Here is a 72,089-nt window from a genome sequence, read left to right on the forward strand (position 1 = left end):
GCCTTTCCTTTCATCCTGACAGGAATATACTTTCTCTGGATTCTCGTTATCTCATTACTGAAAGCTTTCCATTTTCCAGCCGTCCCTTTACCTGCGAACATCTGCCTCCAATCAGCTTTCGAAAGTTCTTGCCTAATGCCGTCAAAATTGGCCTTTCTCCAATTTAGAACTTCAACTTTTAGATCTGATCTCTCCTTTTCCATCACTATTTTAAATCTAATAGAATTATGGTCACTGGCCCCAAAGTGCTCCCCCAGTGACACCTCAGTCACCTGCCCTGCCTTATTTCCCAAGAGTCGGTCAAGTTTTGCACATTCTCTAGTAGGTACACCCATATTCTGAATCAGAAAATTGTCTTGTATGCACTTAACAAATTCCTCTCCACCTAAACCTTTAACTATGGCAGTCCCAGTTGATATTTGGAAAGTTAAAATCCCCTTCCGTAACCATCCTATTATTCTTACAGATAGCTGAGATCTCCTTACACGTTTGTTCCTCAATTAATCTCTGATTATTAGGGGGTCTAGAATACAATCCCAATAAGATGATCATCCCTTTCTTATTTCTCAGTTCCACCCAAATAACTTCCCAGGATGTATTTCTGGGAATATCCTCCCTCAGCACAGCTATAATGCTATCCCTTATCAAAAATGTCACTCCCCCTCCTCTCCAGCCTCCCTTTCTATCCTTCCTGTAGCATTTGTATCCTGGAACATTAAGCTGCCAGTCCTGCCCATCCCTGAGCCATGTTTCTCTAATTGCTATGATATCCCAGTCCCATGTTCCTAACCATGCCCTGAGTTCATCTGCCTTCCCTGTGCGGCCCCTTGCATTGAAATAAATGCAGTTTAATTTATTTGTCCTACCTTGTCCCTGCCTGCCTTGACAGTTTGACTCGCTTCTGTTCTTAACTGTACCAGTCTCAGATTGATCTCTGTCCTCCCTATCTCCCCGGGTTCCCCCCCGCCGCTGCCACCAATCACCTGACTAGTTTAAATCTTCCCGAGCAGGTAGCCAATCTCCCTGCCAGTATATTAGTCCCCGTCCAATTTAGGTGCAATCCATCCTTGTACATTTCACTTCTACCCCAAAAGAGACTCCAATGATCCAAAAATGTGAATCCTTCTCCCATTCACCAGCTCCTCAGCCATGCATTCATCTGCTCTATCCTCCTATTCCTGCCCTCACTAGTTGTGGTTCTGTTCGCCGAGCTGGAAGTTTTTGTTGCAAACGTTTCGTCCCCTGGCTAGGCGACATCATCAGTGCTTTGGAGCCTCCTGCGAAGCGCTTCTTTGATGTTTCTTCAGGTATTTATAGTGGTCTGTCCTTGCCGCTTCCGGGTGTCAGTTTCAGCTGTCCGCTGTAGTGGTTGGTATATTGGGTCCAGGTCGATGTGTTTGTTGATGGAGTTTGTGGATGAATGCCATGCCTCTAGGAATTCCCTGGCTGTTCTCTGTCTGGCTTGCCCTATGATAGTAGTGTTTTCCCAGTCGAATTCATGTTGCTTGTTGTCTGCGTGTGTGGCTACTAGGGATAGCTGGTCATGTCGTTCCATGGCTAGTTGATGTTCATGTATGCAGATTGTTAGCTGTCTTCCTGTTTGTCCTATATAGTGTTTTGTGCAGTCCTTGCATGGTATTTTGTAAACTACATTAGTTTTGCTCATGTTGGGTATCGGGTCCTTTGTTCTAGTGAATTGTTGTCTGAGCGTGGCTGTTGGTTTGTGTGACGTTATGAGTCCTAAGGGTCGCAGTAGTCTGGCTGTCAGTTCTGAAACACTCCTGATGTATGGTAGTGTGGCTAGTCCTTTTGGTTGTGGCATGTCCTCGTTCTGTGGTCTGTCTCTTAGGCATCTGTTGATAAAGTTGCGCGGGTATCCGTTTTTGGCGAATACCTTGTACAACACTACTATCATAGGGCAAGCCAGACAGAGAACAGCCAGGGAATTCCTAGAGGCATGGCATTCATCCACAAACTCCATCAACAAACACATCGACCTGGACCCAATATACCAACCACTACAGCGGACAGCTGAAACTGACACCCGGAAGCGGCAAGGACAGACCACTATAAATACCGGAAGAAACACCAAAGAAGCGCTTCGCAGGAGGCTCCAAAGCACTGATGATGTCGCCTAGCCAGGGGACGAAACGTTTGCAACAAAAACGTCCAGCTCGGCGAACAGAACCACAACAACGAGCACTCGAGCTACAAATCTTCGCACAAACCTTGCCCTCAGTAGCTCGAGGCACTGGGAGTAATCCAGATATTACTACTCTCAAGGGCTTCCTTTTTAAATTTCTGCCTAACTCTCTGTAATCTCCCTTCAGAATCTCAACCTTTTCCCTTCCTATGTTGTTGGTTTCACTGTGGACAATGACTTCTTGCTGGCCCCTCTCCTCAGTGAGAACATTCTGCACCCTCTCCGAGACATCCTTGATCCTGGCACCAGGGAAGCAACACACCATTCTGCTTTTTCACTGCTAGCCACAGAAATGTCTGTACCTCGAACGACAGAATCCCTGAACACAATTGATCTCTTGGAAGCCGACGTACCCCTCATTGCATTAGAGCCAGTCTCAATATTTGGCTGTTCGTGCTGAGAATCCATCACCCACTACGTTTTCCAAAATAGCATAACTGTTGAAATTGGTATATCCACAAAAGACTCCTGCACTAGCTGCCTACCTCTCTCACCCTTCCTGGAGTTAACCCATCTATGTGACTATGTGAGACTTTCTCCCCTTCCTACAACTGCCATCCATCACATACTGTTGCTGTTGCAAATTCCTCATTGCTTCTAACTGTCTTTCTAACTGATCCATTCGATTTGACAAGATTCGTTTCCAACAGCATTTATGGCAGATATAATCTGCAGTAACCCTCAAACTCTCTTTAAACTCCCACATCTGACAGGAAGTACATATCATTGCACTAAAGGCCATTTTTGCTCCTTCACAATCTATAGACCCAGAAAATAACACCATCTTATTCCTCTACAAAACACTGCCCCACGTTAAATTTATAGTTATGGCTTATATTTTAAGTTTAACCCAGAGACATATCTCCAAAAACATATACAACCAACGACATAGGAAGGGAAAAGGTCGAGATTCTGAAAGGAGAATACAGAAAATTAGGCAGAAATTTAAAAAGGAGGTCCTCACGAGTAGTAATATCTGGATTACTCCCGGTGCTACGAGCTAGTGAGGGGAGGAAAAGGAGGATAGAGCAGATGAATGCATGGCTAAGGAGCTGATATATGGGAGAAGGATTCACATTTTTGGATCATTGGAATCTCTTTTGGGGTAGAAATGACCTGTCATCTAACTGCTGAAAATAAATGCATTCGACAATCACACATGATGGCCATCTATCAAAATACACTTTGCAACGTTCAAAGGCAGTTGTTTTACTATATCACCTGAGATTGTCCCAGGTATTACAATAGCCAGAGGGTCACTGGAGAGGCACAAACTGGAGCCTATGGAATCCCTGACACAGCTGACTCAATAGGAATTGCCCAGAAAATTGACTTTAATACTCCTCAACATATTCTGAGTCCATTAGAGTTAGAAATTTTGGAGGGTTCTGATTGAGTTAGGTATAACATTTACTCAGAACAGGTCAGAAGATTAAATGCCTACCCTAACTCCCATGTAACAATTAAACTGAGCCCTCAAATAACCAGCAAACTCCAAACTGCACCTTCCCCACATTATTGGATCCCTGATAACACTTCTCTTACTAGCCCTCTCCTCTCTTGACCAAGTACGATTGCATGCATCATTGATGGAGCCGCCCTGTCTGGGACTTGACAATCCCTTACCCTCAGCACTCATTCACTTACCTGGCATCCCACCCATCTGGAATGCTACTGACTTTACCGGCTTGGCATCCTAATCCCCTCTACCTCCTTCACTCACCTGACACCTTAAACGTAGCTTGTATACTTACCCTTTCTCAGGACCTGACAAAGTAGATGGCTGCATTGCTGGATATGTATATCATAGAAGATGACAATGAGTGGGCAGCATGGTGAATCTGTGATTAGCACTGCTGCTTCACAGTGCCAGGGATCTGGCTTTGACTCAACCCTTGGGTAACTGTGTGTGGAGCTTGCACATTCTCCCTGTGTCTGTGTGAGTTTCCTTCAGGTGCTCTGGTTTCCTCCCACAGTCCAAAGATATACAGGTTAGGTGAATTGGCCATTCCAAGTTACCTGTAGTATTCTGGGATGTGTAGGCTAGGTGGATTAGCCTTGGGAAATGCAGGGTGACAAGGATGGGAGTGGGGGAATCTGGGTGGGATGGTCTCTGGACGATCAGTGTGGATGTCAACACTTTAGGGATTGCATGACTCGGTGACTGCTGCAAGAGATGGGCTGGTGGTAGAATTTTGATAACATCACTGGACTAGCAATCTAGAAGATGAAAGCTAATGTTCTTGGGACATGGGTTTAGATCCCACTTGGAGCCGATGGTGAAATTTGAATTCAACAAAATAATGTCTGTTTACTGATGGTAACCATTGCCAATTTCCACAAAAACTCATATGGTTTACTAGGAAAGAACAACTTGTATCATTGTTTGGTCTGGCTTACATGAGACCCACAGCAAAGTGGTTTCCTCTTAATGTCCTTCTGAAATGACATAGCACGTCACTTGGCTTGAGGACATCTGAGGATGAACAACAAATGTTGACCTTGCCAACAATGAGAGAAAGAAGATGTAGCTTCTACACCCATTCTCTCTGCTGCTTATTTTAAGAATTCCTGGACAGATTTGTCACATAAGATCCCTGCCCAGAAATCTCCAGCAGAGAAGAAATCAAAAAGTAATTGGGTAAGTTTTACACTGATCAGAGTTGAAAGCAAGATTTCTGACCATGCTTGGAACATCTGAGCTTAATTGCACTTATGACAGACATAATGGCTGAGGTTTTGGCTGTAAAAATAAGGGCATCAAGGATTATAGGGAAAAAAAACAGGAGCATTGAATTGAGGATTATCAGACCAGCTATGATCTTGTTGAATGGCATAGAAAACTCAATAGCTTACTTCAGTTCCTAAATCTTCTGGTCTTAATATTAGCCTTCAAATAAGGTTGCCCAATGTGTTAATATTCAAGGGCTATTAAACATCATTGATTGTTGAGAAAAAAAAATCTTGCTCAGTAATGTCTTTTTCAGAAAGAAATTTGCCTTCCTTGCGTGGTCTGGCCTACATGTTACTTCAGATTCACAGCAAGTTGATTGACACTTAACTGCCCTCCAGGCAGTTAGAGATGGGCAATATGCTGTCCAGATAGTGATGCACATATCCTGTGAATGATTTTTTAAAAAAGCATCCTTTGACAGTGGCAATCCTCGTTTATAAAACGCATGTTTGAATTAAACGCAGGTGGATTCAAAAGAAATCAAAGAAAGGTGGATTCTTATTCCTGAGCAGTCGATGGACAATTTGTAAATATTTCAGTTGGTTTTCAACTTTGTCACAATGCAAATTTGGAAGTGTCTGAAGGTTAAAACGCAGTCTCTTTCACTTACTCTTCACAATAAAAATATCATCCTATAGATTTCATCCCCAAAACTCAACTATAATGGGAATATTTTGTCAATTCTATTGATTTGAATGCCATAGAATGGATACAAGATGGATTTTCTGACAGCTAGATTGAAAATATAGTTCATTCTTTTTTCTGTGAATGGCACATTTATTTTTCATTACAAACTGCTTTTTTTGTGATAGCATTGTATTTTCTTTTATTGGCTGTGTCTGAATTATTCCCCCATTATGACAAAGTGGCTTTGTGAGGTGTATTACTATTTCTTCAAAATCATTAGTAATCCTTCAATCATGAAAATGACTAGCTGAGATTATTGATGTTCTCTAGGCCAATCATTGATGTGTGAGCCAGTCTTTGAAGCAGAGGCCTTCCAGAGTGCATGCACATATGAATTTATTATTTCAGTCGCTCAGTCCCAAGCATCGTTGCTGATGGCATTTGAGCAGCGACAACCAACAATAAATAAAGAAAACAGAATGCTGAGCTGCAATAGCTAAATCAGTAGATCCCCAGTTAGAAGATGCTATAGTAGAAATATGCAAGGCTCCAGTCTGCTGTGTTCAGAGATACAAGAGAAACACTCAAGCCTTTCAGTGAATATGAAGAAAAGCCATAATTATTCCTGCAAACTAAACTTTATCCATTAGTGCTTTTCAGATAGACTCAAATGAAACATTGTTTATTTGCATAACACATTTGGATCGAAGCAGTGTATAATCAAGGGAGGAACAGTATTATCATAAATGGTAATGTCACTGGACGAATAAGGGTAGCCCTGACTAATTTATTACTGTGATTTTGTACTTTGATAGTCTGTCATGCTGGACTCACTATTTCTTTACTTTTCTGATTTTTCTTTTCTCCCTCAGAATTTGTACTCAAGAATCCTTACCTAGGTATCTTTGTACCTAAGATGGTGCCTTAAATGGCGACTTGTAAACTTTTCACAGTATTCATGCAAGTACATGTGATGATAAAGCTAATTCACTTCATTTCAATTCAATTCCACCATGGCTTTGGTAAACATGGAACATAGGAACTGTCCCTTCAGCCCATCATGTCTGTGCTGACTATGTTGTCAGTCGAAACTAACCACATCTGCCTGCACATGGTCCATATCCCTCTATTCTATGGCCTGTTCTTCTGTTTGTCTGAATGCCTCTTAAACACTGCTGTTGGACGTGCTTCCAGCACCTCTTCTGGCTGTGCATTCCAGGCCTCTACCACTCTCTGTGTAAAAAAACTTTTCTCACACATCTCCTTTAAATTTTCCCCTTCTCACCTTAATGATTCCTAGTATTTTAAATTTTCACCTTGGGGAAAAAAAAACTCTGATTATTTCCCCTATCCACGCCTCTTATAATGCTCCTATAAGACTCCCATCAGCCTCTGATACTCCAGAGAAAACAATCCAAGTTTGTCTGATTTCTCTTTATAGCTAATATACTCTGGGCCAGGAAACATCCTGGTAATCCTTTGTTACACCCTCTCAAAGACTTGGCATCCTTCCAATAGTGTGGGGACCAATACTGAAAATATGTCCTAACTAAAGTCTATACAGCTGCAACATGACTTGCCAACAAGAGTCAGAACTTTTTTGGGGGAATTTTGTCAAAACAGAAATTCCACGAAATCATGTGACTTCAATTGAATGACTGAACATGTTACTGGGTGAGATAATGCTTGGTGTTTCATAAGTTAAACTTTACAGCCCAGAGAGAGAGAGAGAGAGAGAGAGAGAGAGACAGGTGAAGAAATCAAACCCCAGCAGAAGATTTAGTTCAGAAGACAGTAATTCCATGCCAACAGATGTGCTGTTTGCATCCTTAAAGTAACTGGAAAGAGATGGGTCATTCCTAGACTTCAGAGAGAACTGTCGGTAAGTTAGCATGTGTCTGTGCCACGTGCATAAACAGAGAGAAGCACTCATGATGACGATGAAAAACTCATTAAAAGGAGACACTGTTTGAATAAGTTAAAAAGTGAAAATAGGAATGATAATCCTTTGTGGTTGATATCTATAAAGGATATTACCGGAAACACAAGTTGACTTTTTTTGTCGTTTATAAAAAGATCTTACCAATTTTTTTTGTATGAATGCATGGATACAGCATTTCTATTTTTTTTTCTATGTGTGCAATTGACTTCTTTTTTCAAAGTACATTGTCACTCGCTTGTGAAAATGCTCATTGACTGACCTCATGATAACCAAATTTCAAAAATAAAGCTTACAATCTATCAAGCCAGGTTCACCTTCAAACCTGATATGTCCAGTATTGACTTCTTCACTCTGACTACAAGAGTAGTTCAGGGGTGAGGAATTCTGCAGCAATGAACTCACCTACTGTCTCCCCAGTGCTTGTCCATATGCATAAGGACAAGTCAAGTGAGGAATGGAACACTCTCTGAATGAGTATAAGTCCAAACACTGGAGAAACTTAATGCCATTCAGATCAAAGCAGCTCATTTGATTGGCACATCATCCATCACTTTCATGATTTATTTCCTTTATCACCAATGCATGTAGCAAGAGTTGTACTGTCTGCAACATGCACTGAATGGCATCCCCAGGCTCCTTCAAAAGCTCACTGTAAACATGTGCACCCACCTGCAATTTCCTGTCCAAGCCACATAACATCCTGATCTCGAACTTTCTCACCAGTCCTTCACTGTCACCATGTCAAGATCCTGGAATCTCCCTCCTAACAGCATTATGAGTGTCTTCATATTCCAAGCTGTTGAAGTAAGAAGCTCACTGCCATCTTCTCTCAGATAGTTCGGAATGGGATACAATTGTTTGCAAATCCACTGAAATCTGTATCCCAAAATGACTCTTAAGAAAGGCTGGATTGAACAACGAGGAAGTGAGTCCTGGCCACTGGTTAGATACGCCTTTGAAAAAGTGACAAGACAATCTGATACTCTCACACTGTTTGATATATGTGAAAATTTTAGAATAGGAACCTTAAGGGGTGACTCTTTGTGCTATTGTATGTCTTAGGACAGCATTGCATTAATCCTCTCTTAGTTGAATAACTAGATTTCAGACTCCAGCTGGCATTACTGTGACTGGATTTGTTACTCTTGCATGGTAGTTGCTGGCAATGAGGAAAGGACATTGACTCTGAATCTTTGCGTACAGATTGTGCCCAGCCAGTTCCTCATGGTCATTGCAAGGCAGCTGCTTAAAGGCCTGTGGGCTTTTCAAGTTTGACCAATAGGACTTCTGCCTATCAAAGGTGGCTTGGGTTTGTGCAGGAAATTAAATCCCTTCAAAGTGCCATGAGTTCAGGAGCCTGAACAGCTGACTTTTGCACTTCACCCAGCGGATGTCAATGCAGGCATGGAGCTGCCATATCTATGTTGGGGAAGATATTTGAACAATATAGTAATCAATTATTTTCTGTTTTGATTAACTACACTTTACAGACAGTGGACCTGTTTCTGGACCTGTGTGGAAATCGACAGGGTGTTGTCAGCGAGAACTACGCAAACTGACAGGCTGGGAAATGTTTAATCAGTGAAACTGAAGAGCTCCAGCTAGAGTTAGGTCAGAGGTTGATTCTCTTTCATGCTGAAAGAATTGTTCTGCTGCATGGCAGGTGATTGCCTACTTCTTGAAATTTACTTTGCCTGCCGTGCACTGCACTCACCTTCAGCTGTACTTCACAGCTGCCTACCCTCAGCATTGCATGTGAGCAACTGCGGTACCTCTACTGTGCAGTTCTGTAGAAGGTCAAGAGGAGCAGAACTGCCAATCCCAACAGCAACACCAGCAGCTGCAGCCCCAAGACCAAAGCCAGTAGCAGCCACTGCCTCCTCCTCAGGGATACGCTGCAACACAGGGCAGATAGGATTGACACAGAGATTCAGCTTAAAGGAGGCAAGAACCCCATTAGAGGGCTTTCAGGCAAAGGATTAACTCTTTCTTCTTTGTGGGGCACTAATGTCTCAGAAGACCAAGGTTTTCATGTCAGGCTATTGCTGAAATTTGTAATTTTCTCCCGAAGGGCCAAGTGGGAAGAATAGTCATAATGTAATAGAGTTCAACAGCACAGAAAAGGCCCTTTGGCCCATTGAGTCTGCACCAGTCAAACCCAACTATCTATCTATTCCAATCCCATTCACTGGCACTTGGGCAATAGTCTTGTATCCTTGGCATGGCAAGTGCATACCTAAATAGCTGTTAAGTAGCTGACAAGCCACCTATCATTGAGGAGGTACCTCCCACTCTGAGGCTTAGCTCTCATCTAAGGTCATATTCTGTGCCAGCAGATTCACCAACAATAAGCATTGAATGTCAATGCGTAATGGTTAGGCTATCTCTTGTTGGAGTCAAAAAGTGTGGCACTGGAAAAGCACAGCAGGTCAGACAGCATCAGAGGAGCACGAGAATCAACGTCTTGAGTATAAGCCCTTCATCAGAAATATTCCTGATGAAAGGTTTATGCCCAAAACATTGACTTTCCTGCTCCTCGGATGCTGCCTGACCTGCTGCGCTTTTCCAGCTCCACACTTTTCAACTCTGACTGTCCAGCATCTGCAGTCCTCACTTTCTCTCCACCTCTTGTCGGAGATGGTCATTGTCTGCCATTTGTGACCATGGAATGGCTTGCTCCTTCCCTCTCATCTACTCCTCTGTTGTCCTCTTCCTTCCAATCTCGTTTCGAGCTTATTTCTGTAATTCCACAGCAGAGTTCTAGGAAAGAATACGAGATGGAGAAGCTATGGACTTCCTTTCCTGCGATTGAAGCTGCAGCTTCAAAATTCCAAAAGCTGGCGATCCATTATACCTGGATTCCTTTATTTTGAAATGCACCCTTTGGTGGATCCAGTGTATCATAATGCCCACTTTCCGCAGTTGGCTTAAGTATTAGCTCAGTGTAAGATTTACAACAAAACTCACTGGAGTTTCCTGAGGGGCCCTGAATGGTAATTGGTCCCCACATTTTGGTGAGAGTAAGAAAATAAAGTTCTGTTCTTTGTCTTTATTTTCATTCTAATCCCATAATCCTGCATTGCAGAACCACCCATGATCAATTTTACATCTGCCTGGACCTAGAGTTCACATCAAGAGTTCACAGAAGAACCTTTTTGCCAATCATGACCTGTAGCTTGTTCGATCAGTAACACTTGGCACCCCTCTATGAATCTTGTTCCACGCCCCTATGCTCCAGTTAATTATGATATCTATAAATCACAACACTTATTCAATACTTGACTGACTTCATGTTTCTACTTGTTTCTTTTCACTGAATATACATGTTTTGCAGTGAATAGAAGAAAACATTTTTAGTTAGGATTTTTCTAAAGTCACATGTTGAATGGGTTCCTGCTATTGAGAGCTTGGAGTTCAGTAAAATATAAAGTATAAAATACCAGCATGAATTCCATGATATTTGATATGAGCATGTGATGGCAAATTAACCCTATTCTGCTCTCAATGAGAGAAGGGAGCAATAATATATATTATCCTTGTTCTCACATAAATCAAATTTCATAAATTTACTTGCTGCTTTGAACCCATGTTTGCAGTGACCTATTTACTTATTTATCCATTCATGAAATGTAGACATTGTTGGTGGGCCAGCATTTGTTGCTCGTCCTTGGTTGCCCTTGAGAAGGTGGTGAAGAGCTGCCTTCTTGAATGGCTGCAGTCCATGTGCTGTAGGTTGACACACAGGGACCAATGGGAGGGAATGTGACCCAGTAATGGTGAAGAAACAACGATATATTTCCAAGTCAGAATGGTGATTGGTTTGAAGGGAACTTGCAGGAGGTGGTGTTCCCATGTATCTGTTGTCCTTGTCCTTTTGGAAGATAGTGGGTCACTGGTTTGGAAAGTGCTGCCTAATGTCTGTCCTGCGTCTTGTAGATAGTATACATTGCTGCTACTGAGCACTGGGGGTAGAGGGCATGAATGTTTGAGGATGTGGTGTCAATCAGGTGGGTTGCTTTGTCCTGGATGGGATCTAGCTTCATGAATGTTGTTGGTGGGGAGTATTCCGTCAGTCTCCTGCCCAATATATGGTAGACCAACTTTGGCAAGGGCCTGAGTGAGTTATTTATTGGAAAGTGTTTAACCTCTGACCTGATAGATACAGTATTTTCATGGCGAGTCCACTGTTGTTTCTGGCTATTGATAACAACCAGGATGTTGGTTGTGGGACATTGTTATTGGAGATGGTCATTGTCTGGCACTTATATGGTGCAAACTTTACTTGACACTTGTAAGCCAAACCTGGGTATTATTCAGGTTTTGAGCATTTGAATAGATTAGATTAGATTACTTACTTTAGGGTGGCACGGTGGCTCAGTGGTTAGCACTGCTGCCTCACAGCACCAGGGACCCAAGTTCAATTCTCACCTCGGGCAACTGTCTGTGTGGAGTTTGCCCGTTCTTCACGTGTCTGTGTGGATCTCCTCCAGGTGCTCCGGTTTCCTCCCACAGTCCAAAGATGTGCAGGTTAGGTGGTTTGGCCATGCTAAATTGCCCATAGTGTCAGCTGAAGGGGTGAATGTAGGGGAATGGGTCTGGGTGGGTTGCTCTTCGGCGGGTCGGTGTGGACTTGTTGGGCCGAAGGGCCTGTTTCCACACTGTATAGAATCTAATGTGGGATGTTTCAGTATCTGATGAGTTTTGAATGATGTTGAACACTGTACAATCATAATTCAACATCCCCTCTTCTGACCTTATGGTGGAGGGATGGTCATTGATAAAGTAGGTGAAAAGGTTGGGACTAGGATATTCCCCAGAGGAACTCCTACAGAGATGCATAAGCAGAAACTGCTGCAGAATCTCAGCAGGCCTAGCAGCAACTATGGAGAGAAAACAGAATTAATCTTTTGAGTCCAGTGACCCTTGCTTAGAACTGATTGTAACAAGGAAAAGTTGGTATATATGTTGAAGATGGGATAAGGGGAAGGGGTAAGAGAAAATGGTAGGTGAAGATGGAGCCCAGAGATGGAGAGGGACAAAGGAATGGGTAAAGGTCAGCTTGGGAGAATGAAAAGCTGCTAATGGTGACCTTTAGCGGCTGACACTGGGATAGTATAGTGGCAGCACATGTGTTGACAAGGTCTGTCATGTGGGGTTGGGGGTAAGGACAAGGGAGAAGGTGTTCAGGTGCCCTTGAGGAAGTTGGCATTGTTAGAACAGATGCAACAGAGACAGAAAAACTGGGAGAATGGAATGAAGTCTTTACAAGAAACATAAGGGTGTGAAGGTGAATAGTCGAGGCAATTGTGGGATTCAGTGGGTTTGTGGTGTATACTGGTGGCCAGCTTATCCCCAGAAATGGAAACAGAGATGTCAAGGAAGGGAAGGGAGGAGTCAAAGGTGGATCAGGTGAAGCTGAGAGCAGGGGGGAAACTGAAAGTGAAATTGATGGATCTTTCCAATACTGGGCGAGAGAGGGAAGCAGCACGGCCGGGTGGAGGAGGACAGTGGTGGGTTTTTCTGAAAGGCCATCCCTCTACACATTCATCCCCCATCAGAATGGTCTCAGGGCTCTCCTCTTCTTCCTGAAAGAAACAACAGTTCAGGCTGAGCTCATCCTACCCGCCAAACAATTTCTCTTTAACTCATCTCACTTTCTTCAGGTCAAACATATGTCCGTGGGTACCCACATGGACAACCAGTGATGCCTGTCTCTTGGTGAGGTACATGGAACATTCCTTGTTCAAGTCCTACTTGGGCTGAGATCCTTAACTCTTCCTCTGGTACATTGAAGACATCATTGCTGCTGCTTCCCTCTCTTGCGTCTCTATTTCGGATTTCCAGCAATGTACAGTTCTTTGGTTTTCCTGCAGAGATGTCCTGGACCTGAAGTGGCGGACCTTTAACAACCACAACTGCCTTTTTATATTTCCCTGGACATTAGCTGTAGGAGGTCCATATCAGGAAGCTAAATAACACACGCTGACTCATTGAATGATCTGTAAGGTGAAAATTAGCTTGAGGAGCCAGCCCTGATGATGGTTGTGAAGGAGCAGGCACTTTCGGATATTGAATCCAGAAATCCAAACTCTTGGTCAATGTAATGGCACTAACTGAGCCATCAACGGCTTGTTGACCCGAGAAGGTGGGAGTTGAAGTGCTCTTTCTAACATTGTTTTTCACTCTGCACTCTCCAAACCACCATTCTACACTTACAGCTGTGCTGATTTGTCTTGCTGTTGTGACCTTTTCCTCTTTGTCTATAATGTTCTGATAGGTCAGCTTTTAAATGAAATCAATGCAAGCTAATTTAACCCGACTCTAAATACATTACAATTTGAGCAATCATTTTACATTACATTAGCAAATTTGCAATGGTTTAACTTTAGAAAGTTCAGTTCTATTAACAACAGAACCGCAAGGATGTAGACAGACTCAATTATGGTCAAAAAGTAACTATTATGTTTTCTAAGACATCCCTCTTTATAGTTATACACAACAACAGTCATAAAAAATAACTGTCGCTAAAATACACAAAGATAATTTCTAACTTGGATTGAATGGAAATTGGGGATTGTGAATTGACCATGTATTCTGCACATACCCAATCTGTTCAACTCACGGAAGGAAAATTAGATGAATTATACCAAATAGCAAAGGTCTTTTCCCTAGGGTAGGGGAGTTCAAAGCTAGAGGGTATAATTTAAAGGTGAGAAGGGAAAGATTTTAAAAGGAACCCGAGGGACAACCTCTTCACGCAGAGGGTGGTGCGTATGTGGAATGAACTGCCAGGGGAAGTGGTAAAGTTTCACAATATAAAATACATTTGGACAGGTACATAAATAGGAAAGGATGAAAGAGATGTGGACCAAACACAGGCGCATGGGACTAGTTTGGTTTGGGAAAATTGGACGGTATGGACAAGTTGGACCAAAAGGTCTGCTTCCCATGATGTATGGCTCTGTGGTCAATCTCACACTGAATTTTCTATCTCAAGTAAGTTGAATGCGGCCCATACAATTTAGCTGAGAGAGAGGCACCTAGATTAGAGAGATTCCTCCAACCCCCCCAAAAAATCTCTGCAACAAGACTTCTTTACTCTTGCCATTCTAGCCTCCTCTTGAAGTGTGAAGCTGGACCATTTCAATAATTGTACAAACAAATTACTGCAGATGCTGGATCCTGCACCAAAAACAACAAATGCTAGAGATCGCAGCCATTCAGATAATGCTGTCCCCTCCAAACTTCACTTCAGCTCTGATGAAAAGTCATCTGGACTCGAAATGTTAGCTTGCTGTCTTTCCATGGATGCTGTCTAGCCCGCTGTGATCTCCAGCATTTGTTGTTTTCATTTCTATAGTTGCTCTGACTTCAATGGCATTGGAAACTTGGAGTAGTGCCCTATCAATCAGCACGTCTGAGGCTGTGGGAAAAAAAACCCTGACAGAATCCTGTCAGGCTTCATTGGAATTCAAAGGACAACATGTTGAAAGCAACCAATCTCACTTCACCTGATTATCATGTGATCTTCAGTGTTCAGCATTATACATCACACTTATCTGTTTCCACACTGTTTCCGAGCAGCGGGGATCTGTTGATTGCTTCGTAATCATGTGACTTAGGCCAGGATTGACTTAAATTTGCCCCAAAGTTCTGCTAAGGCATAGGGGTTGAGCAGAAGAACTTTTATCTTAACTCAAATAAGCTGAAAATCCAGTTCATCAATTTTTTTGCTTCAATTCCTCTCCTCCATCAAGGCCAGATGTAACATCTCCATGTAGGTTTTCATACATTTTCTTACATTTATGGGGCACTTGCTAAATGAAAACACATGGGTTAGCATGTGCAATTTTCCAAAGTGAGAAATGTGGCATTTTCTAAATTCTAAGCAGTTGGCTTTCTTTGAGAGCACTGAGTGTAGCAAAATGATAACCTAAAGTTTTATTATCAAATTTCAAAAATGTGTTTAATAAAATAGATCTTACTAGTGTGGATGAGCAATTCTGGTATTTTAATTTTACAAACCTTCAGTTAAAGCATGTAATTATTATTCTTGCTATAAATGGAGTGCTAATTGTCATTAATCCCTCCTTTATTGAATGGGTTGCTTTTAGAGATGTTCAATACTTCATCAATCGACCCCACTAAATTAAAGACTCCCATGAAGGTTGGAAGGCATGTGAACAAATCTACTGAGCGTTCTCGCTCAGGTTATGCATGCAGATGAAAAGAAGGCAACACTGGAAAGCAGCAGAGTAAATTATCATCATTTGAAATTGTAATCATTTAATTCATAAAGCCAAAGTACAAAGGAGTGCTAGTCGAGGATTCTCTAAAGGTAAACATGCAGGTTGAGTCCGTGATTAAAAAGCGAATGCAATGTTGTCATTTACCTCAAGAGGGTTGGAATATAAAAGCACCGTTGTGCTACTGAGACTTCATAAAGCTCTGGTTAGGCCCCATTTGGAGTACTGTGTCCTGTTTTGGTCCCCACACTTCAGGAAGGACATACTGGCACTGGAACGTGTCCAGCGGAGATTCACACAGACGTTCCCTGGAATGGTTGGTCTAACATACGAGGAATGGCTGAGGATCCTGGGATTGTATTCATTGGAGTTTAGAAGATTAAGGAGAGATTTAATAGAAACTTACAAGATAATACATGGCTTGGAAAGGGTGGATGCTAGGAAATTGTTTCCGTTAGGCGAGGAGACTAGGACCCGTGGACACAGCCTTCGAATTAAAGGGGGTCAATTCAGAACAGAAATGCGGAGACATTTCTTCAGCCAGAGAGTGGAGGGCCTGTGGAATTCATTGCCGCAGAGTGCAGTGGAGGCCGGGACGCTGAATGTCTTCAAGGCAGAAATTGGTAGATTCTTGATGTCACAAGGAATTAAGGGCTACAGGGAGAATGCGGGTAAGTGGAGTGGAAATGCCCATCAGCCATGATTGAATGGTGAAGTGGACTCGATGGGCTGAATGGCCTTACTTCCACACCTAAGTCTTATGGTCTTATGGTAATTGCCTCCAAGATCATGCAAAGATTTCAGGATTTGAATTTCTTGGAGATGTTATGTTTAGCTATTTCCTACTCTCATTATTTCATATAAGTTTGCAGTCTTGACCCTTCAGGACAATAATATAAAACTAGATCTGTGAGATGCAGAACAGGAACCAGATGAAATTTATTTCTATTAAGAATACTGAGACTGCAGTCTGTGGTTGAGACAATGGCCTTATTTTCATAAAAGGTATAGCACAGTCAAAGTGGTGCCAGAGCCCGGATTCCACCAGTCTTTGCCATGAATCTGGCACTCATTGTTTTTATCAGGAGTGGAGAACCTAGGTGTGATGGCAGCATAATGGGTGGCATGGTGGCTGAATGGTTAGCACTGCTGCCTCACAGCGTTATGGACCCAGCTTCGAATCTCGCCTTGGGCAACTGTCTGTGTGGTGTTTGCACATTCTTTCTGTGTCTGTGTGGATATCCTCCAGGTGCTCGAGTTTACTCCAACAATCCAAAGATAAGGTTGGAAGATTTGAGCTATAGGGAGAGGTTGAATAGGCTGGGGTTGTTTCCACTGGAGCATTGGAGGCTGAGGGGTGATCTTATAGAAATTTATAAAGTTATGAGGAGCATGGATAGGATAAATAGACAAAGTCTTTTCTCCGGGGTGGGGGAGTCCAGAACTAGAGGGCATAGGTTTAGGGTGAGACGGGAAAGATATAAAAGAGACCTAAGGGGCAACCTTTTCACACAGAGGGTGGAATAAATTGTCAGAGGAAATGGTGGGGGCTGGTATAATTGCAACATTTAAAAGGCATCTGGGGATATATATGAACAGGAAGGATTTGGAGGGATGTGGGCTGGGTACTGGCAGGTGGGACTAGATTGGGTTGAGATATCTGGTCGGCATGGATGAGTTGGAATGAAGGGTCTGTTTCCGTGCTGTACATCTCTATGACTCTGAATCTATGTGCAGATTAGAGTGGATTGGAAATGCTAAATTGCCCATAGTGTCCAGTGAGGCACAGGTTAGGTGGATTAGCCATGGGGAATATTGAGTTACAGGGCTAGGATAGGGGGTTGGGTCTGGGTGGCATGCTCCTTGGAGGGTTGGTGTGGACTTCATGAGCCAAGAGACCTGCTTCCACACTATAGTGATTCAATGATTCACAAGTAAAAGTGCAGCAGCCTATGAACAGAATAGAAAAAGTTTAGTTACTGGGATGTCCAAACACAACCTGAGCATTGTTGCACAAAAGACATACTTTTTTCAAAGTTTTTAATTGTGCACTCATCAGGACAATTCACAAGAAATCAGTTTAAAGAGAAAGTCAAAGCTCATGTTGCATTAGAGGTGGATGCATATTGGCTGACAAGGTAGGGAAATTGCCATGGAGAAGGCACCAGTTAGTGATGGATAACAGTTCACTGTTGGGTTTTGTTGATATTTTAGATGAGGCAGGTTGACTCAGATCAAGGCATTGCCCTGAAAAATGAGGCAGAGAATGACTGTTGGCTGTTTTTATTGATTTGAAACAGGAAGAGAGTTCTTGTTCTTGTCACCTTCCTTCCATCCACGAGGCACATGAATACATGTCGCTTCCAGTACTTGCTAGACTGCTGTACTATGAGTCTGGCCAGCAATTCTAAATTGATTATTAGTATATCTCTTTGCACTCAATTTAAGTCAAACTCATAGGATGATGCCCAGGTGTTCACTAGAATCTATACATGTTAATACAAAAGAGCCGACTGAGACAAGGTGGGGGGAGGGGAAATGAGGAAACTGGAGAAATCTGAATTCATACCTTGTGGTTGGAGGGTTCCCAGGCGGAAGATGAGGCGCTCCTCCTCCAGCCATCGTGTTGTTATGTTCTGCCGGTGGAGGAGTCCAAGGACCTGCATGTCCTCGGTGGAGTGGGAGGGAGAGTTAAAGTGTTGAGCCACGGGGTGGTTGGGTTGGTTGGTCCGGGCGGCCCAGAGGTGTTCTCTGAAGCGTTCCGCAAGTAAGCGGCCTGTCTCCCCAATATAGAGGAGGCCACATCGGGTGCAGCGGATGCAATAGATGATGTGTGTGGAGGTACAGGTGAACTTGTGGCGGATGTGGAAGGATCCCTTGGAGCCTTGGAGGGAAGTGAGTGTGGAGGTGTGGGCGCAAGTTTTACATCGCCCCTCCCCCAAGTCCCTCCTCCCTACCTTTTATCTTAGCCTGCTTGGCTACTCTCTCTCATTCCTGATGAAGGGCTTATGCTCGAAACGTTGAATTCCCTATTCCTGAGATGCTGCCTGGCCTGCTGTGCTTTGACCAGCAACACATTTTCAGCTGTGATCTCCAGCATCTGCAGACCTCATTTTTTACTTAATACAAAAGAGCCCAAAACTTTACAAACAGAAAGAACATATACATTCACAAAATGTGCCATTTTTTTCAGCAATGCATTCAGCTCCGTAATAAGGAAACATAACTTGAAGGCTTTAGACATTTGAGCAAAAGGTCTAAACCTAATGGAGTTTCTTGGAGAGAGAAGGTGCCATTCTGTACAAGTATCACATTGGGAGAGGTCAGGCTCTCTTTGGTGTGTTGAGAATGGGCATGAATCTGTGTAAAAGGTTAATAGCATCAATCTGTGGGAGTGTCAAACACATCCTATATATCCTTAACTCTGTTTAGGTTTGAGTAAAATAAAGCTACCCAACTTGCAATTGAGAAAAGTGTGATTGCTGTTTCACTGGTTATTGTCTGCACCACCCACAGAGTATGAGGGCATGGGGCAGCAATCAGTTTGATTGACAGTTCCAGACAGTTAAGGGGGATTACCCGTTCTGGATGCAGGTTTGCTTGCTGAGCCGGAAGGTTCATTTTTTGACATTTCATCACCATACTAGGTAACATCATTAGTGAGCCTTCGGATGAAGCACTGGTGGTATGGTCCACTTTCTATTTATGTGTTTAGGTTTCCTTGGGTTGGTGGTGTCATTTCCTGTGGTGATCTCAATTCCTGTTCGTTTTCTCAGGGGGTGGTGAATGGAATCCACGTCAATGTGTTTGTTGATCTGTATGTAAGGACTAGTGAGAATGGATCATGTTTTATTTGTGGCTAGTTGATGGTCACATACAGATGAGGAAGGTCACCACTTCGACTGGGACAAGCCAAGAATTCCTAGAAGCATGGCATTCCAACCAGAACTTTTATCAACAAACACATTGACTTGGGTCCCAATTACCACCCCCTGAGAAAAAGAACAGGAAATGACAACACCACAGGAAATGAGATCACCATAGGAAATGACATCACCAACCCAAGGAAATCTAAACACCTAAATAGAAAGCAGGCTATACCACAAGTGCTTCATCCAGAGGCCCATTGATGATGTTACCAAGTATGGTGGTGAAATGTCTGAAAATAAACTTTCCAGCTCAGCGAGAAAACCTACATGCAGAACCTCAACCTGAGCTACAAATCTTCTCAAAACCCAGACCTATGTGCCATTCATCTTATTTTCATATTGTCTTTCTACATATAGACGCCCCAATCAGAGTGTGACTTGCTGGGTAGTTCTTTCAGGAGTTGGAACAGAGACTATAGCTTAAAAAGCTTCCTTCTGTACTGTAAAATTCAATGATTCTATGATTCTATCTTAATTTTGTAGATTTCAATGAGATCAGTGCCTCTTCTTCAAACGTCTAGAGAAAACAAGCCCAGTTTGACAAACCTCTCTTCTTAGAACAGTCCCAACATCCCAAGAATAAGTCTGGTGAATCTTCATTGTTACCTCTGTCTGTCAATAATATCTGTCCTGAGCTGAGGAAACCAAACCTGCTCACAGAACTCCAGATGTGGTCTAAATTACCTCCTACACAATTTAACCAAGACTCACAGCTGCTGTACTCAAATCTTGCAATAAAGGCTAATACTCCATTGACCTCCCTAACTGGTTGGCTTACCTAACCTTCACTAACCTATTGACAAGGAAATCTAGGTGACTTTGCACATCTACGCTTTCCATGTTCTTACTCATTTAAGAAATACTTTGCATGTCTGTATTTACTCCAAAGTGGAAAATTTCACTTTTTTCCACACTGTCTATTATCCGTTCACTGAGCCTGTGCACAGCCTCCTGTGACCACTTTCACACCCCTTCACTCCTTTTTACAGGAGGAAGGAGAATACTTTTTAAACAGATTTTGTTCTCCTTTAAAACTTGGAGCTCAGTTTAACCACACACCCAAATTTATAATGATCGACGTGATTTCTTCCACTCAGCTGGCCAGGCACTAATGCCTCAGTTCCCGAAACTCAGGATCTGGATTCAGATGTAGGTCTGGCTGCATTTGTGGAATCTCCTGGCTGAAAATCCCTGTTCCAAGTTATACCCTGTGTCAGAAGCTTTGGTCCAGGGCAAATGGCAGGCTCTGGATCCTAGGGGAGTTTTATGGAAACATGGGGGGAAATGTTGGGACCTAGCATAACCACCAGACCTGGAGAAGGTGGCACTGCTCAGTCTCCCAAGTTTAAGGTGGGAGGCTGTCAGTGGAGCTGTGGAGTTTTAGCTTGTTCCATCCGTCAATAGAATGCCATTGACAGAGGCATTGCAAGCGACTATCTGCAGAAATACCAATTATATTATTTTTAGGTCAGATAACCTACAGTGTGGAAACAGGCCCTTCAGCCCAACAAGTCCAATTATATTGTTGAGAAAGTTCAGGTAACTTTAAAATGGCATTGAGCAAATACACCAAAGGTTAAACAGTGTAAAAATTCAGTATTATTGAAGCTGATGTCCCAACTGAACAATATTCATCAGTTAGATGAAAATATATCTATATATCGCTATTGGTTTGATTTGCAGGATCTTTGTGAAATAAGGTCATTCCTGAATACAGAATGAGTTATCAATGTCAATTATCAATGCATTTTATTTATTTTTTGTTTCTATAGCAACAGTATGTTCCACCAAAATCAAACTAAAATGAAATCTTGTGGAAAAAAACACATGGCAGGCAATTACTGGTGGAATAAAATTCATAAAATGTATTTGTTTCTTTGTTCTTTGCATCCATAAGAACATTGCAAGATTTTTGAACATAATCTTCAATGCAGGCCAAAGACAAGATCATGCTACAAGAAGAATTGATTCGATGTGGATTTCAGACATAAGATAAATGAGAAGCTTAGTCAGTCAGTTTACTGGTGGGCAGCAGTATTTTAAAGAAGAATTTATTAAGAACTGTGCAGAAAATGTGTGTCAGCCTGATTAAAGGATATTCTGTTTTCTTGGACGCTTTTATCACATGATAAGTAATAGGATCTCACTAAGACAAGAGACTTATTTTTCACATCAATGTGAGGTTTCTTTATGCCTCAGTCAGTCTGCTTGTTGTTTACACTGCTCAAGATGCTGTACAAAAAGAGAAAAGAGCCTCTTTGAAATTGTTGTTGCAGACTTTCAAACAAGATGAAAACCCAACATAACCATTTAGACCATAAAACCCAAAATAACTGCGGATACTGGAAATCTTCAGGGAAAGGGTCACTGGATCTGAAATGTAAACTCTGATTTCTCTCCATAGATGCTGGCAGACCGTTGAGATTTTCCAGCAATTTCTGTTTTTGTGTAAACATTTAGTTATTGTTGTCGAGACATTCTCATTACAAATTCTGCAACTCCATTTTTGTCACCAAGAAAAATGTTATCAAGGAAACGATAAGGGGAGTATGTGGCAGAAAGACTTGGAAATACACATTTTCCTGCATTTTCTGTTGTCTTACAGGTAGTTCTCTTAGACGCCATGGTTTGGTTTTTCAGTACGATCTTGCTTTATAAGAAAATTGTGCAACACCAGCACCTTTTAAAATAATAGGGCCGGAATCACATTTTCGCCAATGCAGGTAAGGAAAGTTCGTGTTCTACAAATATCAATTCAAATTTGGCAATAATGTTATAGCCAATTCATGTTGTAGGAATGCATACTATTGGAGAACCACCTGTATTTCGGATTTCAAGCATCCACAGTATTTTGCTTCTGTAAAGATAACAGCATGTTCTGTACATTGGAGTTCTCAAAGGTTGCTGATTGTCAGTTCAGGAAACTATCGCAAGCACTTAAACCCCAGTGGGGTTGATGGAAAACAACAACCATGAAAACTGTTCAAGTCAAGGATTTTTTTCATGTTCTATTCATTTTTCTGACCAAGCGAGTTGATGAGCAACCTTTTCACAAGCCGCTGCTTCTGCTATTCTCCAACTGAATGGCCAAGGCTAACTATAATTTTTCTTTCAGGTAGTAGCCTTTCCAGCATACTACACCATCTCACCTTGAAATCAAAGGGATCACGGACGTGAGTCCATGTCCTGATTTTATATCACATCACTCTATTGTATCATTCCAGTGTGCTTTCAGATGTAACTGGCAGACAAAAACCATGTATGAAATGGATGAAGATGACCCTTAGATATTTATGAGTTCTGGATGACAGGACACATTGACAGTCCTTCTTCAAAGGTTCAGGCCACACAGACATCATTAACCATTGTGTCAGACATTGAGCAGAGAGAGAACCAGAGCCCCACAGCTCAAGTTACTAACGCAACAGAATAATAGAAAAAGAGGTCAGAGCCATAGCAATCCCAAGGCACTCAGTCAGCAACTTTCCTCTTGAATTGTCCGCAGAAATTAAAACTCAGAACTGTTTAAAATGAGGTTGAATGTAAACTACACACATAATAATCAACTGGATTTATTAATGACAATTGCTTGAAAAGGTATATGGTGCCGTTTAAAGTAAAATGGTTAAAGGCTCTGATTAGCCTGATGTCTGGACAGCGATGTACAGTAACACATTCATGATAAATAATGTGCCCCTTACCATGGTACAATGTAGATCAAAATAATTTGATTTCCTACAGAGACTTTTTTTCTGACAGAATAATAAATTTACATAAACATGAATCAGTTCCAAAATATCTTATTATCTTTCTATACAAATAGTTCCTAAAATCCTATTTTATCTTTTGATACCATAATGTCAAGATATAGAAAGATTAATTTAGTTCTACATTTTAGGAAAATCTCTGAACTCATGAATTTGACATGTCAACTTAATGCAGTAAGGACTACTGACAAATTTAACAGCAAATTATTATTTGCAACATTTTTTTCTAATGCTGTTGCAACCTATGTCAAAAAGGAGGAATGAATATGCAAATTTCAATAACTGTATTGATAAATACGCAAACCCAAAACAATATGCTTGCAAATTGTTAAAAAAAATGAAATATTAAACTGTGGCTTAACGATAGAGGGTTTTTTGCTATATATGATTTATTTTAATTTAAAATTTACATTGCAAATACACAGCTTGCAATTCTATTGTGAGCAATATGCAATCAGAATATATTGTGGGAATATATGAAGCTATGCATTTTAGCAGGTAGATAAGAGGAAATGAATATTGTCTAAATGGAGAAAGGCGGCACAAAGTTGCAACTCACATGGATTTGAAAGCCTTTGTCTTTGTAAGTGACTAAAAGCTAGCATACATATAGAAAATGCTGAAGAAACTCAGGGGATCTGGCAGCATTTGTGAAGGGAAATAGAGTTGACACATTGAAGCCTGGTATGACTCTTCTTCAGAACTGAAGAATCATAGCAGACTCAAAATGATTTGGAGATCCAGTGTTGGACTGGGGTGTACAAAGTTAAAAATCGCACAACACCGGGTTATAGTCTGACAAATTTAATTGGAAGCACTAGCTTTTGGAGCGCTGCTCCTTCATCAGGTGATTGTGGAGTACACGATTGTAAGACATAGAATTTAGAGCAAATGTTTGCAGTGTGATGCAACTGCAATTATACATTCAAAAATACCTTGATTGTTTGTTAACTCTCTCATCTGTTAGAATGACCATGTTAGTTTCATATGTAAATCACAAAACTTCTTTAAAAATTTACATTCTCAAGTGAACTTAAACAATTGATAGGTAAAAACAATGACTGCAGATGCTAGAAACCAGATTCTGGATTAGTGGTGCTGGAAGAGCACAGCAGTTCAGGCAGCATCCAAGGAGCAGTAAAATCGACGTTTCGGGCAAAAGCCCTTCATCAGGAATACAGGCAGAGAGCCTGAAGAGTGGAGAGATAAATGAGAGGAGGATGGGGTGGGGAGAAAGTAGCATAGAATACAATAGGTGAGTGGAGGAGGGGGGAGGGTGGAGTTGATAGATGGAAAAGAAGATAGGCAGGTAGGACAAGTCATGGGGACAGTGTGAGCTGGAATTGGGAACTGCAGTGAGGTGGGGGAAGGGGAAATTAGGAAATTGTTGAAGTCCACATTGATGCTCTGGGGTTGAAGCGTTCCGAAGTGGAAGATGAGGCGTTCTTCCTCCAGGCGTCTGTTGGTGAGGGAGCAGCGGTGAAGGATGCCCAGGACCTCCATGTCGCTGGTTATGGAGGTGGGTAAACAATTGGTGTTAGCCAGATAATGTATTGAAGGTGTTAGCTCCCTCTGTGCTGCTGTCTGTGCCATAATGTTTAGACTGATTCTATTATAAAAAGTGAGTTAACCGAGTCTTACATGGATTCATGCAGTTTTTGAGCAAAGTACAATGTAACTCGGCAAGTACAAATTCATCCCACAATCTTACATGTGTATGTGTGCATGTGGGTGCGTGTGTGTGTGCGCATGTGTGTTTGGTTGGGGGGAGGGTTTCGTGGTGACAGTGTGAGTGCCTGTGAGAGAATGTATATGCGTGTGTGTGTGTGTGTGTGTGAGAATGTAAAGGGGTATAAGTCTGTGAGAGGATACATGTGGGAGTGTGTGTGTGTGTGTGTGTGTGTGTGTGTGTGTGTGTGTGTGTGTGTGTGTATAGTGCAATGAGGTCACCTGTAGTGTGACATGAACCCAAAGTCCCGGTTGAGGCCCTCCCGGTTGATAGACAGGAGTGTTCCCATCCCAGTTGGAGAACACTTCAGAGGTCTCGGACATTCGACCTTGGACCTTTAGGTGACCATCCTCCAAAGCGGACTTCTGGACAGGTAGCAGCAAAAAGGAGCCGAACAGAAGTTGATAGCTAAGTTTGGTACCCATGGGGATAGCGTCAACCGGGTCCTTGGATTCAAGTCACACTGCAGGTGAACCTATTGCACTATACACACATATACGCCAACAAACACTCCCACAGACACACACACACTCCTACAGACACACATTCCCACACTCACATATGTACCCTCTCACAGACTTATACCCCTTTCTACTCACATATACACAAATACACTCTCTCACAGGCGCTCACAACCCCATCTTTCTCACACACACACACCCACACCCACTTGCACACATACACATTTAAGTTTGTAGAGTGAATTTGTACTTGCAGAGTTACATCGTACTTTGCTTAAAAACTGCATGAATCCATGTAAAATTCTGTTAAAGTTCACTTGAGAATGTAGCTTTTTAAAAAGGTTTTGTGATTTACGTATGAAAGAAGTGGAACCAACATGGCCATTCTAACAGATGAGAGACCTAACCAACAAGCAAGGTATTTTTGAATGTATAATTTCAGTTACATCACACTGCAAACATTTGCTATAAATTCTGTGTCTTACAATTGTGTACTCCACAACTACCTGACGAAGGAGCAGCACTCTGAAAGCTAGTGTTTCCAATTAAATCTGTTGGACTATAACCTGGTGTTGTGTGATTTTTAACTCTAGACTCAAAATATTAATTCTGTACCTCTCTCCACAGTTCTGATTCTGAAAGCCCAGTGAGAAGCAGTGATAAATTAACATCTCTACCATCAGAGATGGGGACTACCAATGGAGGAGGAGAAAGATAGGGTGCTTCACCATAGATGGAGGTATCCTCTGATGAGCTTCCATCCTCTCAACCCAACAAATGTTCAGCTTCCTGTATACCCATGTTAAGGAGATTTCAAACAAAAACATCAGAGTCATCTTGCTGTCCTGATCAATTTCTAATCTGTAAATAACATCATTAAGAAAAACGGAATAAATGTTCATTATCACTCAATTGTGGGATGTTGCAATGCACACATTGAGTCATGTGATCACAAAATTGTTACAATGCAGAAGGAAGCTACTAAGTTCCCTGCATTATAACAGTGACAACACTCAAAAGTAAAAGTTGGCAGTGAATTGTTTTGAGGTGTTCTCAGGTTGTGAAATGTGCTATGTCAATGCAGGTCTTTTTTTTAAAGGAGGAGGGAGAGAAGGAGAGAAATGAAAATGATTACTAAGGAAATTTCAATGGTAATGTAACCAAAATAGGGTCGTGCAGAAGGTCAAAATGGAGGGATCAAAGACATTTTACATAGAAAATAGGACCAGGAATAGGTCATTCTTTCTCTTCAAACCTGCTACATCATTGAATATGAACATGGCTGATCATCCAACTTAGTACCCTGTTCCTACTTCGCCATATACCCTTTGATCCTTTTGTCTAATTCATTCTGGAAAACATTCAATGTTTTGGCCTCAGCTGTTTTCTGTGGCAGACAATTCCACAGGCTCACCACCCTCTACCAGTCATAAATGGTTCCTCCATACCTTTAGACTGGTTCTGGACTCACTAGTTATTGGGAACATCCTTCCTGCTTTTACCCTACCTGCTCCTATTATAGCTTCATCGGTTTATATGAGAAATCCCCCCTCATTTTTCTAAACTCCAGTCAGTATCATCCTAAGCGATATAACCTCTATCGAATGGTTTTAGGTGGTTGTTGGAGAATGAAGGTTGTTAAAGAGGTTGCAAGGCCAGAGATGAGTTTGAAAACATGGGATAGAATTTCAAAATCAATTGCTGGAACTAGCGATAATGTAGGCCAGCAAGCGCAGGGATGATGAATGATTGTATTTTGGCGTACATTGGTAAATGTACAGTAAAGATATGGATGAGTGGCAAAGACAAGGGGTTACGCTGCAAGTGAGGCAGGGCAGTCATATGATATTAAAGAGTGGATATAGAAGCCTTAATCATAGTGCAAATATGTGACCAGGAACTCACAGTGAATGAAGATATAGCACTCATCAGGGAGAGGGATAGAATCAGTGCCTAGGGAACAGATATTCCCAATATTTTGTTGCAGGAATTATTCTTCAACTGGTTTAGGATGTTGAACAAACTGTCCGACAATTTAGAGACAGTGGAGGGGAGTTTGAGGGCTGTTGAAATAAAACTGGATGTTATCAATATATTTATGGAATCTGGCATATTTTCACAGCGGCAGCACGCAGATGAGAAATAGATTGTAAATACAATATTCATATACAGACTTAGAAATATGTACTTCACCAGAAGTAGCTAAGCATAAAAGAACCATTATAGTTTATCTGGTTAGTCCAAATATTTAAAACATAACTTACTCAGTATCTTATATTCTATAATTAATACTTTTTGATGAACAGCTGCACAGAATGTTCTTCAATTTTCTGACACTGGATTGTTTTAAACATTGGTTCATCACTATTTCAGAACCTTTTTGAATAAATTAGTTACTCTGTTACCTACATGACAACAGTAACTACAATTTAAAAATCACGCTGTTGGGTGGCAAGTGCTTCAAGTGAATGTGAGGAGAAGGTAATAATGCAGGTTCTTTCTGTCTTTGCTCGATTACCTAAAAGAGTCGTTATCTTCGTCTTGTTTTACTCTTGCTTCTCCAATTCTAGCTAATTAATCTCTTATTCTCCACCACATAATTACTTCTGAAATCCTCAAAAGATCTATCCTTTGTCCACTTTTCTTCAATGTCTACATACTGCCTTTTGCTGAAGATCTTGGTGTCAGGTTCCATTTATATATTCTGACAACACTCAGCTGACCTTCACCAGATCACCTCTTATGACTTCTCCAACACCAAGATCAGGATAAGCAGCACTTTTCTCGAAACAACATGAAGACCAAAGCCATTGCTAACAAACACTCACACAAATTCTGCTCCCACATCACTGATTCTATTTCTCTCCTCAGTTGCTATCTCAGCCTAAAGCAGACTATTCATAATCTCACCATTCCATTTGACCATGAGCTAAGTCCCTAAACCCAAAGTGTTTCAATTGCAAAGACTGCCTACCTCTATAAAATCACATTTGACGCACATCAATTCTATTCACCCATTACCCCTGTAGTTGCTCATCTCTATTGGTTCCTGTTGTATTTTAAGGAGATGACATAGCAGTTCTAATTAATACAGAAGCTTTTATAAAAAGCTTGTCAAAATATTTATAAAAAGCTTGTCGCTACCACAGCCATATTTCCTTCCTCAGCACATGTCTACGGAACCGACCAATCCCGCACGGACTCCGGACTATGTTCAGACTTTCTTGAAGAAGGGCTCATGCCCGAAACGTCGATTCTCCTGCTCCTTGGATGCTGCCTGACCTGCTGCGCTTTTCCAGCAACACATTTTCAGCTCTGACTCCAGCATCTGCAGTGCTCACTTTCTCCCCTAAAATATTTGGTTTCCCTTGCTTATAATGTTTTCCATTCAGTTTAGTTTCTCCCTACCTGTAACCAAACCTTGATTAAGGAGATGGAAAATTCAACAGACACAAAGAATCAAACATTGAATAATTGAAAACTATGTCTCCCAATCCAACAGCACATCAAATTTAAAGTTCGCATCCTCAAGCTCCTGTGTTGCCCTCTCTGTTTCTGTTACTTCATTCAGCCCAATGACTTTTATAACTCTACATTCCTACAACTGTGGTTGTTTACATAGTGCCAAATTCCTTCAGTTGATAGCCATGCTTTCAGCTAAGTAGAACCAAATGCAATAAGCCTCTGTCAAACATTACTCTCTACAAAATTGTTCTTACTGTTTCTTTCAATGATAATCATTTTGAAATAGCTAATGCCAATTCAAATGATGATTTGAAAATGCAGTGCTCTACCAGCTGAAGCCTTCGGCCTCTGATTTTCTGATTATAGCACAGGGCTTGTATTCTCCATGGAGATGCTCCCCTGACCCTTAGTGAACACTATTTGCCTGCAGGTACCAGGATGCCCGCCACTGCTAAGTAATTACGCCAAATGAAAGACAGAAACTGCTTGAAGGTTTTCTGCAAAATGACGAAAAATTAAAATTTGGATTTCTCACATTTTTGCTGCTGCTCCCAGGCAAGAAGCAGAGTTAACATTCTGACAGCAATTGCATAGATCTTTCTGTGAAGGAACTGCTGATGTTCTTCTCCATCTGTTTCTGAACATGGCATGCCAAGATTTCACAAAGACGGGCCATTTGCCCTCTAGACAATTTCAGGGTCAGTGTGCATTCCTTGAAACCATGTCTTTCTACCTCGTGCCCAACATATAATGAAGGGGTCTGAACTGCAAAGTCTAGGACTGATTGAGGAAACCTCCTCAAGCCACTTCAATTTATGATAGGTGATGAAGTAATTATCTTGCTTTGCATATCATTATGATTGCAGACTGTCTGAAACTCATAAAAAGCTTAGTGAGATAACAAGTTGAAACTCTGACTGGACACCCTGTGTTGCATGACAAAAAACAAATAGCTGGCTGAATGAATCAGATTGAACTGACTGACCCCAGTTTTCCAGTCTGTTAACCAATATAACTTAGTTAAACAATAAGATTGAGCTGCATTTCCGAATTAAAGTCTTTATATAATTGTGAGCTAGCTTTTTGTATGGAGAAATGAAATGAAAGGGTTAAACATTTATTTTGATGCCCGGTTTGTAATTGGCCCAGAAGCTATTTATGCATGTTCACTTCATGAAGCAAAGCTATTTTTCCTGAGCTAACATCCCTCACACATTCATTTGCAGCTACCCTGAAAATGTCACTCTGTTTGCTATGACCAAGTGAGTTATTTTGGCAATAAATTTTAAAAATGTCTTCAAGTGTTAGCCTTCCATAATGTCAAAAACAGGGCTCTTGAATTACTGGCAGAAAAAAAATGCATCTATCTACCTATATAAAGACAAAATTCCTGTATTTGCAGATCTGTAGTCAAGACAGATTGCAACAGCAAACCAAAACGCTATTGATAATAAAAGGCTGGGATACATCATCAAATTAAAACGAGTCAAAACCTGTGGAATGTCAGCAAGCAGGGACAATAAATCTGAATGACTGCAAGAGTCTGTTTGCCAACAGATTTTTCAATCAGTAGATTGACAACAATTGAGACACTGAGCTACTGTAGCTTATTAATAAGCAGATGGATTATTAAACAGTAATAACCTTTCGCATTGCACTACAGATCATCCATGTAAAATTGGGCAGGTGGGCCTATAACAAACTCTAATTTAAATGCAATGTTCCTTTTTTATCCACCTTATTACTTGTAATATTATTTGCAATTGCAATGCTAAAAGAGTCTATTCCCTGTGGTGACTAGACCACACAAAATGGAACCAGACGCAGCCGAGGATAGTTTGAAGTGTAAGAAAGTGATGACAGTAAATGAATAAAATATGTAATCTAATCAAACACACTGCATTTAATTAAAGCAAAAGCAACTAGTATGGCCCTTCAGCTCTTGCTCCTTCAACAGTACAAAAACTTAATTTAAATTGGAATTCTCATGAAGGCATTTCCAGGCTATGTTTATGCAGATGTAACACTTCGGCTAAGTTGGTTTTGCATATTAAACCCTTGTGAGAACTGCATATCCTCCATAGGTTTCCACTTAAATGTGTACAAAGTGATTTGTTCTATTCTGTGTAGAGGAAAATTGCCTCTGATATAAAAGCTGCAAAGTGATATAATTAATGTAAGTACTACAAAGGAATCAATAACCCAGATACAAATGATTTTTCTGAAATAGCACTTTTCTTTGCAGAGCATCTGAAATGCAACATTCATGTAGAAATTTAATTCAGTGAGCTCGGAGTGCATTTGAAATAGGTCAGAGCTCATCACAAACAGTTTCTGTAGCATGTTAGTCAGAAGAATAGATTGGGTTTCCTTTTGACTAGTCCCCACTGCGAGCAAGTTTGCATCTCATCATTATTATGCCAGAAGTGCTCTTTCAACAGGACCATAAACTTATATGAGAACAAATTCTGATTCAAATATGAACTTTCCATGAATGGAAATATGTACCTTTATGGTATTTGCTTATAATGATGAATGCTACAGAGCCTGCAAAGCCTACCGTTTTATGTTGCAGAAATGAGGAACATGCATGGGCCAACAAGGACAAAAGAATGTACAGTAGAAGGAAGAAGCTCACATTTCGATGGAAGGCACTGTAATGGATGATAAATGCTTCCCTTGATGAGTCAGTTAAAACTTCACTACCCATTGTAGAGCTGAGCCACACCTTTGATCTGTTCTATCTCTGTTTTTGGAATAGCTTGCTGATATTGTCTAGGCATCCACGTGGTGAATTGCTGTCTGGCCAGAGCTTTGGAAGGCTGCTGGCCTCAGGATACAAGAGAGGGAAGGGATGTGGCTGAAGATTATCAGATTTTTAGCATGTGAAAGCTGCTGCAATTTGTAGTAGCAAATGAGATGCATTAGATAACCTGCTCCATCTGGAGACTTTCTTTCCTGGGAATCCTATCACTTTGTGTTTTTAGGCTTTTCCCAGTTTGAACCAAAAAAAGTCACTACCCCTACTGCCAGCTAAAATTCTGCTAAAACAAATAAAAAGTAACAGATCATGTAAGTGGCTGAGCTGGGGGCAGAGGACTGCATTGAATAGCCTCCAAATGCAGTATTAATAAGTTTTTTTTTAACCATTGCACATACTTGATCTGCAGCAACATTGAAAAGGATTCCCCTTTGGTTCACATCAATGCGTAAGCAACTAAATTTATTTGTTTAAATATTATGTTTTCCAACAATCGCGGGTCATTGTGCAACTAAGACACAATTGTTCCTTTTCCAAGGCATGCAGTATTCCACAAATTCATAATTTAATTAAGAGCTTGTTAGAAACAATGTAATACCAGAAGCAATTACCCTTTAGATTAGTGTTGGCACAATTACAGGCAGGATGTCTCTTTGCTATCTTGTAAATGAGTGCTTGAGAAGAGGCCTGAGAGAAAGCACTCTCACAAAAGCATCATTTCCTTCATTGTTTTGACACTGATCTTCTGAAGAGATTTAGATCTCCTCTCAGTGTTAACTAGGTAATAATTGATTTGTTCGTACGAACATTCAGGAAAAGTCCTCCTTGAGAGGTTCTGCTCAAGTGCTGAGCCATGGGCAGATCCCCCTTGTTACAATCTTGCCCAGCTTCATGTCAAGGTTATTGTGCGATTAGGTCATCCTTCAATGTCAAGAGCCCTCACGACAGTAAACCAAAAGCTCTGGTTACAAAGGCGAGTGATTTATTCAGTTTTCTGCAAGCTCAGCTGCGTAATGTCATGCGAACGAAGGTTTATGCTTTACTCTTCCAGCTACACTGACAGAGGCTTCATTAGATTAAATTTCAGGCAGATGTAGTACTCATGATGTGATGACGTGCAACAGTTTTGTCTTTATGGTATGATACACTGCGTATGGTGTAAACGTCGCATGCATTATATTTAGTCTGGTAATTTGAAGGTATCACTGCCTTGGCTTTGCATAAGCTAATAGGTCATCTGCAACTTTTGTAAATCAGAATTTAGGAAGATCCTCTGTCATAAATCCATTTTAATCTTTAAAGATGGATAGAAAGTCAGTTGTTCCACTAGCACTTCATTAACATTAAAATTTAATTATTATTTTGGATCTTGAAGAGAAGAACCATGTATATGAAAGACTGAGAGACCAGTACAAGGCACTGGTACGGACTGCCAGTCTCATTTTATCTCAGCTGGTTGGAGCATTTTGGCTGTCTGGTCAGCGTTCAATCAGATTCCTACTTGAAACAGCTGAATTAACAAATGTTTGCTCCCCTTGCCTCCAAATTAAGTCATTTTCCACTTGGAAACTGCAGAGCTGGCCAGCATCACTTGTATGTGCTCAGTGGCCATTTTTATTTGGTGGACGCATTTCAAACCACAAACAAGTCAGAGGGAAAGCAAGAGTTCTTATTGGTTTAATTGTAGGCAGTAAAGGATGGCTGGAAAATGGAAAACATGCCCAAAGGTAATTTAAGAATTGGCCAGATCCAGACAAGCACAGTCCTATGATCAGTTCTGACTTAGATATGAATTTAGATATTAATTTGTACATGAGTCTTAATAGCTAGGCCAGCATTTGTTTGTAAATGTGCAACAGTATTGGTACATTCACATTGCTGATGGAAAGGGAATTCCAGGATTTTATTGCCATGAGAAGGCTTGATGATACACTTTCAATTCAGAATAATATGTGAGGGGAACAAGCTGGTGACGGCGTTCCTATGTGTATGCTGCTGTTAACCTTTTAGGTCATTGACATCACAGATTTGGAAGCTACTGTGGCTCAATGGTTAGCACTGCTGCCTCCCAGTGCCAGGGACATGTGTTCAATTCCACCCTCGGGCAACTGTCCATGTGGAGTTTGCACATTCTCCACATGCCTGCATGGGTTTGCTTTGGGTACTCCGGTTTCCTCCCACAGTGCAAAGGTGTGCAGGTTGGGTGGAGTGGCCATGCTAAATTGCCCATAAAGTCCAAGGATATGCAGGATAGGTGGATTAGCGGTGAGAAATACAGGGTTACAGGGATCGGGTAGTGGGGTAGGTCTGGGTGGGCTGCTTTTGAAGGGTTGATGTGGACTCAATGGCCTGCCTCCACACTGTAGGGCTTCTATATGTTGCTACAGTGCATCATGGGGAAAGTACACACTGCTGCCAATGTATGTTGGTGGTGGAGTGAGAGAGTTTAAGATGGTTGCTGATCAAATGGACTGGTTTGCATTTGGCACAGAGCCCTGTTCTCCAACAACAGCTATAAAATGTCACCAATTTTATTTTTTATCCATTAGTGATTAACTTTTTGAGTGTTATTGGAGCTGCACCCATTCATGTAAGTAGAGAGTATTCCATCACACTCATTACTTGTGCCTTATGGATGATGGATAAGTGAGGAAGTGAGTTACTCAACTCAGTTTTATCAGAATTCTGACCTGCTCTTGAAAACCACAGAATTTAACCACTATCTAATCCAGTTCAGTTTTGGTTTGATGCTAACTCTACAATGTCGATTCAGTAATAACAATGCTAATGAATGTCAAGGGGAGATGGTTAGATTCTCTTTTGTTGGAGATGGTTGTGGCACTTTTGTGGCATAAATGTTACTTTCCACTTATCAGTCCAAACATGCTACACAAACTGAATCAGTGTCTGAGGAGTTTTGGACGGTACTAAATATTTTTCAGTTGTGAATATCTGTACTTTTAAGATTGTGGTAGATGGAAGATCATGGATGAAGGAGAAATACTCTGACGTTCTGGTTATGTTATGCTAGATAGCAGATTTATACAATGTTTTGTGAATTTATATTAAAGTATTGTTGACAAAATGAATATTGAATACATGAATTTCTTCTTATTTCATTCACTCAGGATGAGGCCATTGTTCGCTAGGTAGCATTTTTCGCTCATCACTAATTTCCCAGAGAGCAGTTTAACAGTGAACCACATTATTGTGGGTCTGGAGTCACATGTAGGCCAGACCAGATAAGAATGGCAGTTCCCTTCTCTAAAGGATATTAGAGAACCAGATGGGTTTTTCCTGACAATCAGCCATGGATTCATGATCAGCATTAGACTCCTAATGCAGTTTGTTTTTTAATTGAAGTCAAATTCCACCATCTGCCATGATGAGACTTGAACTCAGATCCTCAGAGCATTATCTGGGTCTCTGGTAACAGCCCAGCAATAATACCACTCGGCCATCGCCTTCCCCCAGTGTTTTTTCGAGCAATGAGTAAAATTTAATTGTTGGGACTTAAAACAAATGTGTGAAGAACACAGCTCATCAGAATAGTGGATTGCATTGCTAGCTAAAATGTCATGGGTTCAAGTGGCAATGTTAGCTGTTACCATAAACTTACTGATCTCCTGTCAATAAAGGATTAGTAGTTGCAGACTGGTCTGCAAGAGCAAGCACTACTTGACAAAGTCAAAGATACAAAAACACTGACATAGGTTAAATTCTTGAAACCAGAGGGGCAGATTTTTCTAGCCTCATGCTCTGTTTTAACATGTTTTCTCAGCAGGCTTCAGATTATGGTGAGCAGAATCAGTAACATTGCCCAGCCATAACCCTAATCCAGATCGACTTCAACAGAACATCTGCTGACATGATAAAATCTGTGACATCTGCTGTAGGAGAACAGGGTTCTGTGCTCTGAGAAATGTTGAGAGTCCATAAGAGAAAGAGTTAAAGGTAATGTCTACATTTATATAGCACCAACCTTGACCTCAAGCCATCCTAAAGGGCTTCACAGCCAAGGAAGTACTTTTAAGTAGTGCAAATGAAATGCATCGCCATATCTTCAAGGGCAGTAATTGTTGGTGTGAACAGCGACATTCACATCTCACAAATGATTAATAAAAAAAATTCATCTTAAATTGTCGTCCTCTGGTTCTCGTCCTGAACTTGAATACCAGAATGAAATCTCCGCCTCTCGAACATCTCAAAGTAAAACAGCCCACAGCTTCTAAAATGGATCTTCATAACAGAACTGCCTGGAACCATTCTCAAAGACCTTTTCTGCATTCACTCTGTAGCCTAGTACCTGCCACTTTTTGCTTGAAGAGGAGTTCAGTGTTTTTAAGGATGACCAACACCCCAGTCCTCAACCTCACCAAGAGAAAGGTCACTGGATCACATGTCTCACCCACCGGAAATGTAGGTAATACAGCCGATGGGGCTTGAAACATTTCAGAGTTCCCTAATGGACCACCTAAGTAGGTCATTCACACGTGCCCCTTTCTGTCAGAATGGAGCTACAGCAGTGGGATGTAGCTCTCCGATGCCAACCTTAATGATTATTTACCCTTTCCATGCCTTCTCTGCCACTCCTAGAGGGGCAGGTAATTTTCAACCCTGTCACCTTCACATTCTTCCTAAAGCATGAAACACAGAATTTCCCACCTCTCTCGGTGCTGCTTTTCCCACCTCGCAAGTGACCACAACAACGTAGAGTTGAAGGAAGAAGTATTTTAACCCATTGAGTGTCGTGGCTTTTAAGAACGGATACGAGACAGACTTTCTTGTGATTTTAAATGAAAAGAAATGCAATCGCAGTAAAACCCACACACTCGTTCACACAAGACACACATGAGAAATGCAGTTGGCAGTCTCATTCATGAAAGAGTGAAAAAAAGTGTCACTTCTGTTATCAGTTCCTGAAATAATGATTGGAAATTGTGCAGGTCTGAGAATTCTTTCTTGGATCACAAAAGGTAATAGAGGTTGGGTGCACTGAGCAATGAACCCATATGGTTTACCTGAAGCAACAGTGGGTTCTCAGTTTTCCAGGCGGTAGTGAGGACTGCAGATGCTGGAGATCAGAGTCGCGAGAGTGTTGCTGGAAAAGCACAGCAGGTCAGGCAGCATCTGAGGAGCAGGAGAATTGACGTTTCAGGAAAAAGCCCTTCATCAGGAACGGGCTTCACTCCTGATGAAGGGCTCTTGCCCGAAATGTCAATTCTCCTGCTCCTTGGATGCTGCATGACCTGCTGTGCTTTTCCAGCACCACACTCTCAACTTCTCACTTTTCTAGTCACTTGCACTTCAATTGACATACAGACATATGTCAGTCCCTGTCTACAGAGAATTGCATTTATGAAGATAGATTAAAGAAGTCAGGACTGTTCTGCTTGGGGAGAAGGCTGAGAGGAAATTTGATAGAGATTTTCAAAAACAGGCTGGACAGAATGGATAGTCATAGTCAGAGAGTAGTACAGCATGGATAGAGACAAGTTATTCTTGTTCATGAAAGGAACAAAAAGGAGTGGACATAAATTTAAGTTGTGCAAATGAAGCAAGGGTGATGTGAGAAAAAAACCTTTTCACTCAGTGAGTAGTTAGGGTATGGGATATACTGTCTGGAAATGTGAATGAGACCGATTTAATCAAGGCATTCGAGAGGGCAGGGATGATCATTTGGATAGAAAGAGCCTGCAAAGATATGGGGAAGAAGTAGGAGATTGGCGTAAGGTAATGATGCTCATTTGAAAGGCCAGTGGAGGTACAAGGGGCTGAGTAACTGACCGATGAAGAAGCAGTGCTCCAAACGCTAGTGCTTCCAAATAAACCTGTTAGACTATAACCTGGTGATGTGTGATTTTTAACTATATGCTCGAAAGCACACTAAATTTTTTACATTCCCAATGACCCTGTCTAAGACATAACAATTTATTTTTCAAGTACAATCTATTTCTTCCATTTCATTTAGTGCATTTTTTCTCTTTCTAGTGATCCCACACCAACAGCACTAGCAACACCCACACAACCGTCTGCCACCCCATGTGTTGGCAGGATTCCAAGGCACAGGCATCCATCAATACAGATAATGTAAAAGGGTGCCCAACTAAGATGGAGGACATAGTGGCGTTGAAAGTGACAATATCTGCGTGGGAGGACAGATTTGTTTGGTATCGTTGAAGGCTCAGGCATCAAGGGAGGAAATCAAACCTTCAGGCCAAGGCACAGACTCCCTATGTACATGTGCTTGATGCTACAGAGAAAGGAAGTAGTGCTTCTTGCTGGAACCTGTAGTTGCCAATGATTAGGAGAACCAGAGGAAGGCTTAGAGGAAGCAATTAGTATCTACTCTTTCCAACCATGAAACAACCATAAATAAAAATGATGATCTCAATATTGGGTATTGTTACTTGGTCAGAAGTAGGATTGTAACTAAAAATGACAATTCAATAAAGGTCTAGATTAGAGTGGTGCTGGAAAAACACAGCAGGTCAGGCAGCATCCGAGGAGCAGAAAAATCAACATTTCGGTCAAAAGCCCTTCATTCCTGATGAGGGGCTTTTGCCCAAAATGTCGATTCTCCTGCTCCTCGGATGCTGCCTGGCTTGCTGTGCTTTTCCAGCACCACTCTAATCTAGACTCTGGTTTCCAGCATCTGCAGTCCTTTTTTTACCCATTCAATAAAGGTCACTTACTTCCAGATCCCACCTGATCACTGGGAGGAATTCCAGGACTACCTGCAGAAATCTTTAAATCTTTGATGTCTGAGAAACATCAACTTTATATTGTGCTCAGTTTTGATTACCTTGCTCTGCAAAGGATATTATTAAACTGGGAAGAATGCGGAAGAAATTTACAAGGGTGTTGCCAGGACTCAAGGGTCAGAGTTGTCGGGTGAGGTTGGACAAGCTAGAACATTTTTCTCTAGAGCATAAGAGACTGAGAAGGGATCTTATAGAAGTGTACAAGATCATGAGAGGCATGGATAGGGTGAATGCACTCCATCTTTTTCCCAGGTTTTCATAATTGAGGACTAGAGGGCATCAGTTAAAGGTTAGAGGGGAAAGAATAAAAGAGAACCTGAGGGGCAACGTTTTTACACAGAGGGTGGTATGCATATAGAATGAGCTGCTGCAGGTAGTGGTTGAAGCAGGTACATTAACAGCATTTGAAAGGCATTTGGACAAATACATGGATAGGAAAGGTTTAGAAAGATATGGGCTGAGTGCAGGGAAATGGGGTTAGCGGGGATGGACAGTTTGGTTGGCATGGACCACTTTGGACCATGATGGATAAAGCCTTTGGTGACCTTACTTTTTAGTCCCTCCTTGTGCACATGGACAACTCATCTTAAGCCTGACATTTGAGGAGACACATAGAATCTGGTCACCATCAATGGAATCCCTACACTGTGGAAACAGGCTATTAGGCCCAACAAGTCCACACTGACCCTCTGAAGTGTATCCCACCCAGACCCATTCTCCTAACCTATCACTCGACATTTCCCCTGACTAATGCACCTAACCTACACATCCCTGACCACTATAAGCAATTTAGCTTGGCCAGTTCACCCAACCTACACATCTTTGGACTGTGGGAGGAAACTGGAGCATCTGGAGGAAACCCACGCAGATACGGGGAGAATGTGCTAACTCCACAGTCGCCCGAGGTTGGAATCTTATCTCCTTTGTAAAAATTTAACTTTAAAGTCACGCCAGAGAAGTGTCAACTTTTCTAGACAAAAATATGGTTCTTAAATCCTTAGTTATCAAGGAAGACATTACTGCTTAAATATGAAAATGTGAGCGATAGTAATGAGTAATCCAAGCCTAAGACAGAGAAGGGATTGAGTGCCCCATAGTAGATGACACAGAACAAACAAAATAATTTTTTTTTTAGATTATATATTTGAGTCAGAAACAGAATTATTTTATTAATTGGCTTTATTCAATAAAACTACACTTTGATTCTGCTGTGGATTTTTTTCTCTCAGTAACTCAGAGGTTAGCACTTAATAATACCAACATTTTCTGAACCATCCTTGTGAGAAATTCAAACAACTAGATTCTCCCAGCTTGGAATTTAGTTCAAACTTTACCTGCATTGTGACATGTGCCACTTTCCTGAGTCCAGAGAGCTGAAGCATAATTTAGAAAAAGTCAATACTTAAGCAATCATTCCTTTTTATAACTGCCAACCTGCTAATCAGCTACATCCATGGAGTGATGCGCATTTCTAATCAGAGCCACCATACCAGGTACAGATGTTGGCCTGTTGGTTATGTGGAGACAAATTGGGATGCATCCAAATCCCATTGATAGATTTATACCTTCAGGTTCCATTAATAAATCAGGTTGGCTGGTCAATCATCAGGAATGCCCTGGAGTAAAGCGAGCTGTCTCACTTAGATTTCCATGTCCCTTCTGCAAGATTCCAATCTTCTGTGATTAAAGGTGTCACCTGGGAGCCATTTTGGCCATAATTTAATTCAAAGGGTTACTGCCTTGTTAAAAAGTATCTTTGACGAGTCTGAACTCAATGGTTGGTGTCATGTCACCAATGGTGATTCCAAATTTTAAAAATTAATAAACCCACTGATCAGCCACTGAGATGGAAGCCTACTGCAGCAAAATAAACTTGTTTGAAAACTATTTACTTTTATTCCAGAAAATCAGCACTTTGGAAAGAAATATCCTTTTAATTGTGGACATCTTGAACTGCTACTCACAATCAATACCATATCCACTGAAATAGGTCCATGATGTCCAACAACACACTCAATGCCTTTAGCAAGAGGTAGGTACTATAGGTGGTAATGTGCTTTATCTCCACTTCTAACTCCATTTTGGTTTAACCCACTCTTCCTTCACCTTTAAGGGTCTGCAATGCCCTTAATGAGCTTTGCATGTAAATTCCTCAATTGGAAAGCATGGATGATTTCCTGGTGGTGCTGCTGGTGGTGGTGGTGGTGAAGAGCTGAAAATTGCCACAGGCGTCTTGGTGATGGGAAAAACCATTTGATTGGGTATGATAGCTCTTCCAGATATTAAAGTAAAATTTAAGCAAGTCCATAGGGCATCTGTGGTGCAGTGAAAGTATCCCTATCTCTGATCCAGGAGACACAGGTGGGTAATAGCTATTCTGAGCAAGTTGATTAGAAAATATATTGAGACTGGTCCATATAAGTTAACAATAATGCATTCAATGAAGACAGATCACAAATCTCAGAAAGCATTTTTTTTTCAGTGGGCTAGTATTTACCCCATGGACAAGATACTTAAAAATTGTTCTTCACATAATAATTTCAGTTTCCTTTTTATGCTATGACATTTTAATATTCAAACTTTTACAGTTGTTTTCATTTCTTGTTTTCTGAACTGTTTGATATTCATTGAAGATCTTTGTGACTTTATTTTAATCTGCATAGCATACACTAGAGAGTTTGAATTTTCTGGATACAAATGTCTTGATGTTCATTAACAATATTAACCATTTGCATAGCAACAAGATCAAAGATTTACACACTATAGATAGGTTTCTGTGCTTACTGATGTTAGTGTGGTGTGTTCAGTCAGTCAGCGATATGCATGTAATGTACAGTAATAAGATACAATGACACAGAAATAGTGACTAAAGGTCACTTCATACTTGAATATCATATTTTGTGATATCATGTAATCCTCTTGAATGTAAAGGCCTGTCCAGTCTGGAATTTGGCATGATACTACATTCTTCATTTTAATTCCTGGGGTTTGAACAGCAAACTTGAGTGCTTCCATCAAACATAATGTTAAGCAAACTGACAAGCCTTAGATAAATCACAGAATTACTGACTTTTTACAGCTCAGAAGGGGGTTTTCTTTTCTTATTTTTGTGCTGGCTGTCTGAAACAGTTCTTGGCCTTGTAATCCTGCATCTTTTTTACTTTTCAGAGAGGAATCCGATTCGCTCAATTGAATCGAAGGCAATACACTCCAGATCCTAACCACTCATTGCATGACAAAGATTCTAATTGCTTCTTTGGCCAATGGCCTTAGATCTGTGCCCTCTTGGTTTTGATCCTTCCACCAATGGGAACAATATTTTCTCCCCAGACTGCTCATTATTTTGAATGCTTTTAGCAAATCTCTTCTCAACCTTCTCTTCTTCACAGAAAACACTCCCAAATCCTCCAAGTTACTTACTTAAGAGCTAATGAAGCACTGGCTCAATTATTCTCCATCATTGTAGGATGTCATCAATTCACAAGGGTCTGAATGTGATCCCATAGATAGGTTTAATTTTAAAGACCCAATATATGAACAGTTCCTGCACTTTGGAACTACTGCTTTATATTGTTCAGCATTATTTGCTGACTTGCATACAATTCGATTTGCTAACAGGTTCTAGAATGGAACCTGGGGATACCTGTATTTAGAAATAGCTAGAAATAGAAAAATATATATATAAATACACTTCTTGCTGCTTCAGGAAAGCAGTCAAGATAATCAAAGACTCCTCCCAGCTTGGTTATACTCTCTTCCATCTTCTTCTATTGGACAGAAGATACAAAAGTTTGACAACATGTAGCAACAGATTTAAGAACAGCTTCTTCCCTGCTGTTAGCAGACTATTGAACAAAACTCTCATATATTAGAGTTGATCTTTCTCTGCACCTTCTCTGTAGCTGTACTGCTGTACCTATGTACTTATGAAAAGTATGATTTGCCTGGATAGTACGCAAAACAATACTTCTCACTGTATCTCAGTATATGTGACAACAATAAATAAATAAAATCGTAAAGGTTCTTTAGAGATCACATGTACTGTAAATAAAAGAATAAGGAGCATAAAGATTTTAACTCCAGATCCAAGGTACTTTTCTATTTTAGTGAAAATTGTAGTATTGTAGAGAGATTGACAGCTCCTTGGATATTAACAGTCATTTTAATAAAGTTAGGAAACATTCATTCTGAAGAAACATACTTCTGTTACTGTTATTTAGAACCCTAGGACTAAGGGAATGGATGTTTATAACTGTATAATTCCTAATAAGTCATTGCTGTTACCCCAATTAAGTCTTGTCTTCCAAAAGCCTGTCTGCCATTTACAAGGCACAAGTGAAAAGTGTCATGAAATACTTTCCATTTACCATGATGAGTGCAGCTTCGACAATATTCAGAAAGCTTGATTTCATCCAGGACCATGCAGCCAACCTGGTTGAAGTCCTTTCACCCCCTTCAATGTTGACTCCATTCATCACCAAATCACAATGGCAGCTGGGTGTACCATCTACAAGATTCATTGCAGTAAATCACCAAGGCTCCTCTGATATCACCTTGAGAATCCAAGACCTCTGACATCTGGCAGGTCAAGATCACTCAGGGTCTGTCAGCCATCAGTTGGGGCTAAACATCCAAGTCAATCAAAATGGTGAGCTATGATCGGTCCTGGGGTCAGTAGACCGAACTTCTAGGGTGGGTATCTGGGGACACCAGTGGTAAAGAGCTTGGGGCACCCATCATGGGGGTTTGGAGACAACAACCAGGGATGTTAAGGAAACAAGGAGACTAATGGGAGAAATTTGACATAAGGAGAGGGGGGTGCTGGTAGTAGCTGGAGATGAGTGTGTTTTCTGCAGTCTTGCTCTCGATGAGCGGACTGTACATCACGCTGGTGGGTTTAATCAAAGTGCAGTGAAATGGTTTGGGGAGGAAGGATGAGAGTTGGAGTCACAGACTGAGGTGGTGGGTGAGAGGATATAGAGGTTCAGTAGAGATTGGCCGTCCAAGAAGTGGCAGATCAAAAGAAACATGGAAGTTCCAGTGGATGGCAAGGGGATGTGGGGGAGCTTGATGACCAGGCAAACATGGAATCTGTCATGTCGTGCTAAATGTGACCTATGAATTAAAAATGGCTGTGACCACACATGGAATGGGTGGAGTCAGTATCTGTTTGCTGTGCAAAAACATGGGCTCCATTTCTGAGTGGTGGGAGGCCCTTTGTGGCACAATTGCACTGTTCATGCTCTTGTAGAGTACAAGTTGAAGTCACTTGCAATAGTTTCATTCTACATGTGAAATGCTTGCACTATGTAAGTGTGTGCAAATGCTGGTCACAAGCAATCTTGACCAAATCAGTGGTCCTTGCAGGTTGAAGATAGTCATTTCTGTGAAGCAGAACTAATTCCAGGCAACCAAAAAAAGATGTATCTGTGAGATCCAGCGCAGCTCATTTCATACACAAACCATCCTCTCCGTGAAAAGTTGCTATTAAGTCTCTTTTATATCTCTCCCCTCTCACCATAAACTTATGTCCTCTAGGTTGGGACTCCCCATCCCAGGGAAAAGACTTTGTCTATTTATCCTATCCATGCCCCTCATGATTTTGTAAACCTCTATAAGTTCACCTGTCAGCCTCCGACACTCCAGGGAAAATATCCCCAGCCTATTCAACCTCTCCCTGTAGCTCAAAAAACTCAATCAAGTTTGTGAGACATGATTTCCCATGCACAAAGCCAAACTGACTATCCCTAATCAGTCCTTGCCTTTCCAAATACATGTACGTCCTATCCTTCATGATTCCCTCCGACAACTTTTCCACCATTGACGTCAGGCTCACTGGTCTATAGTTCCCTGGCTTGTCCTTTCCACCTTTCTTAAATAGACAATAGAAAGGCTGCAGTAGTGGGTACAGTGGATTCTTTCTTGATTATATGTTTTTGGATATAAGTCTCTTGATTAAACTTAAAATATAAGCCATAGCTATTAATTTAACCTGGGGCAGTGTTTGTAGAGGAATAAGACGGTGTTATTTTCTGGGTCTGTAGATTGTGAAGGAGCAAAAATGGCCTTTGCAGTGATATGTACTTCTTGTCAGATGTGGGAGTTTAAAGAGAGTTTAAGGGCTACTGCGGATTATAAACGCTGTTGGATGCAAATCTTATCAGATCGAATGGATCGGTTGGAGAGACAGATAGAAGCGATGAGGAATTTGCAACAGCTATAGTAAGTGATGGATGGCAGTTATAGAAAGGGGGGAAAGTCTCAGATACAGTCACATAGATGGGTTAACTGCAGGAAGGGTAAGAGAGGTAGGCAGCTAGAGCAGGAGTCTTTTGTGGATATACCCATTTCAAACAGGTATGCAGTTTTGGAAAATGTAGCGGGTAATGGATTCTCAGGGGAACATAGTACGAACAGCCAAGTTTCTGGTATTGAGACTGGCTCTAATGGAACGAGAGGTACATCGGCTTCCAAGAGATCAATTGTGTTAGGGGATTCTGTAGTCTGAGGTACAGACAGACGTTTCTGTGGCCAGCAGAGAAAAAGCAGAATGGTGTGTTGTTTCCCTGGTGCCAGGATCAAGGATGTCCCAGAGAGGGTGCAGGATGTTCTCACGGGGGAGAGGGGCCAGCAAAAGGTCATTGTCCACATTGGAACCAACGACATTGGAAGGGAAAAAGTTGAGACTCTGAAGGGAGATTACAGAGAGTTCGGTAGAATTTTAAAAAGGAGGTCCTCAAGAGTAGTAATATCTGGATTAGTCCCAGTGCTACGAGCTAGTGAGGGCAGGAATAGGAGGATAGAGCAGATGAATGCATAGCTGAGGAGCTGTTGCATGGGAAAAGGATTCACATTTTTGGATCATTGGAATCTCTTTTGGGGTAGAAGTGACCTGTACAAGAAGGATGGATTGCATCTAAATTGGAAGGGGACTAATATACTGGCAGGGAAATTTGCTAGAACTGCTTGGGAGGATTTAAACAAGTAAGGTGGGGTGGGGACCCAGGGAGATAGTGAGGAAAGAGATCGATCTGAGACGGGTACAGCTGAGGACAAAAGTGAGTCAAACAGTCAGGGCAGGCAGGGACACGGTAGGACTAATACATAAACCTGCATTTATTTCAATGCAAGGGGCCGAACAGGGAAGGCAGATGAACTCAGGGCATGGTTAGGAACATGGGACTGGGATATCATAGCAATTACAGAAACATGGCTCAGGGATGGGCAGGACTGGCAGTTTAATGTTCCAGGATACAAATACAACAGGAAGGATAGAAAGGGAGGCGAAAGAGGAGGGGAAGTGGCATTTTTGATAAGAGATAACATTGCAGCTGTGCTAAGGGAGGACATTCCCAGAAATACATCCAGGGAAGTTATTAGGGTAGAACTGAGAAATAGGAAAGGGATGATCACCTTATTGGGATTGTATGTTAGACCCTCCAATAGTCACAGGGAAATTGAGAAACAAACTTGTAAGGAGATCTCAGCTATGTGTAAGAATAATAGGGTGGTTATGGAAGGGGATTTTAACTTTTCAAACATCAACTGGGTCTGACACAGTGTTAAAGATTTAGATGGAGAGGTATTTCTTAAGTGCGTACAAGATAATTTTCTGATTCAGTATGTGGATGTACCTCCTAGAGAAGGTGCAAAACTTGACCTACTCTTGGGAAATAAGGCACGTGACTGAGGTGTCAGTGGGGGTGCACTTTGGGGCCAGTGACCATAATTCTATTCGTTTTAAAATAGTGATGGAAAAGGATAGACCAGATCAAAAAGTTGAAGTCCTAAATTGGAGAAAGGCCAATTTTGACGGTATTAGGCAAGAACTTTCAAAAGCTGATTGGAGGCAGATGTTCGCAGGTAAAGGGATGGCTGGAAAATGGGAAGCCTTCAGAAATGAGATAACAAGAATCCAGAGAAAGTATATTCCTATCAGGGACAAAGGGAAGGCTGGTAACTATAGGGAATGCTGGATGACTAAAGAAATTGAGGGTTTGGTTAAGAAAAAGAAGGAAGCATATGTCAGGTACAGACAGGATAGATTGAGTGAATCCTTAGAAGATTATAAAGAAAGTAGGAGTATACTCAAGAGGAAAATCAGGAGGGCAAAACGGGGACATGAGATAGCTTTGGCAAATAGAATTAAGGAGAATCCAAAGGGGTTTTACAAATATATTAAGGACAAAAGGGTAACTAGGGAGAGAATAGGGCCCCTCAAAGATCAGCAAGGCAGCCTTTGTGTGGAGCCACAGAAAATGGGGGAGATACTAAATGAGTATTTTGCATCAGTATTTACTGTGGAAAAGGATATGGAAGAAATGGACTGTAGGGAAATAGAGGGTGACATCTTGCAAAACGTCCAGATTACAGAGGAGGAAGTGCTGGATGCCTTGAAATGGTTAAAGGTGGATATATCCCCAGTACCTGATCAGGTGTACCTGAGAACTCTGTGGGAAGCTAGAGAAGTGATTGCTGGGCCTCTTGCTGAAATATTTGTATCATCGATAGTCACAGGTGAGGTGCCGGAAGACTGGAGGTTGGCAAACGCGGTGCCACTGTTTAAGAAGGGTGGTAAGAACAAGCCAGGGAACTATAGACCAGTGAGCCTGACCTCGGTGATGGGCAAGTTGTTGGAGGGACTCCTGAGGGACAGGATGTACATGTATTTGGAAAGGCAAGGACTGATTCGGGATAGTCAACATGGCTTTGTGCGTGGGAAGTCAGGTCTCACAAACTTGATTGAGTTTTTTGAAGAAGTAACAAAGAAGATTGATGAGGGCAGAGCAGTAGATGTGATCTATATGGCCTTCAGTAAGGTGTTCGACAAGGTTCCCCATGGGAGACTGATTAGCAAGGTTAGATCTCATGGAATACAGGGAGAACTAGCCACTTGGATACAGAACTGGCTCAAAGGTAGAAGACAGAGGGTGGTGGTGGAGGGTTGTTTTTCAGACTGGAGGCCTGTGACCAGTGGAGTGCCACAAGGATCAGTGCTGGGCCCTCTACTTTTTGTCATTTACATAAATGATTTGGATGCGAGCATAAGAGGAACAGTTCGTAAGTTTGCAGATGACACCAAAATTGGAGGTGCAGTGGACAGCGAAGAGGGTTACCTCAGATTACAACAGGATCTTGACCAGATGGGCCAATGGGCTGAGAAGTGGCAGATGGAGTTTAATTCAGATAAATGCGAGGTGCAAATCTTTGCAGGACATATACACTTAATGGTAAGATCCTAGGGAGTGTTGCTGAACAAAGAGACTTTGGAGTGCAGGTTCATAGCCCGTTGAAAATGGAGTCGCAGGTAGATAGGATAGTGAAGAAGGCGTTTGGTATGCTTTCCTTTATTGGTCAGAGTATTGACTACAGGAGTTGGGAGATCATGTTGCGGCTGTACATCATTGGTAAAGCCACTGTTGGAATATTGTGTGCAAATCTGGTCTCCTTCCTATCGGAAAGATGTTGTGAAACTTGAAAGGGTTCAGAAAAGATTTACAAGGATGTTGCCGGGGTTAGAGGATCTGAGCTACAGGGAGAGGCTGAACAGGCTGGGGCTGTTTTCTCTGGAGCGTCAGAGGTTAAGAGTTGACCTTATAGAGGTTTACAAAATTATGAGGGGCATAGATAGGATAAATAGACAAAGTCTTTTCCCTGGAGTTGGGGAGTCCAGAACTAGAGGGCATACGTTTAGGGTGAGTGGGGAAAGATATAAAAGAGACCTAAGGGGCAACATTTTCATGCAGAGGGAGGGACGTGTATGGAATGAGCTGCCAGCAGATGTGGTGGAGGCTGGTACATTTGCAACATTTAAGAGGCATTTGAATGGGTATATGAATAGGAAGGGTTTGGAGGAATATGGGCCAGGTGCTGGCAGGTGGGACTAGATCGGGTTGGGGGATATCTGGTCGGCATGGACGGATTGGACCGAAGGGTCTGTTTCTATGCTGTACATCTCTATGACTCTATAATGGCAAGGTTCTATGCAGAGTCACTCCATGTTGCTCTTTGTCTGAGTGTTCCATTGCCCATTGCATGGAGGAGAATGTTACGCTATCATTTGGAAGTAATGTGAACGCTGACTGTTCACTTTACCTGTTCAGTTCCTTACATTCCCCAAATAGTTTCACTATAATTGTGACTGATGGATCCAGCCACAGCAGAGGTTAACATCACTACTGCTGCAATGCCACAGAAGTGCAGAAAACTGAAGAGGAGCAGATATTTTCAAACATCCATGACCAGTATCAACCTACAGCAGATGCCAAGCAGCATCCAAATGAAGAGTTTGCAGCTGAACTCCCTGTCAGACTGCAAAGGATGACCAGAGTCTATCATCCTCAATTTCCTCTAATGGGCAAAGCTCAGTGTCACCAGAAGCCAAGAAGCTCCTGGAACTCTTTACAAACTCGACCAACTGTTGGAGCGGTCCCTACATCCTGAAGGCTGGTGTTCCTTCCAAGGATCCAATTGAGATCTTTGTGGGATCTCTCAATTGTCTACGCATAAATACATCAATGATTTATTTTATTTTTCCCAGATCATAGTGCTTCATTTTGGTTTACCGTGATGGGGTATTTGTAGAGCAGATGAGAGGCCTCCTCAAGATGAGGTTCCACTGCTTGGCTCAATCTCTAAGGATCTTGCAGTACAGTCCAGGCAAAGTGGGCAACATAATCCCACAACCAACGGATGAGATCTAAGCTCTGAAGTCTTGGAAAAGTGGGGGGCAGTTAAACAAGTCACTGGAGGAGGAGGTTCCACAATTAAAACACTGGCATTTGCCTGACAATGTATGTCCTATACAGCAAAAAATGACAAATTCAGCCCAGCTAATTACCACCCTGTCAGTCAACTCTCAATCATTAATAAAGTGATGGAAGATGTTATCAACAGTGCTATCAAGCAATACCTGATCACCAATAACCTGCTCTGCTTGAAAAAGGAGCCTCCTCTCACTATTGGATTAGAAGCTGGCTTTCTGTAAGAAGGCAGTGAGTGGTGGTTGATGGAAAATATTCAGTCTGGAGTCTGGTTACAAGTGGTGTGCCACAAGGATCTGTTTTCCCTGGAGCGTCAGAGGCTCAGGGGTGACGTTATGGAGGTTTACAAAATTATGAGGGGCATGGATGGGATAAATAGACAAAGTCTTTTCCCTGCGGTCAGGGAGTCCAGAACTAGAGGGCATAGGTTAAGGGTGAGAGGGGAAAGATATGAAAGAGATCTAAGGGGCAACTTTTCCAAACAGAGGGTTGTATGTGTAAGGAATGAGCTGCCAGAGGAAGTGGTGGAGGCTGGTACAACTGCAACATTTAAAAAGCATTTGGATGGGTATATGAATAGGAAGGGACATGGGCCAGGTGCTGGCAGGTGGGACTAGATTGGGTTGGGATATCTGGTCAGCATGGACGGGTTGGACCGAAGGATCTGTTTGCATGCTGTACATCTATATGACTCTATGACTGCTGTTTTTCATTTTTATACATGACTTGGACACAGACATAGGTGGATGGGTTAGTAAGTTTGCAAATGACACTAAAGTCGATGGAGTAGTGAACAGTGTGGAAGAGTGTTGCAGGTTGGAGAGAGACTTGGACAAACTGCAGAATTGGGCTGAGAGGTGGCAAATGGAATTCAATGCAGATAAATGTGAGGTGATTCACTTTGGGAAGAATAACAAGATGGCAGAATACTGGGTAAATGGAAAGATTCATGGTAGTGCAGATGTGCAGAGAGATCTTGGAGTGCATGTACATAGATCCCTGAAAGTTGCCACCCAGGTTTATAGTGCTGTTAAGAAGACATACGGTGTGTTAGGTTCTGAGCTGTGTTGTTCTATGCTCCATGTTTCATATTCTAAACCTATGCCCTCGCATTTTGGACTCTCCTCTCCTGGGTAAAAGGCCTTGGCTATTCACCCGATTCACACTCCTCGTGATATTATAAGCCTCAATAAGGACACCCCTCAGCATCTGGCAGTCCAGCGAAAAAAGCCTCAGCCTATTCAGCCTTCCCTGTAACTCAAATCCTCCAACCCTGGCAACATCCTTATAAATTTTTTCTGCACCCTCTCACATTTAACAACATCCTTGCTACACAGGATGAGCTAGAATTGGACGCTATTCTAAAACACGCCTCACCAATGTCCTGCACAGCTGCAACATAACATCCCAACTCCTATCCTCAATGTTCTGACCAATAGGTCAAGTGTGTCAAATGCCTTCTTCACCATCCTATCTACCTGTGACTCCACTTTTAAGGAACTATGCACTTGTACCCCTAGGTCTCTTTGCTCAGCAACACTCTACAGGGCTGTACTATTAACCGTATAAGTCTAGCCCAGATTTGCCTTACCTAAAATGTAACATCTCACATTTATCTAAATTAAAACCGTCCCCTTATACTCTGAGATAATCTTCTTCACTGCACCACTAAGGTAGTATCCTAGGTCCAACCATTTTTTGCTGATTCATCAATGACCTTCCCTCCATCATAACATCAAAAGTGGAAATGTTCACCAATGATTGCACAGTATTCATAGTCATAAAGTCATAGAGATGTACAACATGGAAACAGACCCTTCGGTCCAACTTATCCATGCTGACTCGATATCCCAATCCAACCTATTCCCATCTGCCAGCACCTGGCCCATATCCCTCCAAACCCTTCAAATACACATCCATAAATGTTGCATTTGTACTCGCCACTTCCTCTGGCAGCCCATTCCATATATGTACCACTGTCTGCATGAAAAAGTTACTCCTTAGGTCTTTTTTATAGCTTTCCCCTCTCACCCAAAACCTATGCCCTCGGGTTCTGTATTCCATCCCTCTATGGAAAAAGACCTCTTATATTTACGCTATCCATGCCCCTCATGATTTTATAAACCTCTATAAGGTCACTCCTCAGCCTCTGACACTCAAGGGAAAACAGCCCTAGCCTATTCAATCTCTCCCTTTCGCTCAAATCCTCTAAACCTGGCAACTTCTTTGTAAATCTTTTCTGAACCCTTTCAGGTTTCACAACATCCTTCCAATAGGAAGGAGATCAGAATTGCACGCAATATTCCAAAAGTAGCCTAACCAATGTCCTGTACAGCCGCAACATGACCTCCCAACTCCTGTACTCAATACTCTGACCAATAAAGGAAAGCATACCAAACGCCTTCTTCACTATCCTATCTACCTGCGACTCCACTTTCAAGGAGCTATGAATCTACACTTCAAGGTCTCTTTGTTCAGCAACACTCCCCAGGACCTTACCATTAAGTATTTGGCTTCATCCTCAACACAGCCCAGCCACCACACAAAACAGTCTCCCAAGCATTAACTTAATTTATACTTCCCGCCTTATCAGGAAAGCAGGCAACATAATTGAAGGCCTCTCCCAACTCCATCCGGCAGAAGATATAAAAGTTTGAGTACACATGCAAACAGATTCAAAAACAACTTCTTCCTCACTGTTATCAGACTTTTGAATGTTAATGTGGAACTCTCTGCACCTTCTTCAGCAGTGTTAACACTGTGATAAATCAAATCAAATCAAATCAAATCCATAGATATTGAAGCAGTCCATGATCAAATGCAAAGTTTGGGCTTGCAAAAGGCAAGTAACATTTGTGTCACATAAATGCCATGCAATGACGATCTCCATTAACCACCACCCCTTGATATTCAATAGTGTTATCATTACTAAATCCCCTCCTATCTTAGCATGTTGCATTCTGCACAACTGGAGCAGGCAAAAAGGGAAGGTGGTGTGGACTGAAGAGCTGGGGAAGCAGTGTTCTACCGAGGAGAGTGCAGACATTGAGAAGAAAGAACATCACCATCAGCATGATGGAGCAATGCAGCATTCAGCATATTGGCCAAGCAGAGCTTGACTGGCACTCACTTTTAATAGCTGAGATCTGGGTACTGTACTCATTCATTGACTGTAAATTTGTTGGCCCTTGAAAGGCAAGAAGCTACTTTCTGTTCAAAGAGGCTAATGCATTTTCTGTTTGTTTGATTTCTGTTCACTATTGGTGTTAACGAATAAAAGTGATAGTTTTAATGCAATTAATGGCTCACCAATGGCATCACATTGAACAACAATAAGATGCTGTGCTATAATGGACACTGAAGAATGAGAAACTGTGATTTCAAGAGGCAGTAGCGAAGGACAGGTGAGCTGTGTGTCCTAGTGCTTGAAGTGCCAGCTGTGCCACCTAGTTGCCATGAGAAGCATTGGTTTGTAACTGGTGTGCCACCACACTGATGGTGAAGACTGACACTAGACTGCCAACATTTACTGGGCTGCACATCAAGCTAGGACTGGCAACAGGTATCTGAGGATATCCCATGATTCCTTCTACCTACAAGACGTGGGAGAATTGGACTAGCATCAGATGAGAGGGGCACCACAGCTTTGTGGTACCTGTTAATGAGGTTAAGTTGGGACATGGCGCACGAAAACTTGGGAGACCCCACGGAGAGAAACCATCCGTGAAACTCAACGAAAACAACACTTCGCTGAATTCCAGTAAAATTCAGCCCCTTGTGTTTTTTTAAAAAATTGCTACATTATAAACAATAATTTCCTTCTGTCCATTAAGGTTCATTAGTGGTATTTAATTCCAGAAGCAATTTGGCAGTATCAACAAAAATAAATGCCAACTGAATTAATGGCAAATCAAAATTGCTGGTATGCAGAAAGACTTTTATTGATGACACAATGAATATTTAAAGTGCTCCCATGGATGATCTAAGAGATTTTTAAAAGCAGGTGTAAAAAAGGTGGAGTTGGTGTGATTAATCATCCGCTGAAAAATAATATAAGCTTGAAGGTAAAGAACAATTTAAATCCCAGAATTATATTTCCACCATTTGAAGCATGGTGCAGACAGAATAAGTAGCACATGCAATATGAACTTGGTAAAGATATCTGAAGATATGAGAAGGCTACTGACACAGTTTAAATGAGGAAAGCGTTGAGCTGTTATGATAAAGAATCACTTCCTTTAAGGAGGATTTAAAGTCTCTGATTCAAAGGCTTCAAAAGCCATGAGCACATTTACAAAGTTTGATCAAATTGAAGCTTATAAAACAGCCCACAACTGTTTCCCATCATCAATTACTTTAAATGATGCCCATTCATTCATTTTTCAATATATATTTTTATATCTGGGAGTGAATTTTCTTGGAGCTTCGCTGTGTAGCTCTATTGTTTACTGTCACATTTTCTTCTGAGTTATGTCGGTATTGCAGAAAGCAATTTGAGACATTACATAGAAGCTGAGAATCTTAATAGGAAAAGATGACTTTGGACTTATTCTATTGGATTTGAAATGCTAACTCTGTTTTTCTCTCCATTGATGCTGCCAGACCAGCTGATTTTCTACAGTATTTTCTGCTTTTATATCAGATTTTCAGCACAAACAGTATTTTGCTTTTATTTAGACCCATTATATAGTCAAAGAGTTGTACAGTGTGGAAACAGTCCATTCGGAGAAAGTCATCCACGCTGACCAGATATCCTAGATTAATCTAGTCCTATTTGCCAGAATTCGGCCCAAATCCCTATATATCCTTTCTATTCATATACCCATCCAGATGCCTTTTAAATGATGTAATCATACCAGACTCCAACCTTCCCCGGTAGCTCATTCCACACATGTACCACCCTCTGCGTGAAAATTGCCCCTTACGTCCCTTTTAAATCTTTCCCTTCTCACCTTAAACCTATGACCTCTAGTGTTGCATTCCCTTACCTTGGGAAAAAGACCTTGGCTGTTTACCCTATTCATGCCCCTCAGGAATTTATAAACCTCTATGAAGGTCACCCCCCAGCATCCAACTTGCCAGGGAAAAATGCCACTGCCTACTCAGCCTCTCTCTATAGCTCAAACCCCCTAACCCTGGCAACATCCTTGAAAATCTTTTCTGAACCCTTTCAAGTTGCACAATATCCTTCCTATACAAGGACGCCAGAACTGAATGCAGTATTCCAAAAGTGGTCTAACCAATGTCCTGTACAACAGCAAAATAACATATTAGCTCCTATACTCAATACAATGATCAATAAAGGCAGGCATACCAAAAGCTTTTCCTAATCACCGTGCCACCTGCGACTCCACTTTCAAAGAACCAAGAACTTGCATCCCAAGATCTTGTATTGTTCCCAAGACTCCTTGTCAGTGAAATTTCCCTGTGTCTACCAAAGATTAATTGATGGTGCAATTGTTTGCTATCATTTATCAACAAAATTCATTGTAATATTATTGTGCAATTACCATGATGGAAGAGGGAAACTAGATCAAGTTAAGGATATTAAAAAAAAGGAGCAGGAGAAAACCTTACTGCTGTTGAGCATACTCAGCAATTGGCTAACCTTCTCAAACAAAAAGGGAAACTCAGCAGGTCTGGCCACATTTATGAGATTCTGAAGAAGGATCACTCGACTCAAAATATTAACTTTTCCTTCTCTCCACAGGTGCTGCCAGACCTGCTGAGTTTCTCCAGCAATTCCTGTCTTCACTTCAGACTTCCATAGTGCTTTGTTTTATTTTAGGGCTGATCTTCACCTCTATTTTACTCCTCATATTCATTGATTGACCAAAACACCATTTTTCTTAATTCCAGCCTTAGAAATCTTTTATGATGGTATATTCACAATCTTCCGGGGTCAAGAATTCTCATACTTCACGGCATTTTGAGTGAAGTAATCTCTGTTCGCTTCAGTCTGCGATATTCATCTCCTTATCCTGAAACTTCACCCCAATATTCTGGATTTCCCAATCATGGGCAATAGACATCAGGATCTCTGTCAAGCCTCTTCATAACCCTAAATGTTTCAGTGAGATTGCTTAATCTTCTAAACTTTGAAGAACACATTCCCAAATTATTCAGCCTTTCAGCGTATGACAACTTTCTCATACCAGGATCCAATCTTGTGAATCTTCATTTTCCTCCCTCCAGGATAAGTATATCCATCCTTAAATATGGAGACCAAAATTACACTTAGCATTTTATCAAACGCTGTACAATTTTAACAAGATTTCTTTATTCTGAAACCCCAATCCCCTTGCAATAAATACTCACATGCCTTTTGCTTTTCTTGTTGCTTGCAGTACCTACATATTTAATTTAGGCTTGACTGAGAGTAGAGTTGGTTCTGTTATAACATGTGTTTCTTCAACATAAATTGGCTTTAATGTGATTGAAGAATTTGGACCGTTATTTGTAGAATGCAAACTTTTCTTACCAGCATTGGCTATCACATAATTCCAGCCCCATTAGTTTAAATGATGCACTTATTGCATGATTTTCTTCAAACACGGGATTGTATGAGAACAGAACTATTGCTTTATATCAGAACCAACTGCATATCATGTCCTTTTGAAAATCAACATTAACAAGTTTCACACCTTTGAAAAAAAAGCCTTTTTTAATCCCAATAAAGTAAATAATCTTACACATCCTTACATTACAGTCTAATTGTCACCTTGTTTCCCACTCAATTAATACATCCATATCCTTCGCAGACTCTTCGTGTCCTCCTCACAACATGCTTTACACCTAGCTTCGTATTATCAGCAAACTAGGATACATTACCCTTTGTCTTCAATATAAATTACAAATGGCTTACACTGTTGCACTGATCTTCCTGGCACTAGCTGAAAATGTGTTGCTGGTTAAAGCGCAGCAGGTCAGGCAGCATCCAAGGAACAGGAAATTCGACGTTTCGGGCATAAGCCCTTCATCAGGAATCAGCCATTCCTGATAAAGAGCTTATGCCCGAAATGTCGAGTCTCCTGCTCCTTGGATGCTGCCTGACCTGCTGCACTTTAACCAGCAACACATTTTCAGCTCTAATCTCCAGCATCTGCAGACCTCACTTTTTCCTCTTCCTGGCACTATACACAGTGATCCTTCTGGCACTAGTGACTGCACTGGTCACAGTATGCCAAATTGAATATGCTCAAATTATCCCTCCTCTGTGCTTGCTGTCTGTTAATTTTGTCTGTCCATGCAGATATATTGCCTCCAACTCCATGAGCATCTATCCTCTGTAATAAACTTCACTGTGGCACCATATGAAACTTTTAAAAAAATTAAATCTGGGTGTGCTGCATCCGTGATTGTTGGATAACTTAATTGGTTTGATGGATGGCTTGGAATTCAGTGTGACACTAACAGTGTGGATGCAATTCTTGTGTTAACTAAGGTCATCATGAAGGCCCAGACTTCTCGAACTCACCCTTTGCCTGAGGTGTGGTTATCCACAGGTTACACTTACCACCAAAAGAGAGAGGAGACTATGGTCATCTGGAACAATGGTGATTTCACTTCACTACTGATTCCCCTTTATCCATCTACACCCTCAAAAAGGATCAAATATTTGTTTTCAAACTGAACTTCCCTTTTGTATAACAATGTTAATTTGTTTTGATTATACTGTGATTTCTAAGAGTTATTATTGATGGATTCTGCCATATTCCTGATTACTGAAGTCAAATTTATAATTTTCTCTTTTCTGTCTCCCTCTTTTCTTCAATAGTGATTTTACATTTCCTAACTTCTAATTTGATGAGACCATTCCAGAATCCAGAGAAATTTGAAAAATCAGAGCCATTACATCTATTAGCTATGCAGCTACCAATTAAGCCTTCAAATCCTGGGGATTTATCAATTGTTACTCACACTTTTCTTCAGTATTTTTCTCTGCTGATATTAATTATCTTTTAATTCTTTGCCCATCTTACCCCCATTTTATCCTCTATGTCAACTTGCGTTTTCTCCTGTGAAACAAGTTGTTGCCAGACAGAATGTGAAAGGAATGATAGTCTCTGGCTGAGGGTATGGAACTTGTGGAAATTTACGAATACTGGGAAAGTCAATCTGAGGGGGATGGAAAAAAGGAATCACTAAAGTAAGCCATGCATTTAGAGACTGGTTTAACATCTCTCAAGAACTAAGGGAAACATCCTTCAACAACATTGAACGTTTTGGATCAGGAAAACAAGAGGAAAAAAGCCCGCCAAAAGTTGAGACTAGTGTTGGATCATTGCCTGTGAAGACTGCTATTCTTTGAATGGCATGTAGCAATGTATTAATATGGTGTGGGGTTTTTGAGTGTATGAAAACATTACTAAGGGTTATCTTTTCTCTATTATTTCCCACTAAATAATGTTTAGTTGATTTTAGTTTGTTTGTTACAGTAAAAGTCATGATCTTGAAATCTTGTGCAACTTCTTCAAAGTGATCATTGGGAATTTAAATCATTTGTTGAAGATTGTATCTCTTTTTGGGGATTGTAATGGCAGCCTTTAAGTCTGAGGCATAGAATCAGGTCTAATTGTACCTGCAAAGGACTTCCCTGGATCAAAAGACTTTGATTATGTTGGAATCATTCCTTTTCAAGTTTGCACTATGACATTTAACAAAAATGCTTTTCCTCTGAATGTGAGGAAGCCTGTTAAAACGTCTGTGTTTGGTCTCCAAGCAGAAGCTCAAGACATAGGGATGTCAGATACACAATTATGTATGGGATGACAAGAATAAAGATTGTCGGAAAAGCTCAATAGGTCTGGTAGCGTCTATTCGCATGTGTATTCAAACGTTTCAAGTGAAGTGACCATTCCTCAGAACTGGGTTTTTATCTGCATTTTGTATGGGATAACATTGAATTCTGATTCATACAGAGCAAGAACTTTCTAGATTTAATCCCTCGTCAGTATCAAGTTTTGCTGGCATCAATGGAGGTCAATATGGTCTCACTGCCTTTGGATATGAAGACAAAGAAAAATAACAATCCAACATCCTGCCACTGTCATGGAAGAATATATAGACAATTCATCACAAAAGCTTATTGCATCTAATACCAAAATAATCTTAATGAGTGTGCAGTAAGAATTTATTTATTACATCTGGTTATAGGAGACAAAAATAATCTTCACTATGCTTTCTGAAGATTAAATTACATATGCAATTAATACATGGAAGTATTGAACTAAGTACTTACTTTAGATGTTTTGCATAAATGTCTGAATAATAAAGCCTGACTTGTACAGTACTGTGACTCACATTAAATCTGCGGTTGGCACTTTACTCTCCATTGGGAGGAAAGACGTTGATGGATCTGTCACTTATATTTACTGATGCACTGAAATAGAGGTCACCAAAAAACACTTTGAAAGCTCTGCTTGAAAGGCTACAATTGCTACCAATCACACTGCAGTATTTCTCAGTGTTTCCATCAGCTATGTTTCATCTCACAGCTGTATAAATAGTGCTTATTATACAACAAACAGATGAGACTTACCTTTAAAACCAGCTGTTATCTGTTGGATAAATGTCCATAAGGTCTCTCCTGTAGATCTACACATCTTCTGACAGCCAACCTAACAGAAGACAGGCGGGTCCTTCAGATCCTGAAGAAGGGTTACTCATGAAATGTTGACTTCAGCACCTGATGCTGCCTGCCTTGTTCTGTTCTTCCAGCCTCTTGTCTGTCTACTTTGAATTCCAGCATCTGCAGTGGTTTTGGCTCTAAACCGAGAGAAGAGCCAGAGATACTGTTACAAATCTGTTGATGGCACTTCCTCATCTTAATTACACTCTTTTTCCTTAGGTTCAGATCTCCAGAGCAGTCAAACCTATCAAAGGTTTCTACTTCTATGATGCAGCTTGGACTCAGATGTTATTAAAGTTAGCTACTATTTAACCAGAGACATCAGCAGGAAAACTTACTGTATTTGACTTTGTAGCAAGAAGATTCTCCTGCCCAAAATCCTTCAAGCTCTCTCCTAAGCACTTTGCTGAGTGTAAAAGTCTTAACCTTTCTTCCCTGAAAGTGAGTACCAGCTACCCAACATCCCATATTGCTTCCAGGTGGAGTTGGGTAGAGGCGGATAGGGCCAACTCAGATGTCAACCTGGGATTTAGTATGAGTCACCACCACCTTCCCTGATTACTCTGACCCTCATAAGTCCCACCCAAGTTAAAACTGAGACTGCACTTTGGGAATAGCAAGCTTCTTTCATTATTTCAGTTATTTGACTAAGGTGGACGTAGATTTTGCCCAATTGTAACTATATTTAAAAAAGACTTTAATAAATTCATAACCATAAAACCATAAGATCCAATGTACACAGCCATCGTTGATAAATAATTCACTAACCTCTGATGTTTAAAAAAATCCTTCACATCTCTGTGTTAACTGGATGATCCTTGACTCTGGGATTATGCTCTCTGGTCCTGGACTGTCCCAAAGGGGAAACTACTTCTATGCTTTTAGCCAATCATGCTCCTAAGAATCTTACAGCTTTCATTAAGGATGCCTCTCGTTCTTCTCAACTCCACTGAGTACAAGCTCAACTTACTCAATCTCTTCTCAGAAGAAAATCCCTCTGTGTCCTGTGTCAATCCAGTGAACCTTGTCTGGACTGTCTACATTGCCAATCTTCCCTTAGGTAAGAGCAACAAAACTGTTCAGCTGCGGTCTGACTAACACCTTCTTTACTTTTAGCTTGTTACACTGCATTCCCTTTGAAGTAATGGCCAGCACTCCATTTGTTTTCCTTCCTATTCACGAAACGTGGATGTTAATTTTTTTGTATATTTCCCCAACAAGCATTCCAATTCATTCTGTGGTGCGGGTTTCTACAGTTTTTCTTTGTTTAAATAATATTCCATTTATTTTTTATTGCTCCTGCCAAAGAGCATAACCTCATATTTTTCTCACATTATGTTCCATCTGCCAAATTTGTGCCCATCGACTTAACCTATCTCTGTCTCTCTGCAGACTGTTTGCATCATCTCCACAACTTGTCTCCCCATCTGTTATAATGTCACCCACAAACTTGGTGATAGCTTATTCACTTCTGTCATCCAACTCATTCATATATATTGTGAATAACGGTGGCCCCAGCACCGATACTGTGACACTAGTCACAAGTTGCCATCATGAAAATACCTCCTTTAACCGAATTCTCAGTCTTCATTAGTTAATCAATGCTCCATCTATACTACTTTGTACACCAAACTACCTCGAAGATTCTTATTAAGAAGCCTTTTATGTTGTTCTGTTATGGAAATATAGAAACACAGAAAATAGGAGCAGGAGTAGATTATTCGGACCTTTGAGGTTGCTTCGCCATCCGATATGATTGTGATTGATTGTATAAATCATAAGGGCAAAAGTGAGGACTGCAGATGCTGGAAATCAGAGTCTAGATAAGAGTGGTGCTGGAAAAGCACAGCAGGTCAGGCAGCATCCGAGGAGCAGGAAAATCGAAGTCTCGGGCAAAAGCCCTTCATAAGGGATCATTCCTGATGAAGGACTTTTGCCCGAAATGTCGATTATCCTGCTCCCCCCATGCTGCCTGACCTGCTGTGCTTTTCCAGCACCATTCCTCCCTAAACAACCCATAAGCCTGCTATCTCCTGATAACCTTTAATTAATTTAGTCCTAAGAACCACACCTAATTCCCTCTTAAAACGTTGAATGTTTTGACCTCAAATACTTTCTGCGGCAGAGAATTCTACAGTCTCATCATTCTCTGGGTGAAAAAAAGACAGTATCCTCTTCTCAGTCCTAACTGGCCTATCCTGGACTCTGTAATTATCAGGAACATCCTTACTGCATTTATCCTGTTTAGTCCTGATAGAATGTTCATAGTTTTCTTTGAGCTCGCTGTGTCCAATCCTTTAAGCGCCTGTGAATATTATCCTAACCGATCCAGTCCCACTTCAAACATCACCATTATCGAACACCTTTTGCAAATCTAATTTTTATATATGTATCGGATCCCCTTTATCTATCCTGCTTGTACCTCCTCAAAGGATTCTAATAAATTTGTTTGCATGATTTTCTCTCCATGAAGCCATGTTGATTCTGCCTGATTACATTATGCATTTCTAACCGCTCTGTTATTATTTATAACATTGTCTAAAATTGCCTCAATGACAGATATTGCATGACAATTGCATAAAATATGGAGGCATGGGATTGAGGGTAATTTAATGGTTTGGATTAGAAATTGGATCACTGAAAGAAGATAGCAGGTGGTGGTTGATGGGAGATGTTCGTCCTGGAGTTCAGTTACTAGGGGTGTACTGCAAGGATCTGATTTGGGACCACTGTTATTTGTCATTTTTATAAATGACCTGGATGAGGGCTTAGAAGGATGGGTTAGTAAATTTACAGATGACACTAAAGTTAGTTGAGTTGTGGATAGTGCCAAAGGGTATTGCAGGTTACTGAGGGACATAAATAAGCTGCAGAGCTAGCCTGAGAGGTGGCAAATGGAGTTCAATGTGTGACATGATTCACTTTGGAAGGAGCAACAGAAATACAAATTACTGGATTAATGGTAAGACTCTTAGTAGTGTAGGTGAGCAGAGAGATCTTGGTGTCCATGTGCATAGATCTCTGAAAGTTGCCACCCAGCTTGATAGAGTTGTTAAGAAGGCATATGATGTATTGACTATTATTGGTAGAGAGATTGAGTTTCAGAACCATGAGATCATGTTACAGATGTACAAAATGCTGGTGAGGCTGCACTTGGAGTATTGCATGCATTTTTGGTCAACTCATTATAGGAAGGATGTGGAAGCTTTGGAAGGGGTTCAGAGGAGATTTGCTAGGATGTTGCCTAGTATGGAGGGAAGGTCTTATGAGGAAAAGATGAGAGACTTGCGGCTGTTTACCTTAGAGAGAAGAAGGTTGAGAGGTGGCTTAATTCAGACATATAAGATAATTAGAGGGTTAGATAGGATGGAGAGTGACAGCCTTTTTTCTTTGGATGGCAATGGCAAACATGAGGGGACATAGCTTTAAATTGAGGGGTGATAGATATAAGACAGACGTCAGAGGTAGTTTCTTTACTCAGTGAGTGGTAGGGGCATGGAATGCCCTGCCTGCAAAATTAGTAGACCCGCCAACATTAAGGGCATTTAAATGCTCTTTGGATAAACATACAGATGAAAATGGAATAGTTAGGTTGGAGGGGTTTCAGATTGGTTTCACAGGTCGGCGCAACATTGAGGGCCAAAGGGCCTGTAACGTGCTGTAATGTTCTGTGTTCTATGTTTAGATGCTAATCTGTTAACAAAAGCCAATCATTACCTATTATTTTATTCCCTTTCATGTTTTGAAGAAGGACATTACATTGGTTGTTTTCCAATCCTCTCAAACTTTTTCAGAATCTAAGCGTTGTTGGAAGATTACTACTCGCGCATTCACTATCTGTAGTTATTTCCTTCAAAATCTTGTGAAGCAAACTATTAGTCCAGGAGGTTATTGGCCTGTAGCCCCATTGGTGACCCTAGTTCTTTGTTCTTTAATTTTATTTGATTTGATTCATTTACTGTCCTGTCTATTTTGTAACAAAGTTTAGTGAAAAGTGTTGCCCCTCGCTGGCTCCCTCTTAAAACACACAAAAATAAACCAAATATAGAATTCAAAGATAGAAGAATAAAGAAAGAAAGAAAAAGATCGCAGCTTTGCAGTCCTTCTTGTTACATGCTTTGCTGGAAAGAAAGTCACCACACTTCAGCACTATCTCGTCTCCACTGATGCCCTCATCATTATGAGACATTACTGGATCTCTTCAATGTAGATGCCGCCGGGAACCACATTGACCCAAAGTGGACTCTGCCGCCACCTCCATGAACCTGCACAGGACGCAGATGTCTCCGGGAACCCAAACTCACCTCCGCTACAGTAGCCATGAGTCGGTGCTAGGGCCGCCTCATCAATGTAGAAGCTGCAGGGCACTCAAACTTTCTCTAATGCCACGAGTCTGCACTAGGCCCTTTCCCTGACTACCAATGAGAAAGAAACAATAAAAATAATCGAAAAGAAAAGCAAATGAAGCACTCGAGCAAATGGAGCAGACGCCCTGCTCCACTGCCACCCTCGTTATTGTATTTATTTTCTCCCCTCCTTTAGCTCTGTGATTATTTCAGACTTTGGAACACCATTATTGTCCAATAATGAATTATAGGTGTTGTCAACATCACTCTTTCTGTTCCCATGTGAGTAGGCACAGATAGACTGAATTCAAGAGTGTGGTGCTGGAAGAGCACAGCAGGTCAGGCAGCATCCAAGGAGCAGAAGAATCGATGTTTCAGGCAAAAGTCCTTAATCAGGAATGATAAAGGGCTTTTGCCCAAAACATCCATCCTCCTGTTCTTTGGATGCTGCCTGACCTGCTGTGCTCTTCTGGCAACACACTCTCAACTCTAATCTCCAGCATCTGCGGTCCTCACTTTCACCTACAGATAGACTGTACATAGGACAAAAGCAGGAAACATAATACCTCCATTTTGCATGCGAGTTTATTTCTCAGTTTCAGCCGTGACCACTGTTCAGCAGCTATGCTAAAAGCTCAACCAAAGTAGATGCCTTTTACATTGGCAAGTTGCTGGTATGCCTTTTCACGGCTAGACATGGGAACAGAGTCCTTCTTGACTCCAAACAAGAGCTTCTGAGGAGGTTTGGCTGTCATACATGGAGTTTGGAGGCTCATTGACATGTGGACACATTCTGGCTATCTTGAACCAAACTCCCAGCATTGGGCAATTAGCTCCACTGCCTTGGGATATCTCAAGTAAGTCAAAAGCTAAGGGAATAAACATATACAAGAAAATGCTGGGTCCAACCCAAACAGCGACAAAATCCATCATCTCACTGAAAAACTGTCTTCCGTTAGACAAAACGAGGTGGTGAAGAGAGGGAACCTATTGTTTGAGAACACCGGCTTCTTCATAAAGTGGTAATCAAGTTTTCCCAGGCTTGTATGACCAGGACATTCCCATTTCACTACAGGAGCACTTTAATAGGGTGGGTTGATTGACATGACTAGCTTGTGAATAATGGCACCTTATGGGGTTGAGGAAACTGAGAAAATCAGAAACAGAAAACTCATGACAGAGAAAGAGGCCACTCAGCTCACTGCTTGTGCCTGAACAAAAGAGTTAGCTAAACTAGTGCTATCCTCCATGTTGCCATGAATCGCCATAGAGATTAGATACTTCAAATGTATCTCCAGTTTTCTCTTCTGTGCAATTAGTGTTTCTCTCCCTGCCACTCATGTGGTGAGTTTCAGATCTCTACTTTCTTCTGGATGAAAAATAATCTTCTCAGCTTTCTGTAGTTTTTCTAGCAATTATGTTAAATTTATGCTGTCTAGCTTTTGATTTCATTGCTAACAGAAATAGGTCCTTTACCAACAGAAATGTTGGTAAAATTCTAGAATCCATCATTAAGGATGAGGTTTCTAAATTCTTGGAAGAGCAGAGTCTGATTAGAACAAGTCAACATGGATTTAGTAAGGGGAGGTCATGCCTGACAAACCTGTTGGAATTCTTTGAAGAGGTGACAAGTAGGTTAGACCAGGGAAACCCAGTGGATGTGGTCTATCTAGAATTTCAAAAGGCCTTTGATAGGGTGCCACACGGGAGGCTGCTGAGCAAGGTGAGGGCCCATGGTGTTCGAGGTGAGCTACTGGGATGGATTGAGGATTGGCTGTCTGACAGAAGGCAGAGAGTTGGGATAAAAGGTTCTTTTTCAGAATGGCAGCCGGTGACAAGCGGTGTCTCGCAGGGTTCAGTGTTGGGGCCACAGCTGTTCGCATTATATATTAATGATTTGGATGAGGGGACTGGGGGCATTCCAGCAAAGTTTGCAGATGATACGAAGTTAGGTGGACAGGCAGGTAGTACTGAGGAAGTGGGGAGGCTACAGAAGGATCTAGACAATTTGGGAGAGTGGTCCAGGAAATGGCTGATGGAATTCAATGTGTGCAAATGCGAGGTTTTGCACTTTGGCAAAAAGAATAAAAGCATAGACTACTTTCTAAACGGTGAGAAAATTCGTAAAGCCAAAGTACAAAGGGATCTGGGAGTGCTAGTCGAGGATTCTCTAAAGGTAAACATGCAGGGTTGAGTCCATGATTAAGAAAGCGAATGCAATGTTGTCACTTATCTCAAGAGGGTTGGAATATAAATGCACCATTGTGCTACTGAGACTTTATAAAGCTCTGGTTAGGCCCCAACTGTGTTCAGTTTTGGTCCCCACACCTCAGGAAGGACATACTTGGCACTGGAATGTGTCCAGCAGAGATTCACACGGATGATCCCTGGAATGGTTGGTCTAACATATGAGGAACGGCTGAAGATCCTGGGATTGTATTCATTGGAGTTTAGAAGATTAAGGGGAGACTTAATAGAAACTTACAAGATAATACATGGCTTGGAAAGGATGCACGCTAGGAAATTTTTTCCGTTAGGACCCATGGACACAGCCTTAAAATTAGGGGGGGTCAATTCAGAACAGAAATGCGGAGACATTTCTTCAGCCAGAGAGTGATGGGCCTGTGGAATTCATTGCTGCAGAGTGCAGTGGAGGCCGGGATGCAAATGTCTTCAAGGCAGAGATTGATAGATTCTTGATGTCACGAGGAATTAAGGGCTATGGGGAGAATGCAGGTAAGTGGAGTTGAAATGCCCATCAGCCATGATTGAATGGCAGAGTGGACTCAATGGGCCGAATGGCCTTACTTCCACTCCTATGTCTTTTGGTCTTATGGTCTTCTCATCTATCCTCTCTGAACCATTAGAATAGGTGTGGCATTGTTCACTGTTTTCCATGTTCCAAATGGAGATCACCCATTTAATTATAACTATTTTATCAAATCACATACAATGATCACTCTAATCCTTGTTGCTCCTACATGGACTTCCAAGTAGTCTGTGCAGTATATTTTAACCATAATGGAAGTCACGCAGAGCAGGGTGCTGCAGTGTACACAAGGCTTCTCAGTTGATATCCACTCACATTAACATACAGCTTACAGACAATAATAGTCACCTATTTTCTCTCAAAAGGGTGGTTGTGATTTTTTTCCCAACTCAAGGCATGAGTCTTACTTACCTGCTCTAGTTGGAGGGGTTTCCAACACCTTCTGAATTGTCAAAATGTCTTCAAATCTTCACATTAAACTCTAGAAAACTGCCAAGAACCAACAAGATGAAATTTCATGGAGCTGTTTGAAAATTATTTTTATTTTTCATTATTTTTCGACAGTTTTACTGATCAGTCATAAAAAGTATTTATTCATTTAGGGAATATGTGGACTGGAAGCAATGACTGCATTTATTTCCCATCTCTAGCTACTCTTGAAGGTAGTGATGAGCTGCCTTTTTGAATCACTGCAATTTATCTGCAGTTGATATTCCCACAGCACTCTTAGGAAGTGAGTTCTCGGATTTTGACCTAGTGACAATGAAGGAACAACAATACAGCTCTAAATCAGAGTGGCGTGTGATTTCAAAGGAAACTTGGAAATGGCGGGGTCTCCATGCATCTGTTGTCTTTTGTCTTCACTATATCACGTGTTTGGAAGCTGTTGTTGAAGGAAGTTTGGAATCTCTTTGACTAGAATGAGCATAAGAAAACTGACAGCTTTCTAACTAAAGGAAGAAAGTGTTGCATCATACAGATGGATGTATCAAGTAACAACTGGTGGTCATGTGGCTGTGTGGCGGTTGGAATCTGGAGGTCATGTGATATTCTCTAAGGAATAAATCTAACCAGAAGCTTTGTTATTTGTTTGTAGGCTTTAGATGCTGCAGGCTAGACTGACATTTATTGCCCTTGAGAAGGTGATTACCTGGCTTCCAAAATAATTGAGGTCATTGAGCTATGGGCACACCCTTTGTTTCTCGGGAGGGATTTCTGAACCAAAGGGATGCTATTCTGATCTATGTCATATCCATGGAGAAGGACAAAGCATGAGAAACTGGTAGGACTAAAATATCAACCGTCAAATAGATGATGGTGAAGCAGGGGTACTGACCAACAGGGTATACGGATAAATTCAGTGGTCCCAGAGCTCAGCAGATGTACACAACATGGATCAGTGGTGCTGGAAGAGCACAGCAGTTCAGGTAGCATCCAAAGCTGCTCGTTGGATGCTGCCTGAATTACTGTGCTCTTCCAGCACCACTGATCCAGAATCTGGTTTCCAGCATCTGCAGTCATTGTTTTTACCTAGATGTACACAACACGTGGTTCTCATGTGCACAGATGTCCACCACAGAACGAATGGCTAGAATGTTGTAATGCAAAGCCTACAATCCTACGTTGTTTCAGTTCTCACATGAATGTCAAGGTTATGCCAAAAAGCAGAGGCATGGAGACACATGGGGCCCAGCCTCTGAGGAGGAGCAGTAGGAGCGAACCTCAGGTGGTGCAGAATCACATCCTGCTCCTTTGCCCTCCACCACTCTCATGTCGCTGCATATACACTTCTGTGTAGAGTCAGTGATCCAAACTGGTGAGCACAGTACAAGTTTGTGCAAGCTAAGGCAATCTTTTTACAGCAGAGGAGCTTCCTCTTCATGTCCAAGGAGGAAGTGAGGACTGCAGATGTTGGAGATTAGAGTCGAGAGTATGGTGCTGAAAAAGCACAGCAGGTCAGGCTGCATCCGAGGAGCAGAAATGTCAATGTTTCAGGCAAAAGCCCTGCATCAGGAATGACAAAAAGCTGATGATAAGTTGCCATGGCATAAAAAATAAATTCAAATTCAGCCAATCAGTTTAAACTATGCTCCAGATCCCAAAATGCAATTGAATTTGAATTTTACTGGTTGGGATGGCATCAAACCAATGAAATGACTCGATGTTTTGGGGTATAAAAGCGGACATTTTGAACAGTTAGGGGGAAAATAGTAATGAGCACCGACAAACAGACTGCTAGCCGAATAATTCTCTGAAAGGATTAGAGTGGTGCTGGAAAAGCACAGCAGGTCAGGCAGCATCCGAGGAACAGGAAAATCAACGTTTTGGGACAGAGCCCTTCATCAGGAATTCATCAGAACAGATTTCCTGCTCCTCGGATGCTGCCTGATCTGCTGCGCTTTTCCAGCACCTCTCTAATCTTGACTCTAATCTCCAGCACCTGCAGCCCCCACTTTTGCCTAGTTCTCTGAAAGGTACCTGTCTATAAGGATTTTGGGCAGCAGAACATCAAAGTCGACCTGGAGGAATTTACAGAGAAAGTTTGACATCTGGAAAGTATACCTGGGTTTGAAATTGATTGTGCTGTAAATGTAATAGGGAATTTATCGGACCAGTATTGTAGAGTTGGAGGTAAAAGATAGGGTTAAGAGAAAGGAGTTGTGAATAGCTGTCGTTTTAATGGTTTCTGTTGGACTTAAAGAATAAAATTGTTCATTTTTACTTCAAATAGTGACCCCTGGGATAGTCATTTGTCTCTTGAAATTTAGCTGATTGCAGCACGAGGTGAGCTTCCCTGTGTGGCGGGTTTGAATTAGCAGAGGGGTTGACCCCAGGTTGTAACAGGAAGGATGAACAGGCCGTAATGGCATACTCTCAACTTCCTGCACCCTGGGCTGTTAGCCTGGCATCACAAGGAATGAAATCCACATGAGTTCCGTGTAGGAATGCAACAGCCTTCTGAACTCAATGTCGAGCACAACAACCTGTGGTCTTGAGATCTCCCATGCCCTTACCCCAACCCCGTATGCAGCAGGTCTTGTTATCACAACGCCTGCTATTACATGTAACCCATTATTAGCCACTAATAGTCCCTATGAATAGCTATTCGTCCTCCTTGCTGAATTATTATCCACTCTTTTGACTATCTAACTATTCTTCTCTCGAAGTAATCTAATCATTGGGCTCAATCCTACCTATTGTTTGCTCTCTGCTCCCTCCTCTCCTTCTGATATTTTGCATATAAACCAACATTTTCCTAGCTAGCATCAGCTCTGAAGGTCACTCAACCTGAAATATTGACTCTGATTTCTCTCCACCGATACTGCTAGACCTGCTGAGCTTTTCAAGCAATTTCTGTTTTTGTTTCAGATTTACAGAATCAGCAGTTCTTTCAGTTTTGAATGAGATAGATATGACTGGTTTGCTTCCTTGCATGAAAGAGGAAAAAACTGGGTCAAACATACTTCAGATCAAACCATTACAACTAAATGTGCTAAAACACACCCATATTCAGCTGTTCAACTATAAATAAAAGATGCTATACCGACTCCAGGGGAAATTTGGCTGTTGCTTACAACTTTTAATGTACACTGAGCAAATTCATAAATGATCAGTTGGCAACATTTTATGATTGGATTGATTGAAGTTTTAAATTTACATGTTGCACTTGGATAAAAAGTTCTCAACATTGGCTGTGAATGAGGTGTGAAGTGATGCATTGAAATTAATATCCATGTGAAAATAATTCCCAAAGGCACCTTGATGGTTAAAGAGTTAAGATACTGTGTATCACAAAGATGTTGTGACACTTGAAAGGGTTCAGAAAAGATTTACGAGGATGTTGCCAGGGTTGGAGGATCTGAGCTATAGGGAGAGGTCAAATAGGCTGGGGCTATTTTCCCTGAAGCATCGGAGGCTGAGTGGTGACCTTATAGAGGTTTATAAAATCATGAGGGGCATGGATAGGATAAATAGACAAAGTCTTTTCCCTGGGGTGGGGGAAAACCAGAAGTACAGGGCATAGGTTTGGGTGAGGTGAAAAGCTATAAAAAAGACCTAAGGGGCAACTTTTTCACACAGAAAGTGATACATGTATGGAATGAGCTGCCAGAGGAAGTGGTGGAGGATGGTACAATAACAGAGGAACCTCGATTATCCGAATACCAATTATCTGAAAGTTGGATTATCTGAAGGAGATCTCAAGTTCCCAATAGAAACATTACATCAAAGATGTGTTTCCAGCAGTGATCGCTTCTTTTGTTTCCAGTGATTAAACAGGAACCATCTCCAAATGATTAACCTCACACCCTCTCTCTCTCCACTCACTTTCCATGGAGTTCTACAGAGGGGTGTACCCTAAACCCCCCTTCCCCAGATAGTCTCTCCAACATTGTCCTATACAGGGTAGGGGTAGAACCTGTCAAAAAGTTGCAGAAACGTTGTGACTGTGTGTGTGTGTGTGTGTGTGTGTGTGGTGGAGACTTGCACCAAAAGTAGCAGCTGCAGCAACAACACCAGCAGTCTTGTTGTTGGTGTACAGTGCGGCTGTCCCAGAGTGGATGGGGGCTCCGCACAGACGGAAGTGGGGCAGTATTGTAAGAGTAAAAAATGAGGTCTGCAGATGCTGGAGATCACAGCTGCAAATGTGTTGCTGGTCAAAGCACAGCAGGCCAGGCAGCATCTCAGGAATAGAGAATTCGACGTTTCGAGCATAAGCCCTTCATCAGGAATGAGAGAGAGTAGCCAAGCAGGCTAAGATAAAAGGTAGGGAGGAGGGACTTGGGGGAGGGGCGATGGAGGTGGGATAGGTGGAAGGAGGTCAAGGTGAGGGTGATAGGCTGGAGTGGGGTGGGGGCGGAGAAGTCAGGAAGGAGATTGCAGGTTAGGAGGGCGGTGCTGAGTTGAGGGAACCGACTGAGACAAGGTGGGGGGAGGGGAAATGAGGAAACTGGAGAAATCTGAATTCATACCTTGTGGTTGGAGGGTTCCCAGGCGGAAGATGAGGCGCTCCTCCTCCAGCCGTCGTGTTGTTATGTTCTGCCGGTGGAGGAGTCCAAGGACCTGCATGTCCTCGGTGGAGTGGGAGGGAGAGTTAAAGTGTTGAGCCACGGGGTGGTTGGGTTGGTTGGTCCAGGCGTCCCTGAGGTGTTGAGACAGGCCGCTTACTTGCGGAACGCTTCAGAGAACACCTCAGGGATGCCCGGACCAACCAACCCAACCACCCCGTGGCTCAACACTTTAACTCTCCCTCCCACTCCACCGAGGACATGCAGGTCCTTGGACTCCTCCACCGGCAGAACATAACAACACGACGGCTGGAGGAGGAGCACCTCATCTTCCGCCTGGGAACCCTCCAACCACAAGGTATGAATTCAGATTTCTCCAGCTTCCTCATTTCCCCTCCCCCCACCTTGTCTCAGTCGGTTCCCTCAACTCAGCACCGCCCTCCTAACCTGCAATCTTCTTCCTGACTTCTCCGCCCCCACCCCACTCCAGCCTATCACCCTCACCTTGACCTCCTTCCACCTATCCCACCTCCATCGCCCCTCCCCCAAGTCCCTCCTCCCTACCTTTTATCTTAGCCTGCTTGGCTACTCTCTCTCATTCCTGATGAAGAGCTTATGCTCGAAATGTCGAATTCTCTATTCCTGAGATGCTGCCTGGCCTGCTGTACTTTGACCAGCAACACATTTTCAGCAGTATTGTAAGAGGTTGGGGGAAGGTGGGCAGGCGAGGGAGCGTGCAGGGAAGTGGTTTTGGATGGGTTTAGGGGCTTGTGGCTGGGTGAAGTTGAACGGGGCGGGGGAGCGCGCAGGAGGTGGTGTTGGACAAGGGTGGGAGGTGTTGTTGGATGGGGCAGGGGGGAATGTTGGACGGGGATGGAGCGGGTTGATGGCAAAGTTGGACGGGGGGGAGGTGGGAGGCAGTTTTTGACTGAGGGAGACTCGGCC

Source organism: Hemiscyllium ocellatum, chromosome 5 (assembly GCF_020745735.1).
Source record: "Hemiscyllium ocellatum isolate sHemOce1 chromosome 5, sHemOce1.pat.X.cur, whole genome shotgun sequence".
Lineage (NCBI taxonomy): Eukaryota > Metazoa > Chordata > Chondrichthyes > Orectolobiformes > Hemiscylliidae > Hemiscyllium > Hemiscyllium ocellatum.